General features: G+C 55.0%; 5 protein-coding genes, 1 long non-coding RNA gene and 5 other non-coding genes across 11 annotated transcripts in view; 9 read left to right on the forward strand and 2 right to left on the reverse strand.

Moving 5' to 3' along the window:
• Positions 1–18,417: 18,417 nt before the first annotated feature.
• Positions 18,418–34,318, forward strand: TRNAU1AP (tRNA selenocysteine 1 associated protein 1). The gene is made up of 9 exons (XM_086479421.1): positions 18,418–18,444; positions 22,000–22,097; positions 22,884–22,983; positions 25,713–25,765; positions 26,355–26,486; positions 29,538–29,657; positions 31,096–31,258; positions 31,801–31,834; positions 33,588–34,318. The coding sequence occupies exons 1-9, from the start codon at positions 18,418–18,420 to the stop codon at positions 33,722–33,724; spliced, it is 864 nt and encodes a 287-aa protein (XP_086335547.1). The 3' UTR covers positions 33,725–34,318.
• Positions 34,319–39,980: 5,662 nt separating this feature from the next.
• LOC147413176 (small nucleolar RNA SNORA16B/SNORA16A family) lies at positions 39,981–40,125 on the forward strand. The gene has a single exon (XR_015184083.1). It is a non-coding gene; the product is annotated as a small nucleolar RNA SNORA16B/SNORA16A family (small nucleolar RNA).
• A 586-nt stretch (positions 40,126–40,711) lies between these two features.
• On the forward strand, positions 40,712–40,842 carry LOC147413177 (small nucleolar RNA SNORA44). Its single transcript, XR_015184090.1, has one exon. It is a non-coding gene; the product is annotated as a small nucleolar RNA SNORA44 (small nucleolar RNA).
• Positions 40,843–41,594: 752 nt separating this feature from the next.
• Positions 41,595–42,845, forward strand: LOC147413178 (uncharacterized). The gene is made up of 3 exons (XR_015184066.1): positions 41,595–41,666; positions 42,018–42,127; positions 42,541–42,845. It is a non-coding gene; the product is annotated as an uncharacterized LOC147413178 (long non-coding RNA).
• Positions 41,706–41,821, forward strand: LOC147413179 (small nucleolar RNA SNORA61). Its single transcript, XR_015184091.1, has one exon. It is a non-coding gene; the product is annotated as a small nucleolar RNA SNORA61 (small nucleolar RNA).
• LOC147413180 (small nucleolar RNA SNORD99) lies at positions 42,339–42,409 on the forward strand. The gene has a single exon (XR_015184098.1). It is a non-coding gene; the product is annotated as a small nucleolar RNA SNORD99 (small nucleolar RNA).
• A 940-nt stretch (positions 42,846–43,785) lies between the features above and the next one.
• On the forward strand, positions 43,786–45,218 carry LOC147413181 (ras-related protein Rab-42-like). The gene is made up of 2 exons (XM_086479361.1): positions 43,786–44,036; positions 44,804–45,218. The coding sequence occupies exons 1-2, from the start codon at positions 43,786–43,788 to the stop codon at positions 45,216–45,218; spliced, it is 666 nt and encodes a 221-aa protein (XP_086335487.1).
• Positions 45,219–45,787: 569 nt separating this feature from the next.
• Positions 45,788–47,329, forward strand: LOC104339864 (ras-related protein Rab-39A). Its single transcript, XM_086479935.1, has 2 exons — positions 45,788–46,002; positions 46,897–47,329. The coding sequence occupies exons 1-2, from the start codon at positions 45,788–45,790 to the stop codon at positions 47,327–47,329; spliced, it is 648 nt and encodes a 215-aa protein (XP_086336061.1).
• A 1,062-nt stretch (positions 47,330–48,391) lies between these two features.
• Positions 48,392–56,040, reverse strand: TAF12 (TATA-box binding protein associated factor 12). The gene is made up of 6 exons (XM_086479667.1): positions 55,972–56,040; positions 54,076–54,327; positions 52,200–52,277; positions 51,816–51,930; positions 49,871–49,959; positions 48,392–48,868 (listed from the first exon to the last, which is right to left on the reverse strand). Exons 1-6 carry the CDS (start codon positions 56,038–56,040, stop codon positions 48,833–48,835), a joined length of 639 nt encoding a protein of 212 aa, XP_086335793.1. The 3' UTR covers positions 48,392–48,832.
• A 1,765-nt stretch (positions 56,041–57,805) lies between these two features.
• Positions 57,806–57,934, forward strand: LOC147413182 (U11 spliceosomal RNA). Its single transcript, XR_015184097.1, has one exon. It is a non-coding gene; the product is annotated as a U11 spliceosomal RNA (small nuclear RNA).
• A 208-nt stretch (positions 57,935–58,142) lies between these two features.
• Positions 58,143–66,873, reverse strand: part of LOC147413183 (discoidin, CUB and LCCL domain-containing protein 1-like) — a 10,545-nt gene continuing 1,814 nt past the window's right edge. The window contains exons 2-15 of the mRNA XM_086480313.1: positions 65,746–65,967; positions 62,841–62,978; positions 62,383–62,434; positions 62,074–62,146; positions 61,725–61,858; positions 61,502–61,539; positions 61,193–61,387; positions 60,315–60,436; positions 60,054–60,222; positions 59,841–59,933; positions 59,542–59,632; positions 59,331–59,368; positions 59,009–59,131; positions 58,143–58,531 (exon numbers count right to left, since the gene is read on the reverse strand). Of these exons, the coding sequence (XP_086336439.1) occupies positions 58,143–58,531; positions 59,009–59,131; positions 59,331–59,368; positions 59,542–59,632; positions 59,841–59,933; positions 60,054–60,222; positions 60,315–60,436; positions 61,193–61,387; positions 61,502–61,539; positions 61,725–61,858; positions 62,074–62,146; positions 62,383–62,434; positions 62,841–62,978; positions 65,746–65,967 (1,877 nt within the window). The remainder of the gene's footprint in view (positions 58,532–59,008; positions 59,132–59,330; positions 59,369–59,541; positions 59,633–59,840; positions 59,934–60,053; positions 60,223–60,314; positions 60,437–61,192; positions 61,388–61,501; positions 61,540–61,724; positions 61,859–62,073; positions 62,147–62,382; positions 62,435–62,840; positions 62,979–65,745; positions 65,968–66,873) is intronic.

The raw sequence follows: 66,873 nt of genomic DNA on the forward strand, positions 1-66,873 counted from the left end.
AGACTAATGCCAGATGCAAGGAGAGGAACTAGGATCAGCATCCAACCCCGAGCTCCTTAAAAGCAAACTGACCAATTGCATTTCTCAGAGAAAGACTTTCCCGATGATTAATGGCAGACAGACAAACAAAAGAGGGGCCTTGGGACGTATTTCTCTAAGTCACAGCAATTTTCACTTAAGCAACCGGGTTGTTTTTTAAATCCAAAACAAGGGAGACAAAACTATTTACTGTGCTCAACTGACCTAGTTTATTTTTTCTTTTCTTTTTAAGAAGAGACATGCTTACTGGGAACATGAATGAAAAGGTCCTGTTCACAACTTTGCCTTGACACTGCCTGAACCCAAAGTCATTTGGCTTTAAGACAGCATGAGTCAAGCACCAGGCTGAAAGAACGGTTCCCACAGCCCCAGATCAGGATTCGGTGCCCTTTAGTACAACTGCTTCTGCTCTTGGTGGTGCCAGGAGTCCAGGCAGAGTCCGAGGAACTTTTCTAGATTTATGCAGCTTCTGCAGAAACCAGAACCGGGTGTGGTTTTGAGATCCACCCGATAACACAGCTCTTGCTCTCGTGGTTCTGTACAATCAGCTTGGTTTCAGTGGGCCAGGTGTAACCCAGGGTAGAGTTTGGGGTCTGAGGAGCACTGGATGGGAAAGTCTTGCAAGAAAAGCCCTGTGATCCTCCCGAAGGATGGCTGAGAAGCAGAGATTTCCGTGCACAACGTTCATCGTTGCCCACTCATCCAGCTTCTCACAACTGCAAGATCACCCGCACGCTTTTTCTGACTGATTTAGGTTTGACACACAGCTCAGTCCGTGTTTATGTCATTTCTGAAGTGGATCGTGGGCATTTGTGTTGTGTTGATACAAATTCACCGGCAAAGTTATTTGATTCTTCCAATGGTTCCCAGATCCTGTTTACAAATTCCTTTATACTTTAGATCAGATGCGTCAGCGTGAGCCAGGACACCTTTCATTGTTCTGGTAGCGCAAAGCAGCTGTAAGCCCAGTTTAGTCAGCCAGTTAAAGTGGATTTACTGGTGCTCTGGACTTGAAGCTGCTCAGAGAGCCAGAGGATATCAGAGAATACCGTCCACATGTGGCACATTTCAGACGGATCCTTACAAAAAACACATACTTTCCTAAGAGATGTTTGTGACACTTCATGCTCTCCTCCTTCTGTAAACACGGCGCATTTTATTGAAAACAGCTGGATTTGCACCAGTATCAAAGAGATTATGGTCTGTGCTGGTCTTGTTCTGACAGTTACAGGTGGCAAAGACGGTCAGTAAAGGAATTTTTCCTTTGAAGGTACAAAACGGATGTGGCAAGAAAGCTGCATTTTGGACACACGTACAACCTCTTCTATCGGAGTGTCTGGGCACGTTAAAATCTTTTTCACATGGCTTAGTGTTTACTGGTGTCAGAGGTGGATAGCCCCAGAGCAGCTGTTTGGCTCATTAGCTCTCAGACATGGAGAATGTTTGTCCTGGGAACAGTATTTATAACCTTCCTAGGCAAACGACGAGAGCCAAGCTATTTCAAAACACGGTTTGTACTGGAGTGATATCTCTCCTCCCAAATACCCCACCACAAAAGTTCCTAACTAGTCACTGGGATGACCAAAACAGCAGGGAATCTCGTGGAAAAAAAGCATTTTCTAGATTTTGTAGGCCAATCCTGCTTTTGGTTAAGGCAAAGAAAGAATAATTTTCCTGAACTGACAGATCTGCGGTGTTACCTGGCCAAGGCAAGCTCAGAAAGAATCGGTTCCCGTTCCTCTTTCATGAGAAGAAGGTTGGTGCGGTGGGAGGGTTAGAGCAGACGGTTTGCTAACGCCCTCTTTTGTGGAAGAAGGCACAGGTGAGGCTTTCTAAAGTGTTTAAGTGCTGCAGGAGCCTACTTGCACCACTAAAGTCATTCAGACCTCATCAATGAAAACTTATGTGACAAGACAGAGAAGAAAAGGATTCTCTGCAGAATCAGTCACTTTCCTATATTTCCCTTCTTTGAGATTCAGGTATTTAAAACCTTATGGCCCAAAGGAGAACTCATTTCAAACAAACTGATAGGTATCTATTCGGAGATCTTCTGGCAGGTTTTGCAGTATCACGGCGTTTCTTAAGAAGCTTTTCCAGTCCCTGAGAGCACACACTTTCTTTCCCCACAGAAAAGCAGCAGCTCTCTGACATTCCACCCCTCAAGGTGCCTACTTCCCGCTGCACTGACACCGCACCCCTGAATGATGGATTTCTGTGACCAGCACTATCCAAATACAGGGAGCCGCCAGGCTTTCCCAGGAACATGAAACGGCCACATCCAAGAATCTCAAAGGCAAATAAATATCCTCCTTTTTAGAGATGAGAGATAAATAACCGTTCAGCAGAAGCTGCGAAGACAAGATTTGAGCATATCCCTACATTTTCACGAGCAGCTGGTGATCTAGAGTATTTTCCAGTCTTAGGATAGATGATTTTTTTAACGCTAGATAACTACCTTGTGAAGAACCACCCTCAGTTTAAAACCACTCTGTTAAAAACTGAATCTCAAGTCTTTTATATCCTACTCCTTTCTTTATTCTAGACCATTAGGACACAGTGCCACCCTGAGCAGAGTCTCCAAATGTCCTTGCACATATGCTGATACAAATGAGAAGACTCGGAAGACAACATGGCTGTGCTACAGCGAAATGGGCACAGTCATTTTCACCAGATAATTCCCACAGACTATTCCTAGCTTGACCTCCAGTCATACAAAATGTGTGTCCAGTCACTTCACCTTGGCCTCACACACGCTCCTTTTGGTGCTTCTTGACACGTTAACTACATACGTGATTTGTTAGCCCAACTGTACCTTCTCAGGATTAGCAGGAACGGGATCAGATGGGAACAATCTGCTACTACTTCATTAGGAGGGAATGGAGTTGCAGTGAGTCTGAGACTAGAAGGCATGATAAATTATAAAGTAGATGGATTATAAGTTCCAACGAGGGACGCTGGAAAGGCCTCAAGAAGGAATAAAAAAATCAAGCAGAAGAGAAAAGTCTGTTTTGAGAAAGCGCTGTGCCGGCTTGGTGTGTCTCTGGAGCCCGTACGTGGATCTGCATATTTTACATCAGCCCTTGTCCAAGACGCATCCCTCCGTGTAGGTGCCCCCTCCGCAGGAAATTTCCACGGACACACTAACTCACAGCTGCACACAAAGCGCTTTGCTGCGTCCCTGGGATGCCCCTAACCCGTAAAACACGATTTCAGAGCGGGGCTAGAAAATCTTGTCACTTCCCAGGCTGCTACGGAGTGTTCAGGTGTAGCGGGAATGATGCGGTTACTTTGCATAGTCCCACTGAGAACCACATCCCAGGGTTTTGTAGATTTAGGCTTTGCTTAGCATCTTCATTTTTACCATAGGACAAGCAATCAGCTGCTTCGGATATGGAGAAATCTGAAAGTGGTTTCCACATTTACAGTGGAAGGAAACAACACCATGCCTTAGGTCCAAGCCTCTCTCAGTTATCTCCCCCTCCTACCTCAATTTAACTTCTGCAAAGGGAAGGAAGTCCATCAATCCAAGGAAACAGGTATTTCTTTCCTATCTGCGTGCCATGGGACTGGACAGCAGTGTGCAGAATGCAGCGTCAACGCCCTGCACAGCACAGCCAAAGCCCCGTGGCCTGACCTGACTCCCCCGTCCCGAGTCCCCTGCCTCCTGTCACACGCTGGAACCCGCACTCAGTTCCCCAGTCCTCCGTTCCTCCAGCCCAAGCCGCCTCACGCAGCCATCCCTGTGCCTGAAACATGAATCACTGAGTCACAGAGCCAAAAAGTCGAACTCGCAATGCAGCAAAAAGAGGGACGAGCATTTCACGTGAGAGAGGCCAAGCCTGCTCCAGTGTCATCTCTGATCACACCCAGCCAGCCTCTTTCTCTTTTTGCTTCATTTCTCATTGTCACTGGTGGCAAAAAAAAATCCTGCCTCGTGACAAACTGACCTTTCAGCTGAACTTCTCAGCCCCTCCTCATCTTTCGAATCATATGTAAACAATCAGACTAATACTGAACATTTACCTGCTCTGAACGTAGTGCCTTCCAGCCACAAAGCACCTTGCAAAGTTTAAAAGCTTGGCCACAAATCCCCAGGGAAGCAGCTTTCCATCCCTGACCTCAATGTGCAACAGGAGGAACTACAGGACAGAGGAGAGAAGCAACTTGCCCGAGCCCACACAGCAAGCCTGCAGCCGCGCCAAGAGCAAGAGGCAGCTCTGCTCGCTCCCCGCTCGGAGCCTGAACCAGCCGGTGTTTTTTCATCAGCCCGGACAAGACAGATATCCCAGTGATTGCAGGGAACAAAGAGGGCCCTCTCTGAGCTGCCGTACGCTGCCATGTGTTTCCCTGCTGTCAATGATTATCCATGGGATTCCCAACAAGGCCCTACAGTCACCGGCAACATCTGCCGCAGGGTTTCTCAAAGGGCTGAGGACGGGCTGGTTTTAGCTTTTTGTTTATTTGGACAAGTTCGTGGCTCGCCAGACGCTCTCCCCTCACTGCACACACGTACACGCCCCCCCATGCTTCTTCGAGCCAGGGAGCAGGGGACCTTCCATCCCACACAGGCTGCTTTGTAAGGCCTGGCTCTGCAGGAGGCCGTTCCTCCCTTCTCCCCGGAGCCAGCGGCTCAAAGCAACGCTGAGATCAGACAAAAAGATTTCACCCCTCAGTCGGGCTGGGGAACACAGGGATTGCTGGCCCGAGGCAGAGCATTGGCCTGACAGCCCCAGCCTCCTGCTTCTGGCAGGAACCACCCGCCCTCGCCACGCTAAAGGAATGCGATTTGCCCTGCCCCAGATGCATCCACGCAGCCGTGCATGGCCTGCTGCGGCGCGCGGAGAAAGGCTTCCTTGCCATTCGGCCAACAAAACAGGAAAGACTGAGCTCCCGCTGTCCTGTCGTGTCCCAAAAGCCCCAAATACCGGTTTCAGATAGAGCCAAGGTGATGTGCTCAGGGTTGAACGAGCACTTGAGCCTCCAAGTGGGCCACAGAGGGCAAAGACCCGAATTCAAGGATGTTGCAGGACGTTGGGAAAGCCCCAGATCAAGGACCTGCTGAAGAGCTGGACGTTCAACACAGGCATCGCCCAGGATCTGTCCTGTACTGAATGGTGTGGACACTACTATCACTTAAAGGCGCTTACAGGCAGGATGCTACAAGTGTGCTGGACCGCCAGCCCTGTTTATCAGCCCGTTACAGGATCCAGTTCTCCTTTCACGTACAGTGGCGTAGGACAAGGCTCAGACAGAAATCAGTGAGAGCACACAAGACTAAATCTGGCTGCAGGCGGTGATTCATATAGGAGAAGTGACCATTGCCCTGTCTGTCTTCCTCCTGTTTTCACTCTGCTCCTAAGCTCTCCCTGGTGCACTTCGCTGCTCTTCACTGCTACAGTTACCAGCCAAAAAATCAGTTAAATGGCAAAGCAGAAAACATAGCTCTGTGAGATTTTGTCTCCTCTGACAAATGAAGAGAACTCAAAGGGTCAGTTCATGGGTCTTCAGGGAACTCAAGAGCCCTGTTTCCCTCTCATCTCTTTGACAATTTAAAGTGGATCCATTCACATTCACAACTAAACCCTTCTAATTCACGGGTTTAGCTCATTTGCTCCCAGAACAGCCTATTTTGGAGATCTGGGGATGTCTTGAGGTGCTGAAGACGAATTCCAAACATCTCCAACTCATTGAACAAACCCATGCAGTAATGATGCAGTAATGCATAATCAGGGAGCAACGCTTTGTCCAGCGCTTAATAGGGGAAGGCTGGCTGCATCTAGATATATTCCAGAGGTATTTTGCAGCTCTGAGCCTTATCACATTGGGTGGGGCCTTAGCTGATATCCCCAGCTAACTGGGGCTGAGCAATCAACAGATGGATACAAAACCTGACCTCTGAGGAACACTCACATGCTGCAGGCTTTGGTGCTGCCAGTTCATTACCAACAGGCTTCCCAGTCGCTCTTAGTGACTTCTGCAGCGATGCTGCAAGGTCGGGGCACGCTCCAGGGTTGTCAAGTTAAGGCAGCAGTTCAGAGTGAAACGAAGGTCAGCAGAGACGTCAGGAGAAAGGAAGCCTTGCTACGGGTCGAGTTTGGTCCCAGGAGGGAGCTGCAGTTGCTCTCCAAGGCGTTAGGAAATCAACAAAAAGAGAGATTCAGCCTGATCATAAGAAAAGAATGTCTCTGATCTCCCCCTCCTCGGCAGTGATACGCCACCCCACACAACGGAGAGGGAGGATGAGTAAAGCAAGCTCACAGGCCAGGCCCCGAGTAAAGGGAATTGGTGGGTCCAGACCGAGAAAGCAACCCCAGGTTTGTTCACAGGCTTCGGGGTTACGGGTTCTCGCTCTGACTCTGCGCTGGAAACAACGCTAGCTTGTGTGCAGGGTGGCCCTTCAGAGCTCATCTTCTGCTGGGGCTGTTGTTCTGCGTGACGAACACAAAGGCTAGGGTAAGTGAAATTACATGTTGGGCTTATTTTTAAAAGTATTAACATTTAGGGAAAGCTAGGAACTCGTACCGCTTCGGGCTAAATCTGAACAACAGAGGAAATAAATCAGAACAGGCTTCATGCACATACTTTTCTATGAAGGAAGTTGTTTACAACGCATATTGCACTCCAGGATAAAGCTGGGATAAACAAAGTTGAACTTTTACTCTTCTCTGTCCTTCTTCCCGTGAAAAAGCCTTTTCAAGACAGAACCAGCCCACCATCTACTCACCCCCTAAGCCCCGTTTAACTCCTCGTGAATATCAGCGCAGACACGGTGGAGAACCGTCTTTTCCTCATCCTGCGTGCTGCTCGGCTGTCCTAGCGTTGCCAAACGCTCCTTCCCTTGCCTCGCCAGACAGGACACCCCTTTCTCCAAAGCCAGCAGAGCTTGCCTAAACGCCAGCGACAGATCTCTTCTGGCAGGTGCCACGCACCAGCGACTCCAGCAGAAAGCAGCAGACGAGGAGCTCGGCTCGCAGGAAGCGCTTAGCACGCTTGAAAACGAGGACTTCTCCGGGTCTGAACGCTGGCACCCCAGAGATTTTGTGACAACACCTCTATGTGTTCCCCAGTAACCACCAAAACTTTGTCACCTGTTGGACCGTTCGTCAGATACATCCAACATTCTGTCCAGGACGATGACCAGCTCCTGTCCTACATTAGCACATGGCGCCGTGTTACCCAAGGTGAGCTTTAAAGAACGAAAAGCAACGCACTGATTGTTGAACACGCAGGACTCAGCTTAAAACGTCACGCTCCTTCGGAAACGCCGGGAAGCACGTTCCAATCTCCACATGACCTTTTCTCTCCTGCAGACCTACAGCCGGTCTGTGAGCTTGTTGACCGTGGCAAAGCTTTTATGCCCAAGGAACAGCGGAACTTTCTACCCAGTGACCAAAAAGTGTCTCCTTGGACACAAACACCCAACCACACGCATATGCCTGGATCAGTCCTGCAGGCAAGACTCACTTGAAGGTCCTTGTGTCTCAAAGCTGGGCAAAACAGACCTTCTCTTGGTCTGGGCTCTGCCTACAGTTGCACAAGCACTCGTTTCAGCAGAAGCACTGGATTAATCTCCCATATTTCCACCCCTTGTCACCCTCTCACTGTCGCTACGACTTGTTGCTGTGGCTGAAATACGGGTGAGGGAACTGAGCTGAGATAAAAATAACCTAACAGAAAGAAAGACAAAAAAGGGGGGATTTTGTTCTTTTGTCTTTTTTGAACAGAGATCATTCCCTAGCTGGGCCATCGCCACGCCAAAGGTACAGCAGGGCGAGAGAGGGGGACAGCGCGGGAACGCTCAGCCGGAGCACGGGGAAAGTGACGGCGCTCTGGAAGCGCGCTGCTGCGCTCAGCAGAAACACTTGTGAAACAAAACCCTCCGCTGCGCTGAGCCTGCCCCAGTTTGGAGCTCGTCGCTTTGCCCTGATTTGAGGGCCTGTCCGCTCCTGACTGAGAGCCTTCCATCAAGCGAACCCCCCGCTTGGCTGCCCGATAGCTCCAACGGGGCGTTGTGCTGCAAGACCGCCACGTCCTTGGGTCTCCGACTACTTTGAATAAAAACAACCAGAAAGTCTCAACTGAAGAAATCACTTTGTTGACAGAAGCAGCAAAGCATAAACCTGTTAATGTAACTATTGCTATTAATAATCCCTAAACACCCAGGCTGCAACTCGGGTAAGGCCCACAGGAAGGCGAGAGGCAAGCTCCAGGTCCTTGTGGTTCACGAGAATTTCCTGCCCTGTCAGCGCGCGTTTCCTCTGCTTCGGGGAGGGCGGGCGGCCAAGGCAGGCGGCATTCCTTCGGCTCCCCGGCCACGGCATCGTCCGAAGGCAGGGGCGGCCGGGTAGCTCTAACGCTGACAGATGGGGATTTAAAAATCGAACCGCTGGGAGACCCGAGCCAGATCAGATACGGGGCCTCCGGGATCCCGCCGGTAACGCCGGTGAGGATGGGCGGCTGTCGCTCAAATGAATGCTGACGGCTGCTCTCCTCAGGGAGCTGGATCCAGCGGGGCGAGGGGCGTTTCTGCACCCCCAGAGACCACCAACGGCACGGACTAACGAAGCTGGTCGCTCCCCACCAGCCTCTTTGCGGCCGCCCCGAGAGCGGAGCCCCAGCAGCCAGAGCAGGGCAGCCTGGGGGATGAGCCGTCGCTGCTGCTGGGGGGAGCTGGTGAAACTGGCCGAGCTAAACGGCAGGATCCCAGCGGGAGGGAGTCCCGTGATCCCGCTGTTTTCAGAGTCCAGTGAGGAAACACTCCCCATCCTGTTCTTTTTCATCAGCGGACAAACTTCTGGAAATCAGACCCTTCTCAATTAGATGCCCACACGTGGATTTAGGAATCTGGGCAATCAGGTTTGTGAATGTTTAGGGCAGGATTTCTCAAAAGCATTTGAAGCACATGCTTGTGAAAATCCGTCCTCTAGCAGTAAAGACCTCAAGGTGCTGTGGAAATGTTCTTTAATTAGTGCATGCAATTTGTGAGGTTGAATTATTTGCTTAGCCCCATTTTATAGATGGGAAAGCCAAGGTACAAATGAGGCAGCATGTTTCCCAAGGCTACATAGCGTGCTAGTGCCCGAGCCAGAAAGAGACCCTACTGCTTCTGACTCCGAGTTTCTTGCTCTAATTACCAGAAAATTCCTCTCCTCTATGGCACAGCCAACTGGTTCCAATAACAAATCCAAGCTGTTGCAAAGATCAAGTCCATTTTTTCACTGCTTAACCCAAAAAAACATTTAATTTTCAAAACACAGGTTTGGCTTTTCACCAGAGAAAGGATTTGTTTTTCATTATTCATCTGGTTTTGGGTTTTTTTTTTTTTCTCTCTCTTTTTAAAAGCCAAACATTCAATCACTCTGTTCAATACAGAGTTCCTAGGCTAGCAGCACTGTAACTATCATTACCCTATAAATCTTCATTATTCTTACTATAAATACACTTCTGTATTTTTCATTTTGTTATTTTTATGACTAAGTATGGCACCTTTAGCAAACCTCAAAATGCTTTCCAAAATTAAGAACTTTGAATCAAGTCCTGTAGTCCTTATTTCTGAGAGGCAACTCTTTTTAAAGAATTCTAACATTCCTTGGTGTATGTCCAGAGCAATAACATTAACCTACGGCTTTTTAACACTGCTTTAGTTATGCCGGTCTGCTGTGGTAAAGATAATACTGCCTTACTCAGACACGGTCAGATTGTTGTAATGGTTCCTTATGTTACCTATTCCTGGATGGGAATAAGCCAAATTAGGATAAAATATATATATTTTTTTTTAAACTGCACCCATTCTAGGTATGTCAGAACAAAAGATTCATGAAAGAGCTTTAATGTTAACAGCTACTTCTCCCAGCATGTGCAGGAATCACTGCTGGGTGAAAAAGAAGATACATGCACAAGAGAATGACATTTGTCCCTTTTTAAAAGCAGCAGGATATTATTTCTAGCTTTGCTTTGTGATTTGTTTCTTTTCCTAACGAGAAATTCAGATTCGGTGGAGGCTGGAAGGTTCTCAGATGAGTAGAAAGTAAGTGAAAATGGTTTTATCTCAGAGTTTTTAAGTGTAAAGACGGATCTGCTGAAAGGAGAAGCAAATCTTAATTAGATTCTTAAACTCGGTTTCTCATTCCGCGTTTGGCACAAATGAGTAATTAACATTGTGGAGAAAGGATGCTTTTGTTAAAGAACTAAATCCCACAGACTCTTCCCACCTTGTCCAAGAACCAGTAACTCACTATAAACAGGAGAACAATAGGGTGGTTAAAAGGACTGAATCCATCTGCCCTTTATCTCTGCTCCCCCGGTGGAACTGGATCTGCTGGGAAACCAAAGACAGACTCACTGGTCAAACTCCTCAGATCCATCTTCCAGCAACACCTGCGGTCCCCAAAGCGGTGGAAACGATCGACCAAGATTTCCAGTTCTTTATGAACAGGACTGCGATTCCCTGCCAGCAGCACCCTGTAGGGTGACATCACCCACACGTGATTCTCCTTCACCCCCTAAGATGGGGCTGTCCACGCTTAATTTTCCAGGAGGCAACTGGGCTTCACCATGGGTAGTGGTAACTTTAAAACCAGATACCTTCATGGGCTTTTTGGTTGTATTTCCTTAGGTCTCGAGCCTTGTGCCGAGCTAAGAGGCCCAAGCCCCGAAATCAACCCCGCTCAGCGGAGAACCAAAGAGCTTTAGGGCTCGCGAGCGGTTCAAAGGCTCGCGAGGAGATCAAAGCTGTTCACCGCGTGCCAGCTGCAGGGGTGGTAGCACCGTTGGCCTCTCTGCCACGCAAAGGAAGGAAATCAATCATTTTTTCCTGGATGCTTTTGATATGGACACTAGCTCTCTTTCATCAAAGCCAAAGAATACCTGGAAAACCGCTTCAGAGGATTTTAAATTACCTCCATTTATCTTCAATACAAAGAACACTAAAATCAGAGGAACTGGCTGGGTTGAAATTTAAAAAGCAAAAAGCCACACAAAACCTTTGCAGCAAAACTCAAGCCCATGAAAACTCTCACCTACTGAGCTTTTAGGCTGAAAAAGAGGGAACTTCTACCTTCCTTTAAGCTTGTCAGCATCCCCTAACACAAGAGCAAGCTCAAGAAAGATTTTCTCATTGCGTCTCTGTCCCAGCACCGAGACCTGCTGAAAACCTTGTGAACAGAAACAACTACAGTTTACTTCTGGAACCATGCTACCCCAAGGCAAAGAGTTCAGATAGCAAGGCTGTATCCTCTTCAAACTTAGGAGAAAACTCTTCGAGGTTCCCAGTCTAATTCCCCAATCCATGTGGGTCGGAATCAGAGAAGCAATCTAAATGTTTGACTGATTTCTCTGAAATTTTCAGCAATCAACCATCTCTAAGAAAGAAGCTCTCGGTAAACTGTACTGTCGGCAAGCGAGAAAAGGTACAAGTGGCTACAGGCTCTCAGCTCGCTGAAATAATCGGTTCAGTTGGCCTCCTTGGAGCAGAACATTCGCCTCCCGCCCCCCAAAATGGGTACTGCTCCATCAAATCTAGAGAATTTCAGGCATTTATAGCATTTACTACACCCAAATACCCTCAAATCAGCCTTGCAGATTTAATATACCCTGCAAAAACACAGGTATCCCATCCTGGAAGGGGTGTGAATATCATCTTATCTCCCCTCCCCTTCCTGATTCATTAGGACTGGTTTGGTTTTTTTAAATACATGGTTTAGATCCTTAGAAAATTCTCTTGAGATCATCCACCTGTAATTGGAACTGAGAGTCTCATTCACAGAAATGCTCAGGTTTTGGGTTATCCCCTCCTGCCTACAGCAGAGTTAAGGAGAACAGATCCATCCCTCTTACCTGTCGCCCACTGGAAGACCGTCCTTAGCAAACCCTACCCTTCATCTTTGATCTCTGGATTAAACGAATCCAGTTCCTTCAGCTCCCTCCCTAGGTGCAGAATTTTAGACCGCTGGTTGTTCTTGCTCCCCTTTGGTCTCCAGTGTGTTCTTCTCTTCCTTAGTGCTCAAAGCTGGGAGCACCAGTGCCTACCAGAGTGGCGTGATTAATTACCCCCGTGTCTCACGTGACTTTCCCGCTCCTACACGCCAGCATAAAATAAGTCTTTTTTTTTTTTTACAAAGCACCAACTGTGGAATCACGTTCAGCTTCTGGTCCATTAAAACCTCCGCATCCTTCTCTGCTATGCCACTACTGAGCTATTGCCCACCCTTTATTTATAAACCCACTCTGGTTTTCCTTGCTGTTGGAAGAGTTGCCTAGGAGAACCTGATATACCTTTCCCACACTTGTAGGAATAAACGTACCAACGTGCTAATTCAACTGCACAAGCTCCTGGAGAGACAGAAAAGACGAGTGAGGCTCCCTGAGAAGCCTCCTTGTTGGCTCTCCAGCAGCGTTTGAGCAAGGGTATGACTTGTAACTGCTCCAGGAGTTAACCCACGAGTCCCTCACGCATCACAACGCCATGCATGTTGTTGTTTTTCCGATCAATGACCATTTGTGGGGCTGCACAAAAGACCTTTCCAGCAATCTCCAATTGCTGCCATGTTTTCAGTTTAGTTTTCAGGCTGCAGGTAACGGCCGGCACCGAGCAGAGCCAGATGTCACACAACTGGGACCAAACCACCACGCGCTTCTGCTCTTCCACCCCATGCCCAGCTTTGCTACTGCTTCACCACGCAGGGGTGACGTTTCACCCAATTCCAGGTTTTAACTCACAGCAACAGAGTGCGAGACACGCTCCATGAAGATTAGACTGAACACTTTGCACGCTGCTTGGAGCTTGGGAAGACTGAAACCCACAGAAAGTGCTGTTATCTGCATTTTCCAGAAGGGATTAAGAGAAACAAACTCTGATTTAGCCCCTTAACTCCAGGCACCTGCTCGAAGTGCTTCAGTCAGAAGCCTAGAGCGAAGGGAGGAACTTCTCCCACGCGTGCTGCACTGCTCCTCACACACAGGGATGCACCAGCTGCAGGCTGCGGAGTGCAGCAGACTCGTGCAAGCTGCTGCAGCGGCAACCGGTCAACTGGCACTGCCACCTTCCAGCCATGCCGGATCCACGACGGACACCCCGATGAGTCCGTCGCCTCTCCCCGTTCGGATGTCCGTGCCCCACGCTGCACAGCCTCCACCTCCTCCTCTCTTTCCCTGCCAGCTGAGGCACTGCACTTTCCCCTCTGCTGGCTCCGTTCAAACAAGGCGTTTGCAAGACCTACTGGGTGTTCTGTCGCCTTGAAATTGGACAGTAACAACCGAAACAGACTGGGGCTTCTGTTGTCAGCAACATCAGAAGTGTTTGTATTGAGTCGTCAGCTGAACCGCTTTTGAAGTTACACAGCGTGCTCACTGATGGGGTGAAAAAGCCCGTTTATTTATTTTACCTTAAAACACCATTGGCATAAGATCCCACAACGGACTGCCTACGGACTACAAACATCCTGGCAGAGACCCCCAGAGCTACTCTCAACCGAATATCCAAACGCAGGACTAAGCCTGTCCCACGGGATCCTTATGGAGGATGTAAACAAACGAGCCCTGCCAGCTAGTAAATTATGACTGTGAACATCCGGAACACTCTGATTTGACCTATTGACATTTTCATAAATTCTCTGAGGGTGAATTCCCTGTAATACCAAGGAAGAAAATAAGAAACGGATTTCTTTTTTGACCCCGTTCCCGGTAAATTACACCCACAAGCCAAGAGGGCCCTTGCTGAATCTGGCTTGGTGAGACACAGCCGTCTATTATTTGATCCCTGTGGGGACAGATGAGGCCTCCAAAGAAATTCCCTTAGAGGACTGAGTAAGGACATCCCTCAGCAAAGATATGAAGTGGATAAAAACGACAGAGGATCGGGGATCGACTGCTGGTGTGGGAACAGGAACGCAAAACCAGCAAGGGGAGCACGTGTGCTCACAGAGGGGAAAACTGACAGAGCTGGGAATAAATTCCTCCAGCCCTGCTTGCTCGGTGATGTGCGTAAGTATTCTCCATGCTGAACTCCACACGTTGTTGCTCACAGCCATTCAGCTCAGAAGCCACTCAAGCTTGAAAGATATTCCTTTGAAGGAACAGGAATGGAGTGTCCTTGTCCTATTCGATCTTGGCTTTGTTGGGGGACCTTACAAAGCCCACAGCATCAGAGAAATACGAACACGGGACCATCACATACGTGTCTTCACTATTTCTTAAAGAGAAGGCAGGAGAGAACATCAGGTCTCTACCACTGCCCTGTGTTGATATACAACAAACTGGGTCTGGATAAGAAAACTGGCAGGCACATACGTACCAACAATGAGCTTTTACTACCACTGCCTCCAAAAATACCCCTGGTAGCTAGAGCTCAGTCAGAAATTATTTTTACTTGCTGTGAGATCAAGATAGGAACAGCAAGTCCTGTCAATAAATAAACAAGAATGTAGAGTCTACAATAATTTGTAAATATTACACTGAAAAAAAGATCCCAGATCTCTGCGTTGCTTTAAGCTGCGTTACCTTCGTCATATAAAAAATTGGTTTTGATCAAATTTTAAGACATACCACCTCAAGCAATAACGGAAAACAGATTTCATTGCATCTTTTCTCCTGGATTACTTAAATTACTTTCAGAATCTCAGAAGCGATTCCAAGCTCAAAGTTTTGCTTTACGTATCTTTTTTTTTTTTAATTTTATTTATTATTTCAATTATCCCTGACCAAATTCATCCCTGATCTCATTCCATTGGCTACACTTGGCTAAGATGGAGGACGGACTTGGCGCCTGCGAGATCAACAATGGGGAAGGCTCTGACACAGTAACATACAGCACCGCGGGCAGAAAAACTATTTGAGTCCATTTCAAGCTCAAGCTAAAAATAGCAAATTCAAATTAAAACCTCCCAGGCCAGATTCTCATGCTCAAAACCATTAATTTTAAAAGCTGAGACCACTCAGGGCTTCCTCCTGGGAGGTACCGAGTGACCCTTCACTGCAAAGTTAAAGTTACTGAAGGTTGAAAGAGCTCTGAAGCTCAGAGGATTGGGCACTTCAGTAGGTGAAGCTCTTAGTGCCCAGCTACGAAACAGACTGCCAGCATCACCCAGACCTCGGGGGGGCTCAAGGATCGCCCCTCCAGAGGATTCCAGTGAATGCCCAGTGGAATGTACTCAGCACATTCCAGGGCCGAGTTCCTAGACCAAGAAATCTGTCCTGTCCCAGCGGAGGTGACCAGAGGTACAGATGTTTCAGCTGCTGACTACTGGCATCCACGCACAGGACGGAGCAATCCCCCCACCTCCTCTGATCATGAGCTGCTGCCTCTTCACCAGTTCACAAAGTTTTAAGGAGAAATAAACAGTTTTTCAGGTAATAATATTCTCCTGGCAGTGTTTTTGCTCTGTCACAAGGTTAGGGGCATAAACAGCAGTCACTTCAGATACAACACTGAATACGAAATTCTTACCTTCTCCTGGTCCAACACAATCACATGATCCTGGCTTCCTTTTGCATTTCCATTGCCCAACATCCCTCTCTATGGATTATCCCAGGAAAAGCAACTTCTGCATTACTCAGCTGGAAGGAAAAATGGAAAGGAGTTATTAAAGATACTGGAGTCACTTCATCAAATGACAAAGAACAAACTACTGGCTTTGAGTAGTTGTAAGGCAAGAACAGAGGATGAGTGATAGCTTTGTGGGCTCTGCAAAGCAGAACTCAGCGCTCATCAACCGAGGAACTGCCATGTTTCAAAAAAAAAACCCATCCTGAAGGCTGACACGTGAAAGGCAGTCTCAGCAGGGACTTTGAAGAGAACGAATTCTCAAAAGACCGGGTGGTCAGTGACACCGAGGCGCAAAAAGGGCTACTTGACAACCGAACGTCTTTATTCAAGAGTTATCAGCTGTGGGTCTTGCTGGCTGTCTCGGTTTTATGCCAGATTTTGCCATGTTGTAGGGAAGAGCTTGGAAAAATGACCCAAGGGTGCCCTAGGGACTCAAAAATCAGAAAACAAATAAATCAAACTGTAAATACGCATTTAATCTTATGATTCTTGCACACCCATGACGGCTGAAAGGTTGATATTCTAGAGCAATCGGTACTGCTGCAGGATGGTGACAGAGATACAGACCCTGCCCGGTGTGAAAATTAAGGATTTTCACAGTCTCCTGCAGAAATGCAGTGAGGGTTGATGTCCTTTACACTTTTCATCTGCAGAGAAAACCAGAGCGAGTAACTTTTCATTCTGCTCCTGGTCGGTTTCACACCTTAGTCACCGGAACGAGGATGCTCCGGAGCAAGATTTAAGTGCACATTGACCCAGGGCGTCAGAAGTTCCAGAGGACTGGCCCCACCGCCCGCTGCTGCCCCCAGCGTACTGTCACCACGACCAATTTCACCACCTGAAAACCCCCAGCCAACAACCGGCGGCCTTGTGCTGCCCTCTCACGGGCTGCCAACAGCAGAGCAGCAACACCTCTGCTCGCCCAGACCCAGCAGCCAGGGAGGCAATAAATAGTCCGGAGGGTCTGGAATGTCCCTGTCCCCACCAGCTGGATTTACAGCATGCGGCAGGGACTGCACGGCCAGCGCTTTAGCAGCTCTGCTCCACGCCTGGGTTTCACAGGGCTCAAAAAGCAAAGCTCCCGTGACCAGAACCGCGGGGTTGGGTGATGCCGAAATACCAACCAGCTCACCAGAACGCAGCCCTCGGTGCTCCGGGTCCACTCGTCTCTGCTCCGTCGTAACCAGCGCTCTCATCTGCTCCAGGAACTGCCGCCCTTGCTGTCGAAGGCCTGGCGGGAGTAAACAGGAGAAGAGGGAGGATGACACCGTGCCCAATCCAACCCCACGGGTCGGGCTGACGACCCCAAAGGCTGACTCTCCTGCCTCAGAGCCGGGGGCAGCCCTGCTTTGGCTGGGATTCGGAGCACAGCTTCTGCCCCGTTGGGTGGAGGAGAGCGAGGATTACGACCTTCACAAACCTCCTCGCCCCAGTAAACCACACCGAGCCTTTGGCCTCCTGCTGACATCGCCAACAAGTGTCCCGCTTTGTAAACCACGTGCCAGCACCCACAGCAGCAGTCTGAGCTCACAAGAGACCTGAAAAACTTCCACGCAGCTTATTTCAGCGCCTCCTGCCTTAAAGAGAGGACCAAAGTGCTTTTAAAACACCACAACGGTAGGAATGCAATCCCTTTGTTACACCAAATTATTTGGGATAGACAATGAGTTTCCACAATACTTATGCAGAGCACGGCACAGTCCTATGTACCGCTATATGAAGTAATTAATTCTTTTCTTCGTTTAAAAGCCTCATGGTTTTTTTTTAAGGCAATCCCACGATGCGTGGGGGCCTGGGCTGTCAGCTTGGAGTGCTAAAATGAATTCAACCCCCATCTCAGAGAGCATAAGGATCTTTTAATTAGGAGATTTGGGGTTTGTTGTATTTGTCTTCTCACACGTGAAACCTTGGAGTACGCAACAGGCCCCACTTCTTGCCCCATCAAAAGGGCTGGAAACTCACTGTCCCTTTTCAGAAAGGGCCGAGATCCTTGGGCATGATGTGACTCTGGGAACAGGGGCACTAACAGAGACCCCAGCGCTGGCCCCCGCGCCCCTCTCTGGGCCAGACACAGACCTTCCCCTGGGGCTGACGTCTCCTCCCCGCCATGGCTCCCTGCCCCACCACCCCCCTCCCCAGTGCTCCTGTCCCAGGGGAGCCCTCCTGCCCCCTGCCCCTGTCTGCGCACGGCCTCACCCGGGCGTGACCTGCCTTCCTGGCCCGGCTGGCTTCATCCACCCATCCATCCATCCATCCATCCATCCATCCATCCACCCATCCATCCATCCATCCATCCATCCATCCATCCACCCATCCATCCATCCATCCACCCTGCCTCCCCATCGCCCCTCCACCCCTTCCTCCTCCTCCCTGTCTCCAGCCCTGGACCCTTCACCTCACCCCCCTCCACCCAGGCTTACCCCTCACCTCAGTCCTCCTCACGGCTCCAGCAGGCACGGGCCCCCGCCCCCCCCGCCCCACAGCGCCCCACACCCTCCTCCCAGCACCCCAAACCCCAACCCTCCTCCGCCTCCTCACACCCGCCTCCATCTTGCGCGCCCCCCCCCCCCCCTCCCCGCCCGCGCTGCTGTCGCTCCTCCTGCCGGCAGGGGGCGCTGCCGCGGGCCGGGGCGCCAGTGGCGGCGGGGGCGCCGCTCTCTCCGCCCGCCGGGCGCCGCGGAGGAGGCGGCGGGGCAGCGCGGCGGCGGAGCGGGCCGCGGCGCTCGGCGTGAGGCGGCGGCGCCGGCGGCAGCGGCGGGGCCGAGCCGTGCCGAGCTGAGCCGGGGAGGCGAAAGTCGCGGCCCCGCTGAACCCGCCCCGGGGCCTGTGGGAGCAGTATGGCCGCCAGCCTGTGGATGGGGGACGTGAGTGTCCGGCCGGGACCCGCGCGGGGCTTTGTGAGGCGGGCAGCGGGGCGGCCTGGCCGGCGGGAGGCGGGAGGGCAGCGGCCGGGGCGGCCGGCCCCGGGGCGACGGCGGGCTGGGGCGCACTGACTGGCTGACACCCGCGCACCGACTGACACTCTCACCCCGACCCACCGACTGACACCCCGCGCACCGACTGACACCGCTCGCACCGACTGACGCGGCTCGCACCGACACCCCCACGCGCTGACACAGCCCCACCGACCCTCGCCCGCCCTGCCACACGCCCAGACTCCCGAACTGACGGACACTCTCCCGCACACTCTCAGCCGTGCACGCTGGCGGGCTCCGGCAGGCTGACACGCACACTCGCACTAACCCTAGCCCGGCAGGCACCTGCGTGAGCAGTTGCACACTGACAGACACACTTAGACACACACGCACACCCCCGCCTCCCAGAGTGACCCTCGTCACCTGCCCGCAGCCAGGGTCACCGACACACTCGTGGCACTTCCACCGGTGTCCCGTGCTGCCCGCGCTCACGCCGGTGGGCAGGCACGCTCGTGGGCACCGTCGTGTTCTCACACGTGCGTGCTCATGCTCCGTTAGGCACTGACACACTCACTCACAAGCTCTACGCTTGCGTGCTTCTGGGGTTTGTACGCTGGCTTGTGTGCTCACATGCTTGTAGGCGCTTACATGCTCACGGTCCTGCGCTCTAAGGCACTTGCACGCTGACGTGCTCACACTCGTGCTTGTGCTGCTAGGCTGACACGCTTGTGCTCACACTTGTAGGCACTTAGACTTACTTGCACTCGCATGCTTGTCTGCACCTATCCAAGAGTGTCCCTCGCTGCCTGCCCCATGCACCTGCTCACCTGTGGGCACACTCACACGCTTGCCAGGATTCGCGCTGTCACTGATAAGCACTTGCACACCCCAGTATTTCCCTCATCCCTGCCTGCATGTGCACCAGGCAGCACACTCACACTCACAGATGCTTCTTCACTCTAGGGTGTCTCTTGCTGCCTGCTCACGTGCACGCCGTGGGCACACTCACACTGTGATACACACCCCACAGTGTCCCTTCTTTGCCCTTCACACACGCTGCACACACCCTCATACTCGTGCTTCTGTGTCCCTCGCCGCTTGCCACTGTGCACACACGCTTTCATGCACGCTCACGTACGCGTACTCACACCCAGCGTACCGTAGTGCTTTGCCACCCACCCACACGCCTCTGTGTATGTGCTCACGTTGCATTGTTGTGTCTGCACTGTCTCACACTTTTACACACACACTGCAGTGTCCTTGCTGCCTGCCCCATGCCTGTATACACCTGCCCAGGTCTGCGTGCGCAGTTACACCAGCACATCTCGGTTTCCACATTACCTTGCACACTCATCTTCCTCCAGCCCCTTTCTCGCAGACTCACGCCAGCATATCGCAGCGTCCTGCTTGCACACACCCCGCGGTCCTCCTCAGTCTCTCTCGCGTACACAGCACATCACTGAGGATCCCACTGGATGCTTCTGTCTTACACACACACTCAACGCACACCAAGTTTGCCATCGCGTGGCACACCTACGCTGACACATCGGGGAGTCTCCCGCTGCCTGCCACTCCTGCAAGCAGACTCCGCGGAGTCACCTGTCTCTTTCTTTCACCCACACGAAGGGTTGTCTACCACCTCTCCACCACCAGACCACCTTCTGTTTCAGTCACCTCTCTCACAAGCAGGTTGCGGCTCTTTGAAACACACACGTACATTCCCAAGCAACAGTCACCTGTTGCCTGTACGAGCCTGGCTTTCCTGTAACACACACCACAGGATCACCCCCTGCATGGCATGTCTGTCCAGGGTAGTGCTGCCTCCTGCTTCTGGCACAGGTAACAGAGTCATTTCTGCTTTACACTCGCACCTCCGCAGGGCGTCTGCCACCTTTTGCACGTGCGAGTGCAGTGTGGTCACCCGCTGTCCAGTACTGCACAAACCTGCACGTTCTGTCACGCACACGAGTGCCGGAGCCACCTGGTACCTGACAGACACATGAACATGCTCGAGGGCTGTCACTTACCACGAGGCCATCTGTCTTGCTCACCCAGGTATAGATACTTGTGTATACGGAGCTATATATGGTTCCCCCACACCCCGGCACCGTGTTAGCTGTCACGTGCAGTGTGTGTATGGCACAAAACCCTAATTTCAGTTAGTTCCCTGCTCTGCTTTCTGTCACCCAGAGAGGCATCCTTTTCCCTCGGTCCCTTCCTCCTGGATTTGGCCCGAACTGCAGGGCTGTTCCGTGCTTTTCAGTCACTTCCACCATACAGACACCTGCCCTCCAGCGTGTTCGCTCCCACGGTGCCCCTGCCCTGCGCTTCGCACTCGGACGTGCACACTGACACCCTGCCCTTCACACTCGGACATGCACAGTGACACCCTGCCCTTCACACTCGGACGTGCACACTGACACCCTGCCCTTCACACTGACGTGCACGCTGACACCCTGCCCTTCACACTCGGACGTGCACACTGACACCCTGCCCTTCACTCGGACGTGCACACTGACACCCTGCCCTTCACACTCAGACGTGCACACTGACACCCTGCCCTTCACACTGACGTGCACGCTGACACCCTGCCCTTCACACTCGGACGTGCACACTGACACCCTGCCCTTCACTCGGACGTGCACACTGACACCCTGCCCTTCACACTCGGACGTGCACGCTGACACCCTGCCCTTCACACTGACACCCTGCCCTTCACACTGACGTGCACGCTGACACCCTGCCCTTCACTCGGATGTGCACACTGACACCCTGCCCTTCACACTCGGACGTGCACGCTGACACCCTGCCCTTCACTCGGACGTGCACACTGACACCCTGCCCTTCACTCGGACGTGCACACTGACACCCTGCCCTTCACACTGACGTGCACGCTGACACCCTCTCCCCTCGGACACAAGCACGGTCACGGCTCCCCCCGGCGGTACGACGCGCAGACCCGCTGCGGGGCGCGATGAGAGGGCTCCCCTCCCCGGTGCTGCCCCGCGTATCTCCACGGTTATGGGAGGCAGACCCGGCTCTGCCCGCCCCTACCCCAGCTCCGTTGGGGGCTGCGGTACCCGACGGGTGCCGCCCCGTTCGGCGTCGCACCCCGGGCTGTGCCGCGCCGGCGGGGCGGCAGCGCTGGCCCAACCTCCGGTGGCGTACAGAGAAGGAGCCGGCCACCTCCTTCCCCCCTGCTCCGTGTAGTGAACGCTCAGTTTGTTGCTGTATGTTTCTGAGTGGCTTTTGTCCTTCTGTGAAAGCTCCCTGTTCTCTGAAATTCATGCTGTCTCTTGGGTTCCACTTTGCAGACTGTTGAGCCTGGTTCATGCATGCCTGCTGGTTTTGAGTGGCATCGACCCTCTTAAATGAGTCTTCTTTTTGAAGTGTAAGGGTAAAATACTTCTCAATAATGTTTTAACTGCTTAGGGTGACATTGACACATATATTCTCCTTTTTGTAGATGCCCCCATCTAACCTTTATTTTTTTTGCTTTTATAGCTGGAACCATATATGGATGAAAACTTTGTTTCAAGAGCCTTTGCCACCATGGGAGAGCTTGTGCTGAGTGTAAAAATCATTCGAAACAGGTTGACAGGGTAACTGTTTATGCTTGTTCTCAGATTGTTCTACCAGTGCGTTTGGATTGAACCGTTTACCCTCTGCGCGGCATCGCTGTGACCCCGGCCGTGTTAGGGCGCTTTTCCCTTTGAGCTTTTCAACATTGCTGCCACCAGTATGGGTATATTGATGGTAGCAATGGAGAGGACAGTTGCTGGCTCTTCGACCTCCAAATCCACAAACCAAGGGTTGGCCCTCCCCCTGCGGTGCTTCGGCCCCCCTTCAGAGCGGCGTGTGCATGCCAGGCAGTCCCGCTGGGAATTACACCTCCTGGGCTGAAGGGGGCTGTGCGAATCGTGGCCCTAGCGCAGCTACGTGGTGCTGGCAGAGGTGGGAAGCCCGACTTAGGGCGATAGGAGAACCTTTTGAGTTCGTCTGGAATAAAGGGAGCGGCTGGACGCAGCATAAAGTAGTTTCATATTCTTGTGAATGTTGTCATTTTCGGTTTTCGGTTGTTTAAACTCGGGTGGGAACATTTATAGTCAGTGAAAGTAGGAGGTAAACTAACTGTGAGCAAAACTGTTTTCTATGTGGTTGTGTTGACGTGACTCGCTGGTAAGTAGGGGCTATCGCTTTACTTGAGATTCCAGGGTTACTTTGCTAGCTTGTTGTTGGTAGCTAATGTTTGTACTTTGAAAAAGAAATTGTTCTAAGTGTTGCAGCTATAGCAGATTTCCTACCAGTTATCTAAAATATAATATTCCTCCTCAGATGTGTCTTAAATCTGAAGTCTTTCTCTCTCCTCTCCTGTGTCGTGTGTTCAGAATTCCAGCAGGCTATTGCTTTGTAGAATTTGCAGATCTAGCTACTGCAGAGAAATGTTTACACAAAATCAATGGAAAACCGCTTCCTGGTGCTACACCGGTAAGTAGATGAAATCAGCCGGTTGAGAACCAAAACTGGGAAGGAATAGATGGTGTGGAATCTGTATTTTGGATGATGACTGACGAATTAGCAAACTGGGATTCTTCTTTCCTTCAGAGTTTAAGTAATGAACGTAAAACTATTAATGTTTTTGCTCAGCAAACTGTTGGAAAAAAACCCCACTAATTTCTCCGTCTGGATAAAATCCAGGTATAGAAATGTTGTGGTGTGGGATTTTTTATTTCTAAGCCTTTCTGCTGTTACCAAAGTTGGACTAATGAGAAACCAGAAGCGACAAGGACAAAACAGATGAGTATAGCTACTGCAGTCCTGCTGCCCCGCTCCGTTTGTAGTTCTGTGTTTGTTACTAATTAGTTTGTCACGGTGTGTGTGTTGTTACATATGGACAAGGTGAGCTCACGCCGAGTTTTGAGTAGCTTTGATTTGCAAGAGAAACGTGACTTTTGAGCCTTGCATTATTCTTGGCCCTGAGCAAACAAAAGTTATTCAAACCTGTTTCCAGTGGAGAAAGAGCTAGACCGTTGAATAATTGCAGTACCTGACAAGTGTCTCGGACACATAAAAGCTAGGTGGTTAGGAAGGAAGGGAGGAGTAGTCATAGAGGCTAATTTTAGGATGTTGACTCGAACGTGCAGTAGATTAGAAGGGGGTGGCTGACACAGCTGTCCCTTGTCCCCGCAGCAGTTGGCTGCAGGAGCTGGGATGACTGGTTCGTGAAGCAGCTCTAGAATTGCCTCCATCACGGTGAGATATAGGAAGGGAGGTCGATGCCTCTTCCAGTGAACACCCTGACTAGGAAACTGGGAATTTCGGGTTGAAATATTTGATCAGCCTTCCTGAGAGGACGGCATCTCCCGTTCAGAGGGGTAGACGAGAGGCCTGGAGGTGTCTGTTTCACCCGTCCGGTTTAATATGCAAATCAGAGCCCGTGATTAAGGGCAGCTAATCTTCCAAGGTGCCTTCTGTAGTCACTAGAGAGAGGAAGAGAGCAGCTCTTGCAAGGAGGAACGTAGCGGTTGAAGTTTGGTTTCATCTTTCTCCACAGTTCAGTTCAGAAGGCGGTGTTGTGCGGAGGGGTGATGTACCTAACGCACGGAGGGAATTGCAGATGTCAGACACAGACCCAGTGTGGGCAGCCCAAATCAGCGCGCTCAGCAGGCCGCTGTCCAGCTCATCTCTTGCCTGAGGATACTTTGACTCTTGTTTACAGAAAACCGAGTGTAGCTCACTCTTTTATTTGTTCTTAAATACCGAATCAGCCAAAGAGAGCCGCGGTGCTGTTGCTGCCTCTGGTTGACAGAATTAGTGACGCCAGTTCCCATTTGAGGGGAAGTACTCTCAGGTCTGTCATTGATTTTACACCCGAAATACTGCAATGAAGAGTGAGAGCCGAAAAAAAAAAAAAAAAAAAAAAAAAAAGATGGAAGTGCTTCGAAGTGGAATCTAAATTTTGTGTGAGCTTGTAAATGGTCCGCGGGGTTGTGTACCACGGTGCAGCAGTGAACGCGAGGAACGTGGTTATAGCCCGGAGTTAAGTCTTTGCTGTATTTCCCGAGAATTATTTACGCTGTCTTTGAGGGAAGAAATCCATCACACAAGGCACGGGACCACGCTCTCCCCTGCGCTAAACAAATGTCCTGATCTCTAGGTTATGAACTCGCAGAAGGTTTGCTTTCTTTGGCCGAATTCCCCCTGAATTCTTGCTATGCTCGTGTAGTGCCGAGGGATATCTTCTTTGGAAGCCTGTTGGGAGACAGCAAAGTGGTTTTGAAGCCCCTCAAGCTGAGGAGGGAATCCAGCTTAGGTCTTACACTGGCTGGTGCCCCAAAAGACCAGTGCTCTTGTGAAGGAGCGCAGCCCTCTGCCTCCTCGGACACGATTCAGGAGAAAATAGCAATCACCGTTGCACTCTGCCGTGAGCCTCACTGCGTGCTGGGCGTCGTGTAAGAGTGCCCGTGGGATTGAGGCCCTCAGGATTCTGAGGCAGAAGGTCAGCTGCTCCCCAGATCGTGGTCTAGACTTAAATGTGAGCCAGGCACAGGTTGCTCAACCCTGGTAGGATGGGGGCAGGGAGTTCCAGATGGGCCGCTGGGCACAAATCTGGGCTCCTGGGCAACTCGTTTAAAAATAAAATCAGGTGTGACGTTTAGGGAGGCCTCCAGTGTCCAATGACAGGTAATTCTTTCCAAAAAGCCTTAATTTTGGATCTTACTAAATGAGCTACATCACCCAGAGCAACGTTTTTAGCCATACTTCCAGACTCAGGGGTTGATTCAAGTTTCCAGTGTGGCAGATTCCACCGGTATTTGTGTAAATCACAGGTGCCCAGTGGTCTGTGATGCCATTTCATTTTCAGACCTTAAAATTAGAAGCCATTTACTATTTGTGGTTAGGACCTTTGTCTTCCTTAAAGATACAGAAGTGTGGTGCTCTGTAAGGTTCCCCTGTCTCTCACTAGCTTTATCAACTGTTGAAGTCAAGTCAGGCCAAACCTCGTGGTGCAGGTCCTTTGCTGATTTTCATTGTTAGAGCTGTACTGTACAAATAAAAATGTTGCCCTCCATACCTTAATTGGCTGGCCTGACGGCACTGAATGTCTGTCAGCATTAAGAAAGTTGTGTAAAATCAGCTTATTGTATCGTTTTCCTGATTGTTTGGATTCACATGAGAACGTTTGAATGTATGGATTCATTTTTGCCTTGTTTCAGGCAAAGCGATTTAAATTGAATTATGCAACGTATGGAAAACAGCCCGATAACAGGTAAATGCTCAATATTTAAATATTAGTTTTGCCTGCTTAATGTCTCTTTATCCATTGCCTTGCAAAGAGTATTCAAAATATGTAAACCCAGGGGTTCGTGGTTGCCGGTCCCTAGCAGAGGGAGGATAGCTTAGGCTGCCTGTCAGTGCTACGCTTTGCCTCTTGTGGGGTCCAGCAGATTCATCAGGAGTGTCTTTTTAAGGTGTTTAAACTTTGTAGCATCGAAGTATCTCATTCATATATCATAATTTAAGATCAACATATTGGAAATAACAAATCTATAGGCGAGACATTAATCTTTTCTTGCCGTGTTAGAAATCCAGGGATATCCTGTGAGAACTTAGCAAGGAAATTATCTTTACATAAAAAGCAGCCGTTGCGCTGCTTGAATTAACCTGAAAAAGCAGTGCCAATAAAAATTTTAGTCACCAAAGCAACTTAACTGGCGACATTTTAAAGTGTCCATTAAAGGGTCTTTTAGTATTTCTTTTCTCTGAAGTCAAATGTTCAGGCTAAATGTTAAGTGTTGCTCAGCGTGCCTCTTTTTTTGTATGATTGTGCTTAAGAAGTTTTCTTTTGATTTCTTCAGTCCAGAATATTCCCTTTTTGTGGGAGACCTGACTCCTGATGTGGATGATGGCATGTTATATGAATTTTTTGTTAAAGTTTATCCATCGTGTAGAGGTGGAAAAGTTGTTTTGGACCAGGCAGGAGTATCCAAGTAAGTCATCTTCTATTCATTCTTTTCTTTCACTTCACATGCAGCAACAGGAAAGATGTAACGCAGCAAGGGAAAAAATAATAGTTCTATCAGCTTAGATTTTAATCTTAAAATACAACGTTCTTGAACATCCAGTCTGCAGCCTGCTTGGGTTTTGATAGTCACCCCGGCGTATTGTCACTCCTCTGACAGCATGATGCCCTCTGTGTGTTGGCAGTGTGTTACTGCACTTCTGAAAATGCTGAAAAATGTCTAAGGAATCTTGAAGCGCTGTCTTCCCGCACTCGCAGATGGAATTGTGCTTTTACAGTCTTTAGGCTATTGAGTGTGTGTGCCTGTGAAAGCTTGGCAGGTTTTTGTTTCAAATAGGGTAGGGCAAACAAAGCTATGATTCATTGTCAGGTACTTTGTAGCCGCCTTATTAATCTTTAGTTGGAAATGTCTTGCCAAAAACAGGTGTCAAAAAGTCGGATTTCTTAACATTATTAAAACATTTTCTAAAAAGCAGAAGATGAAACTGTATTTTCCTAGAAGAGGGACCAGTCGGTGAGCATCCTCCTTTTCAGAACAGAACATGGCTTCGATGAAGCACCATATTCTGCCATAATACTTACGAGAATGTTGTGATAAGACTTAGAATATGGCTGTAGATCTCCCCTCTTTCTCACGCAAGGTTTCTCAGTCTTAGATGTGTTGGTTTGAAGAAACCTCTGGAGGTCTCTGGTCCGGCTTCCCACTCTGAGCAGGACTGCTGCCAGCGCTAGATCAGGTCGGCCATGAACTGTGTAGCCTGGAAAACCTCCCAGGATGGAGATAATACAACCTGTCTGGGCAGCCTGCTCCAGGGCTGCGCTCCCTCCCTGGTCATGAAGTTCTTCACGTGCAACCTGAGCCTCTTGCAGAGCTGCCCGGTCACCCTCTGGCTGTTGAGTACTCAGGTTGTTGCTGCCACCTCACCCGAGACCGACGCTGCCAGGGTGGGCTCTGGGTGCCGCCTCCTCCTCGGAGGTGTAAACCCAGCGGTTCTCGTTTTGCTGCACCTCCTTCAGTCTCTGCCTCCAAAATCGGTGTTGGGGGGTGCAGGTTGGGCCGTGAGTTGGGCTTTGGGAACAGTTCCTAAGGGCAGACCCTCAGGGAAAGGGAATCCGTGGTAGCTTGGGACGTGGGGAAGGAGCAGGGCCTTGAAGCCCTGTTGCTGGGAAGAGCCGCCGCTGTCTCCCCTAGCAGTGCCGGGGTGTTGCTGCCAGGGGCTTTGTTGTGACTTGTGCAGTTACTCAAAGCTGAGGCAACTGCAAGGGTTAAGTGTGATGCGAGAGAGGAACCTGGGGCTTCTGGATGTGCCTAGTGAAGCCCTGGCCCTTCCAGCCGGGGCTGGTAGATCAGGAAGGCCTCCTCCCAGCACCTCGTGTCCAGGCAAGAGAGGAGTTTGGAGCCTGATGCCGTAGCGCTGTGCCTGCTGCTTTGCTTTCTGCTGAGGGTGCAGGCTGGGGGGCTTCTAACCGCAGGGGCAGGACAGAACGTCTGCCAGGGAGGTCCTAGCCACGAAGGACCCATTTCTTCCTGGGTTTTCTTCTGTACTAAAATCTGGTTTAGCTATTGATGTGAAAAAACCTAAATGTCTGGAAAAGTTGGAGGATTCGTTATCTCCCTTGCTGCACCCAACATCTGTTCCTGTACACGACATCCAACTCTTTATCTGTCCATCTCTGTTTTGGAACTGCCAATATTCCCAGTTTCACTTACCCACTCCTGGGGTTCACTTACCCACTCCTGGGGTTCACTTACCCACTCCTGGTCCCCTCTGAAAGGCTGCAGTCGTCTTTGTAGCAGCTTAGAAACTTACACGTTTTCGCCTGTGAACGCCTAAAACTCGCTTAAACTGACTTAAAACTTGACTTGCACTGGTTTAATTTGCCACAGTCCTTTGGCAGCGGGCAAGTCAAACAGAACGTGTACCCGTGGGGAATTTTGCTCTTGCTTAGTTACCCAGTTTGTACATAGATAAGCCTGAGCTTTGCTTTGGTCCTCTGTATGTGGGGAGGACACAGACATACATGCATATCTGTATAAAAATGTGTGTTTGGACTGGTGTGTACAGCTTGCTATGCCAGATACTGCATTTTATGGGGCACAAACTGCTCTGTCATAGTTTCCAGCGTGGACCTACTGCGAGTACGAGGTGATGCTGCTTTCAAAACAGCGCATTACTTGGTGTTTAAGAGTTCCCACCCAACAGATAATACGCTGTGGATTTACACCCTTGCTTACGGCTCGTCCTTTTCCCCAGGTAGACAAGCCCTTTCCCTCCCAAACTCCTTCCTTCGCCCAGATGGAGTCCTCTTTCCCTCCCACACCTAAGTCTTTGATCTTTCTGCTGCGTGAGGCAGCCCATCCCATCTCGGGATCCTGGCACTACCCTCTTGGATGCTGTTGCGTCGCTGCTGACTCACTACAGCACCAAAATCCCACGCCAAGGACCTTTGGGGTTGGAGGGGAATTAGTATTTGCTGGCTGGCTGACGTACAGCGCTGCTAGCACCGCCGTGGAGGATTGCTGGGGAGTCCGAGGGGTGGCTGGCTGCGTGCTGTCCCTGCTCAAGTTGTGCTGTCAGGGCAGGTTTTAGCAACATGACGTTAAGAGCTCGGTTTCGGGTCCACTGTTGAGATGTCTTGTCAGTCCTGTGCTGACTTACAAGTGTTTAGATTATCTGTATCCTCCCAGTATAGATTTGAGGCTGGCTGTCCATGCATTTCGACGTGTTTCGTGTCAGCTCACTTCCAGTTCCCCAGAATCCACTGGCACGAGGTTTACTTTACTCTTGTGACCCCCTCACGAGCCCTGCCGGAGCTTGGCTGTGCGGTTTCAAGCATTTTGCAAAACCAACTGGAAGGTGGAATCATTTCATCTCTACTCAAAGCAGGGACGGCCCTAGCGAAAGTGTTTCATTTGCTGTGTTTTTCGAACCGGTTTTGCCTTCACTGTAAGTATTTAAAGAGCAGCAGCATGGCTTGTGTGGTTTGGGTTTATCTGCTTTGTTCTGTCTCTCTGCAGAGGTTACGGGTTCGTGAAATTCACGGATGAACTGGAACAGAAAAGAGCGCTGACAGAGTGTCAAGGAGCTGTGGGGTTGGGCTCTAAACCTGTACGCTTGAGTGTGGCTATACCAAAAGCGTGAGTATAAGAGCAGCCAGACGTGTGCATAAGAGCACCAGGATGCAAAATCACGTGTGTTTTTAAATGTCTTTTGGTGATTTGGGTGCGTTTCCTGGATGTTCCGTCACAAAGTGAAGGAATACCCATGAATATAGTAAAGTAGCTAGAGTATCAGAATGCACAGGAATTCAAAAGAACTTGTAACCTTAGAGCGAGACTAAGCCTTTTGCACTGTTTTTAATTGTATACATTATTAACACACACTGTAATTAAGTATGATTATTTTTAAAGTGTATGTTCCTTTGCATTAAATTGAAATAGTCTAAATCTGCTTATTGATTTCTGGATAGCAAAGCTCGATTACCTTGCTAATTCTATTATAATGTCTACTAAATATAAGTCTTTTGGGGCAGGGATTAACTTTTTTTTCTGTGTTTGTTCAGAACCTGATACAATGAGATCCTGGTCTGACTTGGGGCTCGTAGCACTAGGGTAATACGAATAATAGTAATTGCTCCCTATTTGAATAATATTTAGATTTTCAGTCACCTCAGAAGTCTTGGGGGGATAAGGAGGAGAAAAGCAGAAAAAGGGGGTGTATCGTGGTGAGAAGATTGATGTTTCCCTCTTCCCGCTTCTCACTGATTTCATCATTAGACATAGCTATGTGTGTGACATATTTTCATTTTCAAACAGTATTTATCATCTCATTATTTCAAATCTTGATAATCAGGTGGGATTCGGAGTTCCTCAGGAATGCTGCCGCTTTGTGGCAAGGAGTAGGCATTTTAGTCAACTCACAGGCTATTTATTTTTTTAATTACTGGTAGTCCTTTTTACTTCATGAACTCTCCCGACTGTGTGCATTGAAAACCCCCCAGTTCAGTGGGAATGGGGACAACCGGTCATTGCTTAGGCTTCTGTCCATTGGTGGCAGAAGGGAGAGGTTTTGGTCCATCCCTGCTAAAAGAAAACCCCAGTTCTTTTGCAAGGCTCTAAGTCTTTAACTCTTTGTCTACAGCAAGACTCAGGACCTTGTCTCAGGAAGCTGCAGAGTGCTTCACTTCATCTTAGGTATCAGAAGGCAAAAGGGACCCAAGAATCTGGATCGTGGTTCAGGATTATTCTAAACTGAGGCTCATAGTCCTGAACTCTTCCCTTCCCAGAGCCAGGAAGTGATACTAGATTAGCTTATCCAGAATGAAAGCCATGTTTATTAATGAAGATGAATATGAATACAGGAAAGGGCGTTAAATTTAAACCACTTCTTTCTTTGTGCAAATGTATGCAAATGAGGAATGCTGCTGCAGTGAATAGTGAATCTATTTTAAAGGCTGAAATTTGCATGTTAGGCTAAGCTCGTCTATGTACCATACTGTACCTTAAGCTATTTCATTGCTCTTTTTCATAATCGTTCTGCATTATTTGCAACTTATGCCTGCTTTATTTTTTTAAGTAATCGTGTGAAACCAATGGAGTACAATCAGATGTACAACTATAACTATAACCAGTATTACCAACAATATCACAACTACTACGCCCAGTGGGGCTACGACCAGAACACGGGCAGTTACAGCTACAGCTACCCCCAGTACGGCTACACGCAGAGCACGATGCAGGTAGGACGGCACAGAAACACGGCAGAGCTTCCCCAGCGGTGGTGGGGACGTTTTTGCCTTCGAGCTCTGGGGTCTTCATGCAGCTACTCGATGAGGAAGCAAAACTTTAGCAGACCCTGGTGTGTACTGTTGCCTTCTGTGGGGGATATTGCTGGGACTGGAGGGGTAGAAAGGTCTGGAGGACAGAAAGGGTCTCCAAATACAGGTAGAAGGGTTCTCTTGATTTGGGCAGTTGACCAGGCAGGGCTAAGGCTGCCTTGTGGGATCCTTCGTCAGCCTGGTTGTGGAGGATAGAACAGATCAGGACAGCCACCTGGCTTCACCACAGGGATTGCAGGAATTGCTGCCTCTGTGAGAAGTTTAGTGTGGAATCTCCCCCGTGGAGTCTGTTGGGAGTGGAACACGGGGCTTACCTGTGGAGAATTCTGTTGTGATCGGCCCGATACCACAGTCGGTGTATGGCCGTGGTGATCAGCAGGTGGTGTTCGTAGAAGAACAGATAAACACCTGCTGTCCTAAGGGTTTTTTGGTTTTCCTTGCAGACATATGAAGAAGTCGGTGAGGATGCGTTGGAAGGTACGTTTCTCAAATTCCATGTTGAAGTTGTTTGTTTGCTCTGCACTGCTTAGAGAGAGTCTTTCTCAAATTGGCCCTTAATTTCCATGTATAATATACCTTTATCCTTGCCTAAATCAGGTCTGAGAATATTTCTGGGTCGCTGTCACCTACCGCAGTGACATCCTTCTTTTACAGTTGCTCTTCCTAGTCCGAACCTTGTCAGGACTGAAACGAATTGACTTCACTAGCATTGAGATTTTAATCTTCTCTAGCGCTCCAACTTTTATCCTTTTTTTAGTATTTTTTCTGGCGTGCTACACAAACAATGTAGACGTTCTGTTTTTCTCTAAAATCTTGGAATTTAGAGCTCAGGATACTTCACTGTGCTTTTAGTTTAAAAAAAAAGAAATAATATCATTTGGGGCACTGATAGAATATTTACTTTAGGAGTCCTTGCTTGAAGTGGGCCACTAAACCACACTGGGGGTTTAGATACACGTACAAGCAGTTTCCATTTATTGATGCAAGAAAAAATCGTTTCATACCGGCAGTTCCAAATTCTGTCTGGAGTGGAGCATGCGATATGTAGCTTATCTGATTCTTCTCTTTAAAAAAAAAGTAAAAATCACATGGTAACAGCAGAAAGCAGCTGGATCTGTTTCAGGATCCATAGGTACCAGTAAGGTTGTCAATGAGAAAGCCCTTAATGGCTTTTAAAAGCGTTGCAGGAGAACTTTCCTTTCTCTGAAACTAACACCCCGGTCCTATAGTCAGAGTATCTCGGGGGGTTTTTTTTTTTGCTCATTGATTAAATTAATGTGTCGACATTGGTAGGAAATGGAAATCACGTATCGCCGGTGTGGCATTCCTTCTCCTTAATTCTCTTCTCCCGTGATGTGGTAGACACGATGTAGCTAAAACCCAACGTGTTTACAAGGTTTTTCTTCCTGCTGCGTTTTGTCGTTTCGCCGTTCAGTCGGCGAGTGGCTTTGTGCTCCCGTAGTCGCTCCCGAACCTGCTCTGATACCCTGAGCTTTAAATCACGAGGCGGGGGGGGGGGGCGTCAGGCGAGCTTTACCCCCTGCGAGCGGTTTGGGGAACAGCACGAGCCGATGGTTGTGAGAGGTTAAGAGCTGTGCCCGCTGGGTTGCCCTCCAGCTCCAGAAGGCTTCACAGGCGTCTCTCCCAGCCGTAAAACGGGGGACGTACTGGTGCGCTGGGTGTGGCTGGTGCTTCTGTGCTTCCTGCCTGTGAAATGCTTTGAGATGTTGGAGGCTTCGGCCGACGAGCTCTGGTGACTCTTGTGGCAGCAGCGTAGGACGCTCCCGTCCTCCGCCAGCCGCTCCGACACCCCCCCCCGCCCCGTAGCGGAGGGAGCAGAAGGGAACGCGTTGCCTGCGCCTCCGCTCCTCCCCTTCGAGCCCGGTGCCCCAGGGCCACCCCACCTCCTCTGGCGGTTTAAGTGGCCCCACTGGGCTGCGAGGTGCAGGTACACCCTGTCTCTGTTGGCTCTGCTCGGGGGGGGGGCGATCACCCCTGCAAAGAGGGACATAGCTGGATGTGGTTATTTCGTACCCCCTGGCAGAAAGCTTTGCAAGGGCTGACCTAGTCAGGTTCCCGATGGGGGCGAGCACTGGGCACGTTTTGTGACTCCCCCCCCTGAAATAAAACCCAACTTTTTAATAAATCTTAACATATTTACAGGGCGTGGGGGTTTTTCCAAACCCACTGGGCGTGTGACCCGTTTGTCTGTCCCTCTTCCCTCCTTTAGACCCGACGCCTCAGTTAGACGTCCATGAAGCGAACAAACAGTTTATGGAACAGAGCGAAGAGCTCTACGACGCCTTGATGGACTGTCATTGGCAGCCTTTGGACACTGTCTCGTCAGAGATTCCAGCCGTCTTATAGCCTCGTTGCTGAGGCTCTGTCCCTGTGACAAGCCCGCCAGCGCGCTCCGGACTGTGCTGCACCCGGATCCTGCGGTAGTGAGGGGTGGCCCTTGCTCCACCCGGGTCTGTGACTCGAAGTGCAGGAGGACTGTGGCCTTTCCTGTACGGAATGGGTATCGTAGGAGCATCATGGTAACTTTTATTCATGGTGAACGTTAGAACTGCGACAGTTTTATTCCTTTTGTCTTGAAATGAACGCTGAATACTTATTGGGAATTGTAATTTATAAACTTTCAACGAGATGGCACAGGGGAAAGACTCTACTCCAACGTACAATAAAAAAGTTGGTCTTTTAAGTAAAATTACCCTTTGCATTTTGGTTCCTGCCCATCTTTCTGTTTTGCTGCCCGTTCAACTGTCTCCAGCCGTTTGCTCCAACTCTCATGAATGTGTTATTTTAAAAAAAAAATCATTGTTGGATACCACTAGAATGTCTCAAAAGCTTTCTAGGGTAAGGTTGCTGTAACTGGAGCTCGAGAGAGAACCAGGTAGATGGAAGCTTATGTTCTGTTTAAACCTTGAGATCTTGAGCTTGCAAGTTTATAGCTCGGTGTTCTTAAGCAATCTGCCTGAAGAGCGTTTTGGAGAGTAAAGGCAGAAAGGAGCGTTGTAAAACTACTGCAGAGCGATGCCTTCTACCTGGTGATCTCTCACACGTTTGGCTCGCTTCTCCGCCCGTGTGTGAGGAAATAATTCCCCAGCCGTCCAGCAGTTTAAAACACTTCCACCAGCAACCTTGTTTAAATGTGGGCTTTGTGTATCATGCCTTTTTTCATTGTGGACACGCCTTGATGGTCTCATGAAGGTGTTAAGATTTCATAGGGTCTTCCACTGTCCTGTCGGAGGGAATATGGTGAAACTGAAGATCTTGCAGCAAAAACGGGTCAGAGCGATCTAATCGATATATTGTGCAACAAATTGTTGCTAACCTGGAAAGCGGTTTTCTACTGGATGTTGTGTAAACTGGATGGACAAGCAATATATTTAAGCTAATATTGTGTTGCATTAGAGGTGAAAGCGAAAATAATAGCACTTATGTACGTGTTATAAGCCCTTTTCAGGCTTTTGTGCCTTAAACTCTTTGAGAAATCGGAACAGATAAACTACCTGTAATAAATGTCTATCCAAGGAATAGTTTGGTAACTGAAATGGCTACTGCAAAGCGTTTAGTTGCCTCCCTGCCCATGTTGATGCAGAGATTTGCCACGAAATTTAAATACTTTTCATAAAGCCTACTTCTGCTACACCTTTGTTTGTGTCCATAATTACGATACGCTTGTCAGTCTGTGGTGCTTTTATCGGTCAACGCAGCGTGGATGTGAGGGGAGCGGTGACGCACGCTGGAGTCAGCGTATTTCTGAACGAGCGGCGCTGGAGGCCGGCTGCACCCCTGCCTTCTCACCTGCTGCGAGTTTTTTCCTCCTGCTGTGCATCTGACTGTGCTGTGGGCTGTTGGCGGCGTCCTAACCTTCCCTTCCTCCGGATTTAAGGATGTTCCCTGCGTGTGCTGGTAGCGTTTCAGAGGCAGCGGAGGAGTGGAAGAGAGCAGAGTGCTTTATTTCTTCTGGTGTCGCTGGTCGGCTCAGATGACGCCCCTCTCCTTGAGAGGTGTTCAGTAGTGTGGCGTTTCCGAGGTGGTGTAAAGAAGGGGGGGTTTATGTGCCGCTGTTAAACGCTTTCCAGATGGTTCTGTTGCTGTGCTGCAGCAGTGCTGCCCTCTGTGCCCTTCACGCTCCTCCTTTGGACCTGTCTTTCCCCGTCCCCCCAGCTTTTAGGATGCTCCCACCTTGCTGCGGGAGGTGACCTGACGCCACGCTTCCTTTATCGATGGGAATTGATGCTGCTTTCCCAAGGCTGGCCAGCGCCGCTGCCCCCTGGGATACTGCCTAACGGCAGGGATAAGCCAGGTCCAGCTGTCCCTCCGCGAGAGCAGAGCAGGTTATCCCAGAGCAGCACCCCCCCCACAGGCAGCAACCCCGTGGCAAAATCGTTTGGCTCTTTGCTTTTGTTTTTGCGGTGGAAAGAAAGTCGGTCACGATGAGTCCAATCCCTCCTCTAGTTCCTGGGAGAGCTGTATGCAGACCCTCGGGCCCAAGGAGAACAATTTGGGAGTCCAGGGGCCAGCAAAGGAGCATGTTTACTGGTGCTGCAGAGCTTAAAATAGCTCCTGCGTTTCCTTTGAGGAGAGAGGTGGACGTGAGGCTTTGGGCCTCGACGTGTGAGCCAGCCCTTTTGGGGCTGTTTGTGAGACTCTCAGCCGATGGGCTGTTGAGCTGTTGATCTCTCGGCCCTTTTTTTTCTGCGTCTCGCTCACTCATCTTCGTGTTTGTTTTCAGCTCCCGGCCATTATTGCAGCATCTGAAGCACAGATGAGACGTTCATGTGGAGCTACAAAACAGCCGGTCACCTGGATTTCGTAGGGTTTGTGTTTCGGAATCCAAGTTAAACAGAGTGTGGGATTTCGTTCCTCGTGGATGGCGACAGGAAAAGCCCTGATTAATTACCGTTTAGGGTAACCCAAGATGAAAGACAAGGGCTCCGCGTAGTAAGGTAAATTCTACTTTTATCTTTGTGTGCTAAAGGCAAGAAATCCGAGGCAGATGATATCACGGCTCGCTGGGATTGTGTAATTCTTGAAAATTGCATCAAAATCCGCGGCTGAGATGATGGGGTATCCTGCCTTTCAGCACGCAGTGTTTACTAGTAATTACCAAAACGACTCAAACATTCTTGCTGTGTGACTTGGTGAAGGTGTGACGATCCGATTTAGGTTACTCTGGATTGCAGGGACTCTGGGATTACCGTTGGAGTTACACAGGCTGAAAGACGTTGAGCCAACTGCCAGGCTGGAAGGACGTGGGCGTTGCTCCTGTTGGGCATCAAGTGGTGATTTCCAAGGCGTAAGCTGCGAGGCTGCGGGCTGGCCTGTTGCCATGATCGTGTGTTTAATTAAAAGCTTGCCGGTAAGCGTCGGGGACGGCCTGTGTGAAGTTCTGACCGGCTTCCAGTGGGATGAGCCGCTTCTTGAGGAGATGGGGGGTTGTACCATCGCTGGCCCCGGGCGGTCTGAAGGGGCCAGCGATGATGTTTTCCCTGTGTGTCTGACTAGAGAAAATTCCTGTTACTTGGCCCAGTTTCAGGAGCCAGGTTCACATCCCGCACACCGAGCACCCTTAGGTACATCTCTGAATCCCTTTTGAGGAGCAGAGATGTTTGATCTTTGCGTACTCAGTTTCTCGTTACTGCCTTTGCTCATCCCCAGCTTCTGCTAAACAAGACCTGAGAGGCATTTTCACCTTCCAGCCTTGCTATCTCCCAGTGCATCTTGTAAAGCATACTGGCTACACCAGTTTCTGGGTTTAACTTGGGATTTGCTTAGACATGAAATTAATTCAGTGGCAGGATAGGGTATGAATTTTAAATGCAACATTTGGAAACGGATAGAGCTAGTTCAGAAAATGTCACTCTGACAGAGCTTGCTTTACCTTTTGGCCTGGTTGGAGCATTTCTTCCCAAAATATCTCTTTTTTTTTTTTTTTCCCAAGTTACTCCGCTTTTCTTTTTATTCCCGGTCAAAATGGTTTGGCCAAGTGCAGTCAGTTTTTTAAGCAGGGTTGTGGGGGTGCTGCTTGGCACACACTGCTTCTCTCAGACCATATCATGCTGCTTCTGCTGTAAAATGTCCAGGGTCAAAGCAATGGTAGATAACACAAGGAGATACCGATTGAGAGCTGGACGTGGCCAGGGCTTGGCTTGTCCCCTCCACAGACAGGATCCCCGAGGAGCCCCAGGCACAGTCACCCGCCTGGATCACTCATTCATGCCGGCTTTTCCTTACTGTTGGTTTTCCACAGAGCGCTTTCCTGCGGGTTGTCTGCTCCCACCTGTCTGCTGGTAGGAACTGCAGCCTCTTCCAGCGTTTGCTCCCCATCCCACGGAAGAAGATGACGGATACGAAGCTCCCAGCCACGCCGGGAGGTTTCGTCAGGGCTTCGCTGACCCTGTGGCCGAGCACCGCAGGCGTGCAGCGGGATTTCCTCTGCTCCTGTTTGGATCTCCATCTGTCTTCTCGTGATGGGCTGAGGTCTACTGAGCTTCTGTTGGCTTTCGGTATCGCTCTTTGGGGATTCTCCTCGTTTAGCGTTTGGAAGGTTCTCTTCCCAAACACTTGATGTTTTACCAAGGTTTGAATTTGGGGGGGCGGGTGGTTTGGTTGGGTTATTTTGCTGCAATGAGCTCACAGGTTCTGTCCTGCCCTAGGGTTTCTAAGTTCACTTTGACGAGTTGCTGTGCCCGGGGAATGCCTCCTGTCTTGGCAGAGCAGCTGCAAGATCCCTGGAGGAGGCGGAGGATGGGACCAGCTGCTTGTAACCTGTCCCTGCCGGCTCTGACAAGGGCTGTTTTTAGCAGAGCTTGGTCATGCGAGGTTTGGGGCTCACTTCCAGACTTAATTCTGCTTTAAATGGGCACCGGGCTTATTTTGTTGGTAATCTGGTGTGTTTGTGGTGGGGTTACCAGCTTGAAAGGGCGATTCCTGAGCACTGTGAATTTTTCTCATCTGTGAATTTTGCTCAGAACAGATTAAAAACTAACTATTGTTCTCCCTCGTCCTTTTTTCCGCTTTCTCCAGGGCTCAGGGGCAGGAAGCAGTCTCAGGCTTTTCACCCTGATTTCTCATGGTGGTGGTGGCTTCGGCATGAGTACCTGCAGAAATTTCAGCAGTCCCTTCCAACCAGTTGGCGTTTAAGTCCTTTCCGTTGATTATGGGCCATGAGCCAGGAACCTGACAGAGGTATTTTTTTGGCAGATAGACTTTGTTTCCAAGAAACTTTCGTTTCATTCCCCGAGGGCAGGATGTTCCCCCATTCCTCCACTTTCCCAAGGGGAGGAAGGAGTAGGAAAAACTTGGTTGTTGCCTTCACCTTTTTGAAGAGCAACCCCTGGTGTGCACCTTGTGGGGAGGAGGAGAAAGAAATTGTCTTTGTGCCACATAGAGTGGAGATTCATTTAGGTGGGGTGGGGGCGTGCAGCTCACACCCCCCCCCCCCCCAGCACAAGTGGAGGCAGGGTTGCAAATCATGGTCCTGCTGCTTGGGGGTGGGATTTCCCCTGCCTTTCCTGCTCTTGTTGGAGGAGGACGACGTGTTTATCCTTTGGGAAGTTCACAGCCTGGGAAGTGAAGTGAAGCGCGACCAGGAGGTCGAGGGAAGGGATTCTCCCCCTCTGCTCCACTCTGGTGAGACCCCACCTGCAGTGCTGCGTCCAGCTCTGCGCCCCCCAGTGTAAGAAAGACAGGGACCTGCTCGAGTGGGTCCAGAGGAAGATGCTCAGGGGGCTGGAGCACCTCTCCTGTGGGAGAGTTGGGGTTGTTCAGCCTGGAGAAGAGAAGCCTCCGGGGGGACCTTTGAGCAGCCTCCCAGTGCTGAAAGGGGCTGCAGGAAAGGTGGGGAGGGACTCTTGATCAGGGGATGTGGTGATAGGATGAGGGGCAACGGTTTCAAACTGAAAGAGGGGAGATTGAGATTAGATGTAAGAAGAAATTCTTCACCATGAGGGTGGTGAGGCGCTGGCACAGGTTGCCCAGAGCAGCTGTGGCTGCCCCCTCCCTGGCAGGGCTCAAGGCCAGGCTGGATGGGGCTGGGAGTGACCTGGTCTGGTGGGAGGGGCCCCTACCCATGGCAGGGGGTTGGAATTAAGTAATCTTTAAGGTCCCTTCCAACCCAAACCACTCTACGACTCTGTGTGGGGTGGCTGTACGCGGCGCGAACTACAACTCCCAGAAGGCTCTGCGGGAGGGCCCGGCCCCAACAGCCAATCAGCGCCCGCCCTGCCGCTCTATAAAAGGCCACCGCGGGCCGCCCTCTTCCTCTGTCGGTGATGGCGGTTGCGGTGGTGGTGGAGGGGATGCGGCACGGAGACAATCCGCCGCCATCCGCCCTCCGCCGGGGCTCTCCCGCCGCTCGACCCCAACCACATCGGCGCCCCGCAGGCTCCACGCCCGGGTCTGCGGCGCTTCGGGGCTCTGCGATGGGCTGTGAAGGGCAGCGGCAGGGCCGTGCTCCTTCCCTCCCTCCCTCCCTCCCAGGCCGGGCCCTGCGTGAGGGGACGATGCCGGGGCCGCCGCGGGTGGGTGAGTGAGGGGCCTCGGCAGCGGGCTGGGTTAGAAAATCCGCCCTGGGAGAGGCGGCTGCTGGGCGGAGGAGCCTTGCAGGCCCGCCCGGCCCTATCGAAGCTGCGTCCGTCTCGGTGCTGTGGCCGATGCAGTCAAAAAGGAGCCGAGAGCGAAAGGTTTTTCCTCGACGGTCGCCGCTCAGTTTGAGCCTCCGTAACTGTCCGGCAACATTTCGGGAAAATACATGGCCCGGGAGGGGCTGGGGGGCGCTGGTTGGGGGGGGGGGGAAGGTGGGGGCTGGGGGGCTGTGGCTAGGAGAAAGCAGCTAGCCCAGGTACCTGCTGCTGGGGTCCAAAGAGGTGGGAGGTGGTGGGTATCCCGGCTTTTCTGTTGCTCTGAGATACTTTTTGTGTCGTCTCTCTGAACCTCAGTGCTCCTCCCCAGCAGCATCCTGGCCTGGAAGGTTTATCCCACTGTGTGATGGCCTCGGCTCGGCGGCGTCAGGCAGGTGAGGTGGGTGATCCAGGCTCTGGAGTCTTCCCTTACACTGGGAATCTGGTTGCCCTCGTGGATCCTGCCGGCGCGGTGCTTGTTCCAGGCACTGTGGATTCTCCACAGGGCTCACGCGTGGGGTTAGATCCCGCAGACAGGGATCCAAGAGCTGCAGGGTCCCCTTGTGCCTTGCTCTGTTGGGATCCTGCGTGGGTGGGTGGGTTAAGGGGACTTCCTCCAGCATCACTGGGCCTGGCTGGTGGCAGAACTGGGGGTCAGATTGGGTCCAAAGCCAGTCGATGGCTTTGCTTTCCCTCCATCTGCCGCTCTGAAGCGGCGCCTCGGCATGTTTATCCAAGAGCTGTGGCTCCGTGCGGTAGCGACAGGTCTCCAACAACATGCCAGAGCAACGGGAAGGTCTTTGACTGCTGGGCCGCTTCTGCCCGTTGCTGTCACTCGCCCCTCCGATACGTTTTCAGGAATTAGTGTTATAATCAGATCTGAATTTTGGATAGCTGATTACTTTTCGTTGATAAGTGATTGCTTTTAATGAACTACTAACGTGTTGTATTTAATTATTTCCTGATTCAATTAATTTACATGATGGTAAGAAATACACAAACCTCCCTGATGTTCAGAGACAGCAGCTGCCGCCTTGCGGAGATGGCCAGAGCCAGAGCTGCTGCGGGGGGTGAAATTGGGCAGAACAGAGCAGGGAGGCAGGTACAGGGGGTGAAATTGTGCATTCTCAGCTCGTTCTCTTATGGGATGAGACCATAGAAACAAAGGAATGTTGCTGTGAGGACTCTCCCATCCTCCCCATCCTGATTTGTGTATCAGATTTTGATCAGTAAAATAACCAATGATTATAATAATGTAGGAATATTAATAGAGTCATATAATAGGGTGGACCAGTTGTCGTAAATGTCAAAATTAACAGCGGGCATAACATGCACGTTTATGTTAAAATACGTGAAAGATCATGACTTTGTAGAAAAAGGATGTAAAAATGCTGAGGTTTTGGTGTCACTCTGAAGCACGTCAGGAGGAGCCACCCCCCGTGCTTCCCAGCGCTGCCGTAAAGAAGTTCCTGCTTCTCTGCCACTGGGGAGAGAAGTTTGTCGTGATTTTGACTCCTCATCAACATTAGGGTCTTTCTTCTCGCCAGGCGCTCGTGCTTTCTGGGTGAGGTGTTGGTGACATGAGTCCACAGCCCCCTGCTGACCTTGCGGGGGGTGTGTGATGTCCTCCCGGGCGGTTTGGTGCTCCGGAGCTCGCTCCTGCCTGCAGGACAGAGGTGAGAACGTTGCGCCCTTCTCCGAGCTCTCGGGCCTCTTCCCTCCCGATCCCTTTCCCATCAGATCTGAATACCGATCTCGTGGTCGAAAAAGGAGGAAAAATAAAATTCAAACTGGTCTCAGCCTCTTTGCTGGTGGTCCTGCTTTGAGAGGGGCCAGTGGGAAGACAGTCGGTGTGGGTCTTGCTGCTCTGGGGAGGCTGGGGTGGGAGTGAAACCCCCTCCGGGCAAGAGAAGGGGTGAAAGTCGGGCTCAGAGAGCAGCGGGGCCGTGAGGATTGGCAGGCTGGGGTTTGCCCGGGCTGGATCCGATGCTTTGCTTCCTCGTGACCTGCAGCTCTGTGTTTTTCAGGAATTACTCAGTGGAAAAGGCCAAGAGCTCACGCACCCCGGCCCCGGCTTGTGCGCCTTGAGGCCTGAACCGTGGGGGCAGCTGTGACCCGGAGCGCCCGCGTGCCCTTGGTGGGTGATTCCCGGGGGGAATCTCGCCACTCCCGTTCGAGGGGGCTGGGGCTGTGCTGGAGGGGGGGGCATTCCTTCGTCTGGGCTCTGCAGCTGCGAGGGGTGGGCTCGGGTGGGCTTCGTTAGGAAGGTTTTTAATTGGGCAGGTTGGTACCTGTAGGGGCAGCGTGTGGGTGAGACCAGTCACACCGCACCGGCCCCCTGAGCGCAGCCTGGTCCGTGATGACTCTTTTCTTTGGAGACCGAGGGATGAATCCTGCGGATATGGGGCTGAGGCCAGGCACAAAGGATCCAAAATCTGGTGTGGGGAGGGGGGGGAAAGCGACAGGGAGTTCCTTAACACGGATGGAATCTGAATCAATCCCGAGCGCTCTTCATTCAGGCTGGGTTATTTTTGTTTATTCCCTCTTCAGGTCGAAGTAGAGCGTGGAGCTGAGAAGAGCCCAGTCCCTGAGGGTTTTGGTGCAAGACTTTGGTCTTTTCCAGCCCTCTCTTCCAGCAGCTGGAGCTCAGCGTAGCCAGATCCGGGCTCCTGCCTGAGCTGTGAGCTCCCCCGGGTGGGAACCGCCGCTCCTGTGCTCCCCAAGCTCCTCTTTAAACCCTCCAAGTGGAAGAACGGTCCCTTCCGTGGGGTTTTCTCTGGAGAGGAGCTCGGCGGGGGGGCAGGGTCTGGATAGAACCTGTTTTGAGGGTGAATAAACGCCATCACTTGCATTTCTCGGGGCGTCCCCTGTGCTCGTGTTTGGGGCGATGCCTCGGTGCTCTGAGCCGGGGCTGGGGAGCGCTGGGTGGGTGGTGCTGGGGGGGGCCCCGCAGGACTGCGCCGCTCGGCTGCGTTTTTCCCTCCTGGAAATCGGTGTCTCTGACTTGTTTTTCTTCCGTGCCAAATCAGTGCCCCCCTCGTAACGCCCCAGGGAGCTGGTGGGGAAGCCCCCTGTGCCCCAAAGCTGCTCCTTCCCTTCCTCCAGCCGCCGGAGCTGGGCCCTGGGGGCGCAGGAGAGCGCGGGGGGAGGCAGCGTCTCCCAACGTCGCCGACATCTGCTGAGCCCTGGCGACTCGAGTCGCCCGTTTTCTCGCGCTGGAGACCAAATTTGGGGTGGAAACTGCCCCAGAGTGAGTCTCTTGTCCCCTGTCTCTGCACAGCCATCATGGGGGGGGGGGGGGGCTGATGGCAGAGTCCCCACGCCTCTGCGGGTGACCCGGGCTGTTTGCAGAGAGCACCTTTGTCCAGGGGGGACAGAGTTGGTGTCCCCGAGCCCCCTTCCCTTCTCCCCGTGGGGACTCAAGAGCCCTTTTCCCCCAGAGCTGGGCTCTCCCAGGATTTTGACTTCCTCGGGGGCACGGGGCCCCTCTGCAGCAGCTTGGCCGTACCCCTGCAGCCCGGCTGTCCCCGTCCTTGTCCCAAAAGCAGGCAGCGGGACGGAGCTGGCACGTGACGACGCCAAACGCGAGTGTCCTGAGGATGAGGACGGCTTCTCCCTCCTCCTCCTCCTCGGGACGGTTGGTTTGTCCATCCAGGTGACCGCGAGGCCAGAGCCGTCCCCAAGGCAGGCGCTGCGGGGTGGGGACAAGGGTGGAGAGCCGTCCCCAGCCCCGCCAGCGCAGCAAAACCCAACTGGGACCCGGTGAGTCTGTCCTCTCTGGGCACGGCCACCAGCATGGGGACGGTGACGGGTCCCCCGGACCCCGGGGGACACTACCAGTTCCGCATCATCGTGCTGGGGGACGCGGCGGTGGGGAAGTCCTCGCTGCTGCGCTGCTTCGCGGAGGGTCCGGGCGGGGGGAGCGGAGGGGTGGCCGCCCCCTGCCCCACCGTCGGCGTCGAGTTTTACAGCCGCACCGTCCCGCTGCCGCCCGCCGGCAAGGCCAAGCTGCAGCTCTGGGACACGGCCGGCCAGGAGAGGTTCAGGTGAGGTGGGGACGGGGACACAGCCCCCCCCATGCGGGACCCCAGCACCCAGCTGACTCATTCCCCCCCACCCTGGGGTGGGGGTAAAGTCCCTGGCGTGGGGTAAAGTCCCCGGTTGGGCGTGCGGGGACGGGTGGCGGTGGCTCGCTGGGACGATGACGCTTTAGGAGCTGGGGAAAACCTTGTGCTGAGCTTGCAGCGAAGCCAGAGCTGGGGTTTTTTTTTGGGGGGGGGGGGGGGTGGCCAGGGGAGCAGGGCTGGGTGCCAGCCCTGGGGTGCAGGGCGGGGGGTGGGCTGGGTGATTCCTTTCCTGATTGCAACAGGCTGGAGCCAGGAGCTCCTGGGGGCGCGGGAGAGGCTCAAATGGGGCGTGAAGTGCTGGGGCTGGGTCCTGTGCTGGCCCCGTCCCTTTTGGGGGCCCCAGGGTTGGTTTGGGGGGGGGGTGCCTTGTTTCTGTCCAATGCTTGGCCCCGTTGGCAGCCACCCATGGGTGCTGCACCCTGAGTTGGGGAGGGGGGCACAGAGCGACCATGGAGCCTTCACAAAACCCCACAGGTCTCTGGAGCCCGCCCCCCAGCCTGGGGGAGGGGGGTGCTGAACAGAAAAGGAGGGTGCAGATGATCCAGGCAGGTCTCCCCTTCCTGCTCCTGAGGTCCCAGCTGGGACCCAAAAATCACCCCAAGCCCCATCTCAGGGAAGTAGGGGTGGGGATTGGCGGGGTGCCCCCCCCCCCAAACCCCCCCCCCTCCCCCCCCCGCTGTGCCCAGGTCCATCACCAGGTCCTTCTACCGGAGCGCGGCGGGGGTGCTGCTGGTGTTCGACCTCACCAACCGGGCGTCCTTCGAGCGCGTCCCCGAGTGGTACCGCGAAGCCGCCGGGGACCGACCCCCCGCCTTCGTCCTGGTGGGACACAAGTGCGACCTGACGGCCGAGCGAGCCGTGTCGGCGGAGGAGGCCGCGCACTTGGCCGCCACCCTGGGCATGGCCTTCGTGGAGACCTCGGCCCGCAGCAACCTCAACGTGGAGCTGGCCTTCCAGACGCTGGCGGGGGGCATCCAGCGGGCGCTGGGCCGGGGGGGGCTCACCCCTCACCGGGGCTGCGGTGGCATCAGGCTCATCCCCAGCCAGAGCCACCGACGGCGCCCGGCACCCGGGGAGCCCAGAGAGCGCTGCCAGTGCTGATGGGGACAGTGGGGGGGGGACGACATCCACCCGTGGGGATGTTTCTGCCCCCTGCCCTTGGGTGATGTGCGGGGCTGTGTCCCCGCTCGAGTTTATTCCAAGCCTTAATTTGGGGGCTCTGAAAAAAAATAATACTCCCCTGAAGGAGTTTTTTTAATAAACCTGAGGCTTTTCCACACTAAATGAAGGCTGTGCTGAGCGCCGGACCCCCCGGCAGGGACACAACGTGCTCAACCCATGACATGGGGGATGTTCTGCTTCGGGGAGGGGGGGTTGTTTGTGGTGTAACACACCCCCCACCCCTTCATGTCTGCAAGTGGCCGTGACACTCACTGGGCCTCCTGTCCCAGGGCCACCTCGTGGGAAAACGGGACCAGGGACCCCTGCTGAGTGGTTCCAGGGGGATGGAGCCACGATAAAGGGAGCAAAGGGGCTCTGAAGGGGCCACCCAGCACCCATGGCGGGGTGGGAACGCCTCCTGGGTGGAGGAGCGGAGGCGCCCGGCGCTGCCTGCCTGTACATGCGCCCGGCGCGGGGGCGGCGGGTCCCAGCAGACGGTGGAGGCACCGATGGAGCCGCGGTGGCAATACCAGTTCCGGGTGATCATGCTGGGGGACTCGACGGTGGGAAAGTCCTCTCTGCTGCGGCGCTACACCGAGGGCGTCTTCCTGGACGCCGTCAACCAGACGGTGGGGGTGGATTTCTACGTCCAGTTCGTGGAGCTGGAGCCGGGGCTGCGGGTGAAGCTGCAGTTCTGGGATACGGCCGGGCAGGAGCGGTTCAGGTGGGTCCAGCACCAGCCACGGTGTGGGGAGGGGTGATGGACCTGGGTGTGTGTCCCCTCCGGATTTGGTGCTGGTGGACTGTGGTGATCCCAACCCCAGGGAGGTCCTGGATACAGCCATGTGTCCGTCGTCCCCCCTGCCGTGGGTGAGGAGCCACAAGCACCCGGCAGGCTGCAGGGACCCAGATGAGCCAAAGCCAAGGGTGTCCCCAGCGAAAGGAGCCCTTGGGGTTGCCTTGTAAGCCCTGGCTCCTGCTCCAAAAGGGGTATGGGACACCCCCCTTCCCCCCTGCAAGCACCCCTCTGCCCCACCAGCTACAGAGGGCTGAGGGAAGAGGCTGGGAGCCCACCAGGAGCTGGGCAAAGTGGTTCCCTCAGCTCAGCCGCCAGGAGCCTTCACACCTCCCGGCTGGGGCTGCCCACTGCCGGCCAGGCTGGCTGCTGGGGACAGGGGAGCTGGGTGGGACGCGTCTGCCAGGGATGGGAGAGCTCCAGGGATGCAGCTGCAGGGGACGGGAGAGCTCCAGGGATGCAGCTGCAGGGGACGGGAGAGCTCCAGGGATGCGGCTGACAGGGATGGGAGAGCTCCAGGGATGCAGCTGCCAGGGATGGGAGAGCTCCAGCGACATGGCTGCAGGGGACGGGAGAGCTCCAGGGATGCAGCTGCAGGGGACAGGAGAGCTTTGGTGGCCGAGCAGGGACAGAGCTGCCTGCACCACTTGCTGATAAAGCAAACCCGCCGATTCTCCTCGCTTTTAGGGTGGCTTGGGAGCAACGTGCTGGTTGCAGGGGGCACGACACGGCTGGGGCTGCTCTGCAAGCGGGGGAGACGCTGCCCAAGGCGGCACAGGGGAGCCCCGAGGGCTGCTCACCCCCTTTTTCTCTGTGCCCCAGGTCCGTGACTCGCTCCTACTACCGCAACTCCGCCGGGGGGATGCTGCTCTTCGACCTCACCAACCGCGCGTCCTTCGAGAGCGTCCGGCAGTGGCACCGGGAGGTGATGGACACGGTGCAGCCGTCCCGCCTCGTCTTCTTGCTGGTGGGGCACAAGAGCGACCTGGCAGGGCAGCGGCGGGTGGGTAGGAAGGAGGCAGAGAAGCTGGCGGCCTCGCTGGGGGTGCAGTACATCGAGACCTCGGCCAAGGACGCCAGCAACGTGGTCCAGGCTTTCCAGATGCTGACGGTGGCCATCTACCAGGCCCTGCGAACGGGGCGGCTGGCTGCCACCGAGGCCTGGGACGGGGTGAAGAGCAGCGTCCCGCTGCCGGCGCCGCTCAAGGCTCGGGCGCCGGAGAAGGAAGAGAAGCGGAAGAAATGCTCGTGCTAGAGCTGGGGCCGCCGGCAGCCCGTCCCGGTGGGGTTGGGACACGCTGGGCTCTGCCCGCCGCGAGGAGCAGGAGGTGAAGCAGAGCCGGAGCAGCCGGGGTGCGGGCAGGAGCGGCGAGCGGCTGCGAGGGCGCATTAAACACCCGCTGGTCACCCCTCTGCCTGCCCGTGTGTTCCTGGGGAAGGGGAAGCGCCGAGGCTGCCCACGGGAAGGGCTCAAGCCCCCAGGCAGGGGCGGGGGGCACCCCCGCACCCCTATTCTCTCCCCGAACCCCTTTCTACACGGCTGTCCCCATCCCCCGGAGAGGAACCGCAGGCGAGCAGGTCCCAGGGCAGATCAGCGTTGGTCTGAAACCCCTTTTACCGCCCAACTGGTTCACTCTGGGCCGGTCTCCTCCTCGCTCGGGAGGGCAAGGAGAGCCGGTCTGAGCAGCAGCTCCCCCCGGGGACCCCGAGCTGGAGCAGCCGGTGAACAACTCTGCATCCCTGGGGTGCGGGAACAGCTTCCCCCCGCCCCGCCTGCCCTCGGAGTGGGGTTTGTCCCACTCCCCGGGCTCCTCAGCCGGCGCTTACAGGAGAGGAGGAGAGGAGAGGGCCCGGACTGGTTTCTGAATTATTTCAGCCGAGGCAGTTTCCCCTGTGGGTACCAGGAGGCTGAAGGCCCCGGCAGGGAGGACGGGCCCTGCTCCTGCTCCTGGCACACACGAGCCTCCTCCTTGCCCAGGGGGCTGCGGAGCTGCCTCCTCGCCCCGACAAACGGCACCGGCAGCTGCTCTGACCAAGGCTGAGCAGAGCAGGCAGGAACGGGCAGGGGGACGCAGCCTTTCTCCACATCCCGGGCAAGCGGAGAACCAGAATTGCCGAGTTCTTGTCCTCCCTGTCCAAGCAAGGGGCAAACTAGGCTGGACAGGAGGAGGGGAAGGCGCCTGCCCGGCCCTCGCAGCACGGCAGCAGCCCATCAAATCCTTCTGCTCACTCCCCACCTCAAGATCTCCCACCACCACAGCACCAGGCAAGGCAGAGGCTGCCCCTTTCAGCGTTGGAAGAGCACAAGACCGTGCCGTGGTTTTAGATTAATAATTTCTTTATTCATGTAAAACAAACGCAAGTATTTATATAAACACTGACATTACAAAGTACTGGAGCAGGTAGGGGCAGGAAGGAGGAAACAAAAACCTCTACAGATGCTTCTAATACTGTCCCACACAAGATCAAATGCTCTGTCCCTTGGATAATCACTTATACGATAAACCACTTTCAAGTCACAAATGAAAGTCTTTGTTTGGAGATACGTCGTGCTCTTAGCGGGAACGAGGAAGGGGGCGTAGAATGTTTTTGGCAGATCTCCTCATAAAGTCAAGATATTGCTGCACCGTTAATAAAAAATATATGCTTCTCTGTAAAGCATTAAAAAAAATATCCCATGGATGGCATTGTGGAGGCTTCAGTGGAGAGGCAGATATCCCAAAATGCACTGGTGTCTTCTCCCGGCTCTTCCCAGGGGCTATTTCTTGGTAGTTTTGCGAATCAGTGCCATTCTCTGTAAGAAGAAAGAGGAAAACCGTGGGAAGCTGAGCAGCTCAGACAAGGGTGCTGCAGGAACGAGGTGTCTGGGGTTCTCCCAGGACACTGCCCGACTTGTTTCCACACAGGTCTTTCAAGTCCCTTTGAATCTTAATGGAGTCCCAAGCTGGAGCCAGAGGAGAAGACAGCGCCGGCGGCTTCTCTCCTCGGGGCTGGCAAGCGACACACCGGCGCTGGCGAGGGGCTACGGGGATTGACCGGCCCACGGGATCAGACCCCGCTTCAAGGCCTCCTCTCTCTGCCCAGCGGCAGGAGCTTCGGGGGGGGCGATGGGGCATCACCCACGAACCCTGGCGGCTCCTGCAGGGCAGCTCCTTCCCCGGCTCAACCCAAGAGGCGACGGCCCAACTCGGTTAAAGCCAAATTAAGGTGGGGACACACAAAAAAAACCCCAGAGCTGCTCGGCTCGGCTCGATGGCTGAAACCTGAGGACAACAGTGTGGTCTCTGCTACAGCTCCCCAGGCCTTTGGGCTCCTGGCAGCTGTCGAGATCCGTAGTGCGGATGTCAAACAGCCCCAGGAACTCGAGGCACAGCCTGTCAGCGCCCCAGGGCTCCCATCCAGGCTCCTGGGGTGGGTTCGAGGGGCTAAGCCAGCATTTAACCCCCCCATGCCCCGGTACGGATTTCCTAGCGCCCCGGGGGAGTCGGCAGCGTGTTTCCAAAGGCAGAGCCCGGATCTGCAAAGGGGGCAGCCGCCCAGCGCCTGTCTGCAGCCCTCGGCTGGTTTTTACCCCCTCAGGCAGCGAGGATTGCTGCTCCCCTGGGGGCAGGGCCAGGAGGAGCCAGAGCAACCTCGATCCTCTCTGCACAAACAGGCGAGGAGCCTCTGGAAGTTATTTCAAGTCCAAACCACTCGGAAGAGGCCATAAACCCACGTGGTGCCAGGAGTCCGAGACCACCCTCCCCGTTATCAGGCTTCCACCGCGCGATTCTCGGCGTTACCGAGGGCTCCTGACCTGTTTGTGAGCTTCTGTGGTGCAGGCTTTTTTGTAGGGCCTGATTTCTTCCGAACCAAATCCCGGGATCCACATGTTCCACTGACGCTCTGGAAGAGAAGAGGGCGGGTCAGCACCCCTGCCCCAACCGCCCACCGCGAGAGCGGCCGCGGCACCGCGCACACCGCACACACAGCACCACCGGTGCCGGCACCGCCGGCTGGAAAAGCTTCCCCAGAGCAGGGTGGTGGAGAAAGAAAGCACCAGATTTAGGATTTTAGGATACGGCTTAGAAATCCCCTTACTTTTCCCATCTTGATGTAAATATCAAGAATTCTAATTAGTGGATGTTAGGAGGAGAGACTAATGATTACATTGGGAAAATAAGTCTCAAATGGAATAAATGATTGAATAGAAAATAAAATCTGTATTGCCAATGCTGCTGGCATAGCCCTGTAAAATTCCAGACCTAAGGAATCCATTAACCAATGAGCTGTTAGAGGTCAGAAACAAGGACAGTCTGTTGTAGTCCTGCAGGACAGGATTCAGGATGGTACCCGCTGTGTATAATCTCTGAATCGTGACCAAAGCAGGTACGAGCCAAGAGCCTGCGAGCCAGGGACGTCTTCCTTGACCCCACAGGGTCCATTCGAGGAGTGGTCAAGACCTCCGACTCAGGGACCACCCACCCAAATTATACCCCCTGCTCCCAAGGGAACAAGAGAAGACGACGACAGAGGCTGCGCGCTGATTCGCATCAGAAGCGAGAGAAGACCCACCAGCCACCGAGCGGATGAAGTTCAATATGCATTGTATGGACTGAATCTGTACGGATTTAATGTGTAAATCTCTGTTGATGGCAACGTGCAGGGGACATCTTTGGGAAGGATCCCATGTCCCCGGTGCCCATCGTCACTAAGGGACGTCTCTGCTCCTCTAACTGGGCGTAGGTCAGGTTTTCTGACCCACTGCACGTTTGCAACAGCGGCACAGCGTGAAACAGGGCTGGGGACCCGCCAGGCAGGCGGCTGGGCGGCCACCCGCCGCCCCACCGCAGAATTTGGAGAGGGGATGGGGAGGGGCAGACACCCCGCTCACCCCCCCTGATTCTGAAGGCACCAGCAAGGAACCCGTAGCTACTCACAGGCTGCCACCCCCAGGCCGCTGTGGGCGGAGGGGCGCGATCACGACACACTCGGACAAACTCAGACCTGATTCTAACACCGAGGCCGTGCCCCGACTTCAGCTCTCAGCCGAAGGGGAAAAAAAAACCCTCAATAAATCGTTATAATCAGGTCTGAATTTTGAATAGATAATTACTTTTCATTGATAATTAATTGCTTTTAATGAACAATTTAATTGCTTTTAATGAACAACTAACGTCTTGTATTTCATTATTTTCTGATTCAGTTAATTTACACGATGGTAAGAAATACACAAACCTCCCTGATGCTCAGAGACAGCAGCTGCCGCCTTGCGGAGATGGCCAGAGCCAGAGCTGCTGCGGGGGGTGAAATTGGGCAGAACAGAATAGGGAGGCAGGTACAGGGGGTGGAATTGTGCATTCTCAGCTCATTCTCTTATGGGATGAGACCATAGAAACAAAGGAATGTTGCTGTGAGGACTCTCCCATCCTCCCCATCCTGATTTGTGTATCAGATTTTGATCAGTAAAATAACCAATTATATTAGTTTAGGAATATTAACAAAGTTATTTAATAGGGTGAACCAATCATTTCAAAATTAACAGCGGGCATAACACGCACGCTTATGTTAAAATACGTGAAAGATCATGACTTTGCAGAAAAAGGACATAAAAATGCTGAGGTTTTGGTGTCACTCTGAAGCACGTCAGGAGAAGCCACCCCCCGTGCTTCCCAGCGCTGCCGTAAAGCAGGGCCGGTTTCTGTGCCACTGGGGAGAGAAGTTTGTCGTGCTGGCACCCCTCTGCCTCCAAACCCACTCACCGAGATGCAACTGGACGTCTTTCACTTCCAGGGTGTTGGATTTGCGGTGCCGCGCCAGCTGGCAGGCGGCCGTCACCACGCTCTCGATGAAATCGTCGGCGATTTGCAACAGCATCTGGGGCAGAACAAGGACAAACCACCAGCCTCATCAGTCCTGAGTGGCCGAAATGATGTGGAAAGTACAAAACCAAACCCTCAGAAGCCGGGACTTCAGAGGTGTTGGCTGCAATGGCTGGTTAAAAACTCTTTTGGCCGCGACGGCAGCAGCGAAGACGAGAACGCAGAGGGCTGAGGTGACCCAACCCCCGCCCCCGCCTCGGACAAAGGGCCACCAGTCCGTGAAAAACCCCAAATTCGCAGCCCCTGCCCTGGGTCGGTACCTACTTCCTCCACATCTTCATCCAGCTGCTCGTTGGGATCCACCTCACGCACCAGGTCCTGCAATTTCTTCTTGGTTAAAACCTGAGCGTGGGGGAGAAGAGGAAGGATTTACCCCCCTGGTGCAGCACAGGAGCCGCCCAGGCAGCACAGCCACAAAAGAGCTTCCCCCCTGCTACCCCCCTGAGGCCCAAGTCACACATTATCAGCTCAGGAATGGCAGAGATAAGAACTATCAGGCGCTAAGGAGTCGTTTTCAAGCACCAGTGGGTGCTCTGAGCAGAAAGGGGAATGCAGCAGGCCAGGATAACGAAGTCTCCGGCACCAAAACGCCCCTGGCTGAAGCAAAAGGGGACACAAAGGGGGCAGAGGGCGAGTACAAGGTGTTACCAGTGACTGAATTTGTGCTCAGGGCCCAAAAGAAGCATTTCCATGGCTCTGGCGCTTATCAGCTGGAGTGTTTCAAATGGAAAAGAGATACGGGAGCGCTGGGTTATTCTGGGGCAGGAGGCGGCACCCTCTCAGCCCAAACGGAGCAGAAATTCTCCTGCTGCTGAAAAACAGCACTGGAAAAAAGTCTTGTAGGGTATGGATGGAAGTTACCCCCACGGATCTGGGAAATTCCTGCCCTTCCTGGTTCCCTCAGGGTGGAACTGCCTGTGTTTGCGGCACCAGTTCACCTCCCAGAGGGGGCACGGTGATCAGGGGGGGTGTTCCTGGGCAGCAGCTCCTGGCAGCGACACCCCACCCCAGTAAGAGGGAGGCTACAAACCTGCACTCCCATTTCTCCCATCTAGACCCCAGTTAAAAAAAAGAATTTCCCAATCACAGCCCCAATGTAGAGCTGCCTGAGACTGGAAAAACCCCTCTACAGCGTCCACATCCCACCCGGATTGAAGGCGCCTGGGAGGGCAGAAACCCTCGGAGGGGTTGGCCCAGTCCGTAACCGACCCTGTAACAGACCTCACGTTCTCGCTGGTGATTTAAGGAATTCAGGCAGGTCTTGTTGCATAAAACCATCAGATTTAGAATGTTAGAACTGTGCGTGGTTTGAAATCTGTAAGCGTAGAAACGTCACCGGGGGACTGCGGTTTAGAAACTAGAGAAGCTTGAAACCTGTTATGCACCAGTGATGCTGTTTGAAAACCCCTCACCCCTCTTATTTGGATTTGAATATCAAGAATTCTAATTAATGGATATTAGTAGGGATGACTAGTGATAATTTGGGGTAGATCAGCCTCAAATAGAATAAATGATTGAATATAAAATAAAATCTGTATTGCCAGTGCTGCTGGCATAGCCCTGTAAAATTCCAGACCTAAGGAATCCATTAACCAATGAGCTGTTAGAGGTCAGAAACAAGGACAGTCTGTAGTAGTCCTGCAGGACAGGATTTAGGATGGTACCCGCTGTGTATAATCTCTGAATCGTGACCAAAGCAGGTACGAGCCAAGAGCCTGCGAGCCAGGGACGTCTTCCTTGACCCCACAGGGTCCATTCGAGGAGTGGTCAAGACCTCCGACTCAGGGACCACCCACCCAAATTATACCCCCTGCTCCCAAGGGAACAACGGAAGACGACGACAGAGGCTGCGCGCTGATTCGCATCAGAAGCGAGAGAAGACCCACCAGCCACCGAGAGGATGAAGTTCAATATGCATTGTATGGACTGAATCTGTACGGATTTAATGTGTAAATATCTGTTGATGGCAACGTGCAGGGGACATCTTTGGGAAGGATCCCATGTCCCCGGTGCCCATCGTCACTAAGGGACGTCTCTGCTCCTCTAACTGGGTGTAGGTCAGGTTTTCTGACCCACTGCACGTTTGCAACAGCCTGAGCATCTTCCCCCCCCCTTGTCCTACAGCCGGGGATGAAGTTACCTGGTTGCTTTCAGGGCTGAGCCGTCCTCCTCCGCTGGGCGTCCCAGGCATCTTGGCCACGGTGGTGCTGTTGGCCATGGAGCTCTGCGGGGGGGTGCTGGCCGGCTCTGGCTTTATGGAGGAGAAGTTGGAGAGGTTGATCAAGGTAGATGGGCCAAACTGGTTCATAATCTGTTGAGCTTTAGCTTTTAGGTCGTAAAGCTTATCGAGGTCCTGCTTCTTCTTGGGGTTGTGGGGACCCAGGCCAATCAACTGGAAAGGGAAGCGGAAGGCCGTTAGCAAAGCGAGAAGGAACCCGAGAGGGTGATTGATGGCGGCTTTGGAGCAAACCGTGACGTCCCGACGGGTTTGGGGAAGGTTTGGGGAAGATCAGGCGTCTCTGGACGCAGCACGAAGGGAGCAGCAACGTTTAGAAGAGGAGAAAAACCTTCCCTGGGGGATGAACCACGAAGTCTGTCGCGAGCAGAGCGGCAGCGTGGCCGAGAGGCGGCAGCTCCGCGGTGGCACTGCCCCGCCGGCCCCTTCCTCGGGCACGGCCGCCCCTCGCTCTGGGCCTTTCCCAACACGTTTCCCTCGGGCCACGAACAGCTTCGAGGATGAGGCCACGCCAAGAGGGTTGAACCAAAGGACACGGCTTGTTCCTGCGGGCGGCGTTTGGGCCTGCACCTCCGGGAGAAGGCAGGGCTCGAGCTCCCGAGGTGGCTGCCGCAGGGAGGAGGCCTCGGTTTGGGCAGCGCCCCGCTTCAGGCCCGACCCACAGCCATCCCTCGGGGCGGGCTGGACAACGTAGGGTTTGGTTTCAGCCCCGGGTACTCTGAGGTGCCGGGATGGAGCGAGGCAAGCGCTCCCCCGCCCTCGGGAGAGGCTTTTCCCACACCGGGCGAGCGCCAGCGCCGGCGCACGGCGTCAGATTGACCGAGCTGTGAACCAGACGTGGGTGGCGGCACCTTCACTGGTTACTCCGACCTTCCAGGTTCACCTCTCGGTGCCTGAGGTCGTTCAGGTTATCGGGCACCGAGCCAACACGCCGGCAGCGACTCCGTTTCGGGCCGGCAGGCGCTCAAGCCCAGGTTGTTGAAGCTTTGCTCTGGCCTTACTGCTCCACGAAAGGGAACTCGCCCGAACCCTGGACCTTCCACCCCGCCGAGGGCCGCGGGGAGCAGCGAAAGGAGCCCCGGAGGAGCGGTGGGATGTCAGAGCCCCCTCAGGCAGCGGCTGGGCCCAGAGACGGGCGAGACGCAGCCGCTGAGGGCAGCTGCCTCTTCTGCAAAGCCTCGCCGGGGGGAAACTTTACTTCGAGAGAAGGAGAGAAGTTGTTTAAGCAGCTTTACAAAGCGATGAGCGGAGCGGCTGCTCCCCGAGCGACAAACAGGCACCTTCCCCTCGCCGGAGCAAGCTGTTAGTTTGGATTAATTCCCCCCAACACACACAGCAGAAATCTCAGTGGCTGCTTTAGTGCTTCACTCCAAGGCACACCCATGCACCGCCGCACCTCCAGCCACGCAGCCCTTTCAGGAGAGTTTATATCCGAGAATTCCCGAACAAACCCCCCCCCCCCCCCCCACTCACACCCTCAACCCTCTCAGCTGGAGGATGAGCGCAGCACAAGATGAGGAGGGGCTGCAGCGTGCCAGCCTCGGGTTTAGCTTAGGCTCATCCACACCTCGCTTTACAAATCCCCACAGCCGGAATTCTCACCCACCATGCAGGGGAGAAAGCTGGGACATCCTCGGGGAGGAAGCGTTAGGAGCACAGAGTCATCGGGCCCGTTCCTTCCCGGATCTCACCGCGCCCTTCGCGTGCCGTGAAGGTCGCCAAACGAACGGGGACGCGCGGCTTCCCCGGGGCAGATCCCACATGCCAGCCCCGGGGCGAGCCCCGGCGGTTTTTACTTACAGCTATCTGAGTGTCTACATCTTTAATGACATCCGCCACCGCCGTGGGGCCAGCCAACGGAGAGGCCATTTCCCAAAGCCTTCCCAGAACGTCAGCAGCCAACGTTAACCTACTCTCGCCTCCTCCTCTTCCACATAACTCTCGTTCCTACAGGAACACCAGAGAGTTTTCGTATCACCCCTCGTCAGAGCGCAAAGAGGGCGGGGTTTCACGCAAGAGAGCACGTCCCCACGAGGGTTTATCCGTCAAAGATGTCACGCGAGCACACGCTGCGGAGGGCGAGGCACCTCCCAGGATCCCGAAGCTGGTGTAGAAATTTGGCCAAATTCCATTTTTCCGTCCGAAGACAGAGAATCTGCTATCAGCCACCACGTCAGAGCCTGGACCTCTGCAACAGCGGCTTCCCTCCGCGGCAGGAAAGGCTGGTGGCCGCAATTAGCACCGCTGCAACTCGTTAAGCCCTGGCACTGCAGCGCAGGGTCACAGCTCCCATCAGAGGCTGCGCTGGAGCCAAACAAACCTTCAGCACTCAGGGGGCTCCCACGTCCATTAAGATGCGAAATCTTCACCAAACATTTAAATAGGTTTGCAAAAGTCTGGACAGTTCCAGCTTCTCTTTATTGTTCATAAAGAAAACTGGGAAAGTTCTTGGGATTTGCTTTCGTTGTTATAAAAATGAGAGAAACTCCTCCCTTGGGCTGCCTGAGGGAGTGGCTGTTACAAGCACTTACCCGCCAGCTGCACTAACAAAAAGGGAACGAACAAGAAAGTCCTTTTTTCCCCCCGGGATGTGCTCAGTAGATGCCGAAGGGCGACTCAAACCTCCTTCCTCCTCGACCCCCAGCTTCCAGCTTCGCCTTTTCCCCCCGAAGCACCGACACTTGGCGCCTGGGGAGGCCGCAGCTTCACGCACGCTGCTCCCGGAGGTTTTCTTCCAGCATCTTCCCAGCCACCAGCTTAAAGAGGTCACCGGCCCCACGGGGAACGCCATTACGGGACCGAACGAAACCTCCCCGTGCAAAACGTCTCCGCCGGGGAGCCGCGGCCAAAGCCGTCGCGAAGAGCCAAGGTCACCGGCAGCCGCCCGGAGCCCCGCACCGGGCCGGGCCCCGCCTGTCACGACCGCGGGGGTCGCCCCTCTGATCCCGGAGACACTCTCCCCCACCCCCTACCCCCCCGCCCCGGCCGCTGACCGCCACACGGGCGGGGGGCTGAACACCGGCTCCAGGCCTGGCGCGGCCCGGGGAGCGGCGGGACACGGCCTACCGCGCCCACCCCCGGGCTCCTCCGTACTTTGGGCTGTAAAAACCGGTGTAAAACAGCCGGCGCCTCCTGCCACCGGGGTAAGGCCCCCCCCCCAAGCGTGTCCCACCCCCCTTCGCCGTCCCGTACCTCCCCATGACCCGCGGGCGGACCCAGCCACCGCCGCCGGCTGCGCTCCCTCCGCCGCGCAGCCCGAGCCCTTCCGGGGGCACCGCCCTGCCGCCACCCGGAAACGCTTCCAGCGCCGCCAATCGGAAGGGAGCATTGCTGCGCAGGCGCGCCGCTGCGCCCGCCAAAGGCGCCCCCCGCTCTCCTCCCTCGCTGGGGAGGTGTCCCAGCGTGCTCCGCGCGATTTGCATATCGCTCGGAAGGGGCGCGGCAAGGCGGGGAAAAGGCTTTTTTTTGAGGAGAAAAAGCCGCAGAAATGGAGGAAAGAAACACGAAGCGTGAGGAGAAAGACGGGAAGAATAGAGATGCAGGAGGGTGCCTATCGGGAGCGCCGCGTGCCTCGCCGTGAGCTCGGTAGTACCCCGGCGCTTTCCGGTTGCGGCTGGGGATAAAGTGCTGCTTTAAAAAGGGCTTCTGCCGTGCGTGGCACGGGGGGGCTCCACGGCCGCCCCCGCGGAATCGACATCAAGAGATTTCGGAAGCACAATTTTTGCGGTGGGGGTCGCCGGTAACCGCTTGTTCCGGCGCCCCGGGGAGAGTTTGATGGTAGAAAGGCGCTTGAGGCGCGGGCGGGTGCGGGGCGAGCGCTACGCGGGCGGGAAGGGAGGGATGAGAAGGAGGGGTTAAAGTACAGCGTGTATTTAAATAGGGTCGTGGGGTCCGCCGGGAGGGGTCGCGCACGGAGCGCGGGGGGCCCCCCCGTGGGGCATCGCCGCTGCGCCCCCGCGCTCCTCCCGGCTTCACAAGGCTTCGTGGTAAACGTGTGAGAGGGGACAGTCCCCCGACCCCTCCGCGGCGGGGCCATCCCCCCCGGCGGGGCTGGTGGTCCGCTCCGTCAGCTCGCCAGGCTGCCGCGGGATGGGCGCATCGTAACGCAGCGCGGAGGAGCCGGGGAGCGCCGCGATGCCGCGGGGGTTGCGGTGGGTGCCGGTGGGTTCGGGTTCGCTGAACGGTGTGGCGTACTCCGGTTCGGGCGGCAGCGGCTCGGCGTACTCGTGGTATTTTCCCGGTACGTCGTAGTGGCTGACGACCAGCGGCAAGGCGTAGCCCTCGTCCGGGAGCGGTTTGAAGGTGGAAGGGCCCGTCTGGCTGCTGGGGCTCACCTGTACCAGGTCCGGCTCGGCGTAGTCTGCAACGGGGGATGCCGGGCTCTGAGCTGGGCACAGCGGGGGACTGTCCCCACAGCGCTGAAAGGGTGTGCCGGGGGGCTGGGGGCACCCGTGGGTGGGGAGAAAAAAACGGGCATATTTGGACCCCCAAGGCTGGGAAAAACTGGGCGGATGCGTGGCGAAACCCATCCAGGGCAGGACACCCACCCCTCGGGGACGGGTATGTCCCTCTGCCCCAGCGCGGCGTGGGGCTCCCAGTGCCCTCCAGCCACCTTCCAATGCTCACGCCTGGGTCTGAGGTGGGATAATAAGAATCATCATAATAAAGACAAATAATAAGCCCTGCCAGGGTCTTCCTTTTGCACGGGACCGTGATGCAGGACAGGGGTCGGACCAGAGCGGTGCTGGAGGGAATGGGCACCCCAGGGTGTCCCCAGGGTGCAATGAGGGACAGCTCTGGGCTGAGGGACCTGTTCACACCCTGATGTCCCTGTTACCTGGTGAATGGGTCCGGCTGAGGTCCCCCGGCGCAGCCGCCGTGGGGAAGGAGGCCAGTGGGGAGCCGGGGGGCGGCAGGCTCTGCAGGGAGCACACCTGGCTCGACTCCAGTTTGGGGTACCCTGAGCAGCGAGCAGAAACCCCCCTGGTTGTCACATGCCATCCCCTGGGGACAAGCAGCGCCCTGCTTGGGGGCAGACCAGTGCCCCGGGGGTGGGCCAGCTCAGCAGTACCAGTTAAACCAGCTGCACCCCTCCTGAATTTGGCCCCGAGGCACGGGCAGGACCCCCCGGCCCCGGGGAGAGGTTGGGGACCCTTTACCTTTTGTGATCCCGCAGTTCAGCTCCACCGCCGGCTTTCTGCCAAGGGGAGAGCGAGATGGGGGAGTGAGGGGTGCGGGCCACCTTGTGCCCACCCCCACGGTACCCACTGCACCCCTCTGTACCCGGCGAGCAGCCGAACAGAGCCACCACGCTTTGGGGAGGCAATGCCAGCGCTCCTGGAGCGAAGCGGGGGGCAGGATGGGACCCACCTCTTCCTGCGGCAGAGGAAGACCAGCAGCAGGAGGCTGGAGCAGAGGAGCACGAAGCCACCGATGAGCAGCATCACCAGCAGCGTGGAGCCTGGTGAGGAAGGGCAGTATCAGCCCCCGGGTGCCCCATCCCACCCCTCTGCACCCATGGGTGCCAGGAGACCCTCCCAGAGCCACCAGAGAAGGAAAATCCATGTGTTGTCACGGGGGGATCTTAAAGCCCAAGTGGGGTCTGTCGGTGCCTGGAGCACCCACGAGATAATGCTGTGCCCCAGGGACAGCCCCCACGTGGCACCCACCTGCCTTCTCCGGGTCCAGGGCGACGCCGGGGATGGGTGTGCGGCTGGCCGGGGGGCTGGTGGGGACAGGGACCTCCTTGGGGACACTGGGCACTGCGGGGCAGAGCGGAGACCATGAGTGTGGGACCACCACTGGTTGCCCGGGGAGGCGCCCGGGGGATGTTTGGGACCTAGGGGGGGTGCAGGGTGAGAGCTCCCACAAGAGGGGCTCACCGTAGGGCCGGGGTGCCCGGACCCGCGCCAGCTGACAGCCCACCAGGGCCACCTTCAAGGCCATGTGCTGGTGCCAGCTCTGGGGCGTGACACGGACGTAGCGGGCGACGATGGGGGGGATGAAGGCGTTGGAGACCTCCCCACGGCTGTCGGCGTTTCCTTCAAAGACCTGCCGGAGAGGGTGAAGAGGGTGCTGATGACCGAACACTCACAGGCGAGGGGTCTGCAGTCCCCCCCGTTGTCCCCCCATCCCATGCCCACCTTGTCCTCCTGGCCACCGCTGCCTCGGTAAGGTCTCCAGTTCTTCCCGTCGCGGCTGGAGGAGACCCGGTAGGACGTCACGTAGTAGTCGTGCTGCTCGGAGGAGCCTTTTGTGACGATGCCTGTCGGGGCAGGAGCGAGCCCGGGGGGAGGGGGGAGGGGGGGGGGCGGGGGGCCCTGCTGTCAGTCGGGGGGGGGGGGTCACCCCGTGCCCCAACATGCCCCATTGTGTGGGGCTGAGCCTTCCCAGCCAGAATAACCCCTAACCCCCATCTCTGGGGTACCCGGGTCCCTGCAGGGAGGGGAGCAGGGGGGACAGGACGTGTCACCACCCCTGCCAGGGGTTCCCTCTGACCCTGGGAAGGGGTTTGGGTGGCAGATTTGAGTGGCGGACCCCCCGCTCTGCCCCCAGGAGCTGATAACCTCCGGCCCCGGCTGCCAGCCCCGCATTCCTCCCTCCTCCAGCCTCCGGCCGGACAATGTCCCCATTTTCCTCCCTGCGGTCACCAGCCGCCGCCGCACAAAGCCCCCGCTTTCGGCAGGCTCCGGCGGAACAAAAGGCGCTCGCTGGCACCAGATGCAAGAGCATAATATTAACTTGTTCGTCCCAGAAATGGCTGTGAATGGGGGGTGGGCAGGGACAGCGGGGACAAAATGGGGATGGGGGACAGCCAGGGCGGGGGGTTGGTGCTGTCTGTATCCCAGTTTGCACCAGTAAAACCACGGCACAAGGAGCTCCAGTGCTTCCTGGGAGTGCAACTGCTCTGGGCAGCTTTTGTGGGCGGTCAGTGAGGCTGGTACCCACGTCACCGTGGGGAGGACAGCGGTCAGGGTGGCACAGGGACAAGGTTGTGTCCCCTCCGATGGCCAACACTCACCTGTGACGTTCCTGCGGGTGCCCAGGTCCAGCTCCAGCCAGGCGGCCTCGGAGCCGGGTTCGGCCGCCCAGGAGTGGCCGGCGGTGCCGAGCGCTGCCCGTTCGGCCGCCCAGGCTCGGTCCTGGCCCAGCGCGTCCACCTCGTGCCACCAGGACGAGGCGTTGAAGGCGGCCACCTCCAGGGTGTCGCCGCAGGCTGGCAACGGCAGACAGTCGGCTGGGAGCCCCGGACCCCCAACTCTGGGGGTTTGGCACCGGGTTCGGCAGCCAAAATCGTGGCTTAATTGCAGGAGAAATGGGGAAAAAATACCTTTGTGGAATATGAGCCGCTTCTCGGAAAGGGATCCCCTGCAGGGAGGAAGGTGGGGGGAGCATCAGACAGGGGAGTCCCCAGGTGAACAAACCCTGGGGGTCTCCGAAATCGAGGGGTGACAGGTCCCCGGTGTCAGCGCAGATGGGGTCCCACACCTGGGTGCAGGGTGCAGCTGTGGTTCCCAGCCCCCCCCCCCCCCCCCTCCCCGCCCCTCGCCCACCTTTTGGAGTGGAGCCCGTTGGCGAAAGCCGACTCGTAGAGCGTGATCCCCTTCTCCCGGGACAGGGTGACCTGCCCGCCCAGCTCGTCCGCGATCACCCCGGCGTGCACGGCTGCCTTGCACAGCACCGAGGTCTGTGGGGAGCAGGGGAGGGGTGAGAGCAGCCCCCCCCCCTCCGGGGGGCAGGGGCATTCTGGCACCCCACGGGGCACCCCACGGCCAAACCCATCCCCTGCGGTCTGCTGGGGGGGTGACAAGCAGTAGCCGCATGTGCTGGGGACCGTCCCCGGCGGGTGCACCCATGGGTGCTGACCCCTACAGCGGGGTGTCTGTGGGGCCAGCCACTTACATCCCGGTAGCCCTGGCTCGGGTTGCCCCAGATGTCCCCGTCGATGTCCTTGCAGCCGGCGGGGCAATACACGCTGAAACACACGGGGGGGGGGGGGGGGGGGTGTCAGGGCTCGCTCCCACCCCAATCCCCTCTGCACACCCGTTTTGTTCCCCATTCTGCCGCAGTTGCACCCCAAAAGTCCTGGGGCGAGCGCAGCCCAGCACCCGGGAGAGGAATGGGGACAAAACTGGGGCTGATGGGACCAGCAGTGAGGCCGGGGCGGGGGGATGCCGAAGTGGGGACCACTCACACCCCCCGGCCACTCACCTGACGTGCTCCTGGGTGTAGTGGGTGCCTCGAACCAGGCAGGAGATCAGGTCTGCAAGGCAGGGATGCCCCAGGGTGAAGGACCCCCACCCGCCCCCCAGCACCCACCTCTGCCCCAGTGCACCCCCTGTCCCAGAGGGGCCGGGAGTGATGGCCCCTCGGTCCCCGCAGCCATCGGCCCTGTGCCTGCAGCTCTGCCTGATATTGGGGTCCCAGCTGACCTGGGGGTCCAGGGTGCTGGGGGGGGGGGGGGGGGTCCCAGCTGGCTGGGTGGCCTGGGGGTCTCCCATTTTGCGCCCCCAACCAGGGAGAACAAGGGTGTTCAGGGAGCTCGGGGTGATGGGAGCTCACCTGGGGTCAGCAAGGAGCTCCCTCCACCCCTGGCCGTGCCCCCGCCATGGGCCGAGACACAGTCTGAGGGGGGGGTCTCGTCACCCCTGAGGGACGCTCCCCCCTACCTGGGTGCTGTGAGGTGGCGTAGGACAGGAGGAGACCTCGTCCCGAGCGGTGGCTGGTGCTGTTGAACAGGACGGTCACGGTGCTGGAGTTTGTCACCAGGAGCGGGGCGGCGGGGCCAGCGTTCCTGCAGTAGGGCCCTGCCAACAGGGACGGGCCCGTGGAGAGGACTGGGGCTCCCCAGGGACAGGTAAGGGGACCCGGACCCCGGGGTGTCACCTCCCCTGGCTCAACCCTTGCCAGGGCCAGGGAGGGCTCAGGCATTTGGGCTGTGCTTAGGGTGGTCCCAGCCCCAGAGTGGCCTCACGCCAGGGTGGCCCCATGCCCAAGGTGGTCCCAAGCCCCAGGGTGGCCTCATGCCAGGGTGGTCCCAGCTCCAGGGTGGTCCCATGCCAGGGTGGTCCCAGCTCCAGGGTGGTCCCATCCCCAGAGGGGTTTCATCCACACTATGGGGGGGGGGGACCTGGGACACAGCCCCCTGCAGCTCACTCTGTCCCCACTGTCCCCCACCTCCTCCCCCCTCCCCTGCTGCCCCCCCCAGATCCACAAGCAGCACCGGGGGGGGGGGGGGTGTGTGGATGCAGCCCCCAGGCACGAGGGTCAGAGCTGGACCAGGCTCCTGGGGGACACCCCAAGATGTCCCCACCTCCCCGAGCAGGGGCAGAAGAGCTCCCAGCTGGGCAGGGACCCCCCAACGCTTCCCAGAAACGATTCCCCCCAGGGCCTCTTCATTCCACCATGGCTGGGACAGTCTGAGCAGCCACCAGCCCTTATCAGGCACCTGCCACCGTGTCCCCCGCTGCCGGGGCTGGCACACACGGCGTGGCCCCGCAGGACCCTGAAACGGGGGCTGCGTCCCCGTCCCCTCCCCGTCTCCCCTTTCGCAGGCGCCGCCGAAGCCGCTTCCTAAATCCCCCCCGTTTAATCCAAATTAATTTGCAGTCTCCATCTCCCTGATTAAAACCAGCTTAGCAGGCAGGCGGGTTCCTTGGGGACATCTCTGGTCCCAACCAGGGACAAGAGGTGGCCCCAATCCCCGGATCGCCATCACCCCCCTGCCTGCATCTCTGCTCTGTGTAGTGTCCATCACCGGGGCCTCGGGGCACCCAGAGATGCTTTCAGCAAATGCCATCAGTGCCCTGGGGACAGGGAGCTGTGTCCCTGCGTCCCCATGGTGCTGGTGGTGAACACCCCCCCCACACACACACACCCCGTGGGGGGGTCGTGCTGTGCCTCAGTTTCCCCACCCTGACCCACACCCTCGCCCTGCTTATGTCAGATTTAACCGAGGGGTCAAAGCCAGGGGACGTGGGACATGCGTGTGTGCGTGCAGGAATGTCACAGGGTCACAGACACGATGGAATGGGGGCTCTGCACGACATGCAAATCACACGCATATGAGATGCAGATGACACACATGCACAGATTTCCCACCCGCTGCCAGATGCCAGCGCTGCCCTGGGCAGATGCTGCCACGTCTGGTGTGGTGCCCACCCGGCCGGCAGCTCCGGAGACCCCCTGGGTGTCGGGGACCCCTTGTCCCAGCCATGGGCTGGAGGCTGCCACCCCCACGGGGACCCCAGCGTGACCCCAGGGCAGGACCAGGCCGGGAGCCAGACACCGGGGTCTGAGTCAGCGGGAAGGAGCCCACAACCTCCGCCTGCTCTGGCTGCTTCCCGAAAAACATCTGGGACTTCTCAAGGGCCAGCGTCAGCGAGGGAGCGGGACCCCGGCCCAGCCATGTGTCACCGCCCGCCCGCCAGCACGCATGGCCCTGGTGAAGGCACCCAAAGGGGCTGCGGGCTCTCAGCCACCTCCCGCAGCCCCCACCACCTCCGCCAGCCCCCCCAGGAGCATCATCTGGGGGTCTCCCCTTTCCCACGTTGCTCCGGGACCTCTCAGCCTGGGCCAGGTGGTCTCTTGGCTTTGGGGTCCCCAGAGGGGATGTGTCCCTGAGGACACAGCAGAGGGGATGGGGACAGGGGACCTCACATGCTGTCACCCCTCTGGGTACCAGCCCAGAAAGGGTGAAAGCCCTAGAGAACAGGGAAAAATCCCAGTCCCAGGATCAGTGGCGGATCCAAGGTGGCTCCTTTCCACCCCGTGTTTCCCGTAGCATCCCCTGCCCCTCACCGGGCCCCGGGGCTGCTCCTCCATCCCACCTAGCAGTGACGCTTTCCCCCCCCAGTCTCCCAAGACATCTCCCCCAGCACTCGCCGTGCTCCCGGTGCTCTCAAATCCATCCAAGACCATTAAATCTCTCCAGAAAAATCCTGGAAGCATTTGGGCAGCGGCTGGACAGACAGAATTAATTAATCGGCGGCTGCATCTGGTCCCTGCTGGGTTGCCCTGCCCCCCTCCAGCTTGGCAACAGCCCCCTCCTCGGGTACCCCCATCCTCGGGTACCCCCATCCTCAGATATCCCCATCCTCAGATATCCCCCTCCTCAGATATTCCCATCCTCGGATAACACTCTCCTCAGATATCCCCCTCCTTGAGTACTCGCATCCTCAGATACCCTCCTCCTCGGGTATCCCCCTCCTTGGATATCCCTCTCTTTGAGTACCCCTGTCCTTGGGTACCCCCTTCCTCAAACACCCCTGTCCTCAGGTACCCCCCTCCTTGGATACCCTCCTCCTCAGATATCCCCCTCCTTGGGTACCTCTGTCCTTGGATACTCCCCTCCTTGGGTACCCCCCTCCTCAGACAACCCCTCAGCTATCGCCCTCATTGCATACCCCTGTCCTTGAACACCCCCCTCCCCCTGATGAAATCAGCTAAAAAGACGGATTTTCCCGATATTCTCCTCATCCAGGACTTCACATAATGTGATACCACACCCCCCCACACTCCATCCGCAGCCCCTTGGCGGGTGCTGCCTCAGTTTCCCCAAGATCTCCCGCTTACCGTAGGCGGTGCCGGCCTGGGGGTCGGCGAGCAGCAGGGAGCTGCGGGCGCAGCGCTCGGAGGGCTCCAGGTCCACGTCCCCAAAGGCCAGGAGGAGGGAGGTGCCCGGGGGGGCGCGCAGCCGCCAGCGGCAGGCGGTGTGGTTGGGGTAGGTGCCCGGGTAGTTCTTGGAGCTGAGGGTGCCGCTGTGGGGTGTCAGCAGTGTGTGGCCGCAGCCGTCCCCTGCGGAGAGAGCCGGGGGGGGGGGCGGTGCCTCAGTCAGGCTGCTCCCTGCCTCAGTTTCCCCACTTGGCATGGCCCCAGGGACACCCCACAAGCACCTGCAGCCACTTTAAGCATTTTCCTTCTCTGAAACGTGAGGTTTTTGTGGCTTTTCTGGCCGCTCCCCCCACCGACAACAGTCCCTGGGGGGATCTAAAGATGAAGCTGCCTCAGTTTCCCCCACAGTCACCCAGCACAGAGCTGCACCTCCAGCTCCTCTCCATCCCCCCAGGCCAGGAGGACCCCAATTTTGGGGGATACAAAAGGGTGCAAGGAGAAAATACCCTCCTCACGGGGCTGTACAGCACCGAGCAGCCCCCGGGAACCCCCTAGCCGCAGCCTTGACCTTGAGAATGACTTTGGGCAGCTGCATCCCCATCGCCTCCTCACCCAAAAGGGGCTTTTTCCCCAGGCACGAGGGAATATTTTGGAAACTTGAATTGAAAGTGCCCGGTGTCGGTGACCGACTGGGATTTCTGGTGGAGCCAGGGCAGGATTGGGGCGTGGGGAAGGGCGGGGAGGGGGGGAAAGCACCGCTCAGCCCCTCTGCGTGGGCTGGGGGGATTTGAGGGACCATCCCCCCCCCCCCCCTCCCTTTATCCCCAAAAAGCTGCTGCTCCTGCCAAGCATCATCCCGGCACAGCCAGAAAGAAAAGCGATGGCGGGCACAGCTTCACCCCTGCCTTGGCTCCCCTCGCCCGTCGCCGGGAGACGGCACAAAGCGCCGCCGGGGGAAAATCCTGCAAATAAAAAAAAAGGGGGAGGCCGGAGGTGGACGATGCCAACCCCCTCCCCACAGAGCCCACTCCTGCAGGAAGGGCTGGTGGCCAAACTGGGGGCTGGGGGGGGGGGGAGTTTCTCCCGTGA

The sequence above is a fragment of the Leptosomus discolor genome, chromosome Z (genome assembly GCF_034619465.1).
Source record: "Leptosomus discolor isolate bLepDis1 chromosome Z, bLepDis1.hap2, whole genome shotgun sequence".
NCBI lineage: Eukaryota > Metazoa > Chordata > Aves > Leptosomiformes > Leptosomidae > Leptosomus > Leptosomus discolor.

Excerpts from the sequence above, each read along its gene's own strand:
- LOC147413181 (XM_086479361.1), top strand. The coding sequence starts at position 43,786 with ATGGGGACGGTGACGGGTCCCCCGGACCCCGGGGGACACTACCAGTTC. Across the intron at positions 44,037-44,803 it reads GCCGGCCAGGAGAGGTTCAG|GTCCATCACCAGGTCCTTCT; the intron begins GTGAGGTGGGGA and ends CGCTGTGCCCAG.
- TAF12 (XM_086479667.1), bottom strand. The coding sequence starts at position 56,040 with ATGGCCTCTCCGTTGGCTGGCCCCACGGCGGTGGCGGATGTCATTAAA. Across the intron at positions 54,328-55,971 it reads ATGTAGACACTCAGATAGCT|TTGATTGGCCTGGGTCCCCA; the intron begins GTAAGTAAAAAC and ends TTCCCTTTCCAG. Across the intron at positions 51,931-52,199 it reads TGGATGAAGATGTGGAGGAA|ATGCTGTTGCAAATCGCCGA; the intron begins GTAGGTACCGAC and ends GTTCTGCCCCAG.
- TRNAU1AP (XM_086479421.1), top strand. The coding sequence starts at position 18,418 with ATGGCCGCCAGCCTGTGGATGGGGGAC. Across the intron at positions 18,445-21,999 it reads CCAGCCTGTGGATGGGGGAC|CTGGAACCATATATGGATGA; the intron begins GTGAGTGTCCGG and ends TTGCTTTTATAG. Across the intron at positions 29,658-31,095 it reads AGTGTGGCTATACCAAAAGC|TAATCGTGTGAAACCAATGG; the intron begins GTGAGTATAAGA and ends TATTTTTTTAAG.
- LOC104339864 (XM_086479935.1), top strand. The coding sequence starts at position 45,788 with ATGGAGCCGCGGTGGCAATACCAGTTCCGGGTGATCATGCTGGGGGAC. Across the intron at positions 46,003-46,896 it reads GCCGGGCAGGAGCGGTTCAG|GTCCGTGACTCGCTCCTACT; the intron begins GTGGGTCCAGCA and ends TCTGTGCCCCAG.